At 53.1% G+C, this 67,876-nt stretch overlaps 4 protein-coding genes across 7 annotated transcripts; 1 reads left to right on the top strand and 3 right to left on the bottom strand.

Annotated features, from left to right (window-relative positions):
• Positions 1 to 19,042: 19,042 nt before the first annotated feature.
• Positions 19,043 to 33,343, bottom strand: DHX58 (DExH-box helicase 58). 3 transcript variants are annotated; one of them, XM_061175672.1, is made up of 13 exons: positions 33,310 to 33,343; positions 32,867 to 33,035; positions 32,454 to 32,655; positions 31,877 to 32,067; positions 25,250 to 25,366; positions 24,535 to 24,661; positions 24,179 to 24,370; positions 23,224 to 23,486; positions 22,529 to 22,678; positions 22,275 to 22,436; positions 21,366 to 21,556; positions 19,943 to 20,039; positions 19,043 to 19,640 (listed from the first exon to the last, which is right to left on the bottom strand). In XM_061175672.1, exons 2-13 carry the CDS (start codon positions 33,032 to 33,034, stop codon positions 19,455 to 19,457), a joined length of 2,046 nt encoding a protein of 681 aa, XP_061031655.1. In that variant the 5' UTR covers position 33,035; positions 33,310 to 33,343; the 3' UTR covers positions 19,043 to 19,454. The 3 variants fall into 3 exon arrangements, with proteins under 3 accessions (XP_061031655.1, XP_061031656.1, XP_061031657.1); XM_061175673.1 differs by lacking the exon at positions 33,310 to 33,343 and adding an exon at positions 33,235 to 33,302; XM_061175674.1 differs by lacking the exons at positions 25,250 to 25,366; positions 33,310 to 33,343 and having other exon boundaries at positions 32,867 to 33,163.
• A 468-nt stretch (positions 33,344 to 33,811) lies between these two features.
• Positions 33,812 to 42,319, bottom strand: KAT2A (lysine acetyltransferase 2A). Of its 2 annotated transcripts, none has more exons than XM_061174765.1 (18): positions 41,912 to 42,319; positions 41,649 to 41,772; positions 41,164 to 41,309; positions 40,976 to 41,065; positions 40,496 to 40,677; positions 40,214 to 40,405; positions 39,271 to 39,377; positions 38,961 to 39,071; positions 38,732 to 38,871; positions 38,429 to 38,637; positions 38,086 to 38,212; positions 36,048 to 36,158; positions 35,583 to 35,726; positions 35,223 to 35,337; positions 35,095 to 35,131; positions 34,949 to 35,012; positions 34,731 to 34,815; positions 33,812 to 34,632 (listed from the first exon to the last, which is right to left on the bottom strand). In XM_061174765.1, exons 1-18 carry the CDS (start codon positions 42,248 to 42,250, stop codon positions 34,439 to 34,441), a joined length of 2,517 nt encoding a protein of 838 aa, XP_061030748.1. In that variant the 5' UTR covers positions 42,251 to 42,319; the 3' UTR covers positions 33,812 to 34,438. The 2 variants fall into 2 exon arrangements, with proteins under 2 accessions (XP_061030748.1, XP_061030749.1); XM_061174766.1 differs by having other exon boundaries at positions 38,732 to 38,868.
• A 1,289-nt stretch (positions 42,320 to 43,608) lies between these two features.
• Positions 43,609 to 44,091, top strand: HSPB9 (heat shock protein family B (small) member 9). Its single transcript, XM_061176922.1, has one exon. It carries the CDS (start codon positions 43,609 to 43,611, stop codon positions 44,089 to 44,091), a length of 483 nt encoding a protein of 160 aa, XP_061032905.1.
• Positions 44,092 to 44,899: 808 nt separating this feature from the next.
• On the bottom strand, positions 44,900 to 67,130 carry RAB5C (RAB5C, member RAS oncogene family). Its single transcript, XM_061176003.1, has 6 exons — positions 67,005 to 67,130; positions 49,248 to 49,500; positions 47,634 to 47,785; positions 47,306 to 47,428; positions 46,355 to 46,448; positions 44,900 to 45,820 (listed from the first exon to the last, which is right to left on the bottom strand). The coding sequence occupies exons 2-6, from the start codon at positions 49,411 to 49,413 to the stop codon at positions 45,705 to 45,707; spliced, it is 651 nt and encodes a 216-aa protein (XP_061031986.1). The 5' UTR covers positions 49,414 to 49,500; positions 67,005 to 67,130; the 3' UTR covers positions 44,900 to 45,704.
• Positions 67,131 to 67,876: the final 746 nt, after the last annotated feature.

Raw genomic sequence — 67,876 nt, 5'->3', positions numbered from 1 at the left:
ACGTCCTAGGACTGTTTGAGAGTTGTGGGTGGGAGATAGAATCCCGCCTCCCCCTTGGACCACGAGGGCCAACCTCTGCCCCTGACCCTGACAGAGAGGAAGCAGTCTGCTTGAAGGGGGAGGGGCGGGCAGGAAGGCCTCCAAAGACGGTGAATGACGGGGATGAGACACCGGGGTGGAGAGCATACTCTTTGCACCCCTGCCCCAAAAGACAACAGATCTCCCATCCCCCACCCTTTCCATTCTATTCTATCCCAGGGGCTGATAAGGGGGTGTTGGTTTTTGGAGTCTCTAAACAACTTAGACGAAGAAGGTAAGTTATTTGGTCGAGCCCCCTGTCTGCAGAGAATGGTCCCCTCCTTAGGATGAGAGTCTCACCGTCTCTGCCCCGTGGTCCCCAGCCTCCCTTCCCCTACCTCCTGGGAGCTGGAAGTCCTTCTGGCCATCACCCTTGTCCCCGCTCCCAACCTCTGTTTCCGGTTAAGTCGTGATTCTTGTCTCCCACCTTCCCCCAACACAAGGCGGGGCAAGGTCCTCGCCGCTGCCACCAGCCCTACAGAGACACCAAAATCGCCACCCCGCGCGCGGGCCCCCTCGGGCGCTCAGCCCAAGCGGCGCGTCGCTCCCGGATGGGGAGCCAGGAGTGCGGTCCCACGGCCCGTGCCCCCGCCCGCGCCTACCTGAAGGGCGCTCCCAACCGGAGCGGGGCCGCATCCAGCCGCCCGCGGCCACCCGGGGCGATCTGGATTCTCGGCTCCCAGAGGTGCGCGGCGGGTGAGTCCCGGGCCCCCGCGTCCCGGGGCAGCCGCCGAGTCTCCGGAGCCCGCCCCTGGGCGGCCCGCGGGAAGCAGGTGCCAGGAGCCGCGCCGCCCCGAACGGAGGGCAGGCGAGCAGGCTGGGAGAGGGGCTGCTCCCCTCGATGGGGCTCCCCAGGAAGGAGAGGAGGGGAGACCCAGGGGCTCTCCTGGTGGCGGGGCTGGGCCCATGGGTGAGTATCCTCCCTACCCCTGGCTGGCCAGTCCTGAGTGCTCCTCGCCTTCCGAGGGGTCCCAGAGCTTAGGGGAGGGGACCCCAAAGTGGCCACCTCCCAGTGGCCTGCTGTGACCTTCCCTACCCTTTTGTAAACCAGCCCCTCTTCTCAGGGGAAGTTCAGGGAGAAGGAGGAAGCTGACATTCATGGAGCACCTCCTGGGTGCCAGGAAGGATGGCATTCAATCCTCATAACAACTCAGCCCAGATTGGTTTGATTCCCATTTTACAGACCAGGAGATGAAAGATTGGGGATGTTAAGTAACTGGCCCAAAGTCACTCAGGAAGTGAGCACCGAAAGGGAGACTCCAGGTTGCCCCGAGGTCAGAGCATCAAACCAGGCCAGTGCGCCCGCTGGGGAAATATCACCGGTGTGTGCGGCTGGGAGACATTTCTGATTCTTCCCAGGGAATCAGTGCACTGGGTCTGGCCTGCATCAGGGCACAAGGCAGGAGTATGAAGCCAAGCAGAGGAGGGCAGGAGGCAGGGGCCAGTAGCATAACCTCCTAACAGCACCTGCCATCATTCCACTATTGGGGAGTCCCCCCAAAAGGGGATAGGAATGGCTCATGTATCTAAAGAAGATGTACCACTGCTGCTCACCCCACCTCATGCTCCGGGCAGGCTTCATGTGAAAGAGGCCTTCCAGAGAGGAGGTCCCCCTGTGGGGAGCCCTGGAGATGCCGTGCCCGCTCCCTCCCAGCACTTCTTCTGGTTCTCACACCCACCAACTCACTCCTGTCTTGAGGCCTCTGCTGCTCCCTCAGCCTGGAACTGATCTTCACAGGGCTGTTTCCTTGTCACTCAGGCCTCAACTCCAATATCACCTCCCCAGGACCCCATTTCCCCAGCCCCATTATTCTTTATCCCAGCCCCTGGTTAATTTCCCTCTTAGCACATCTCCCAGGATGTAATGCTTTTGCCTGTCTCCCTCATGGGGGCAGGGCCTTTATTTCCCAGATACTGGAAGCACCAGTACAAAGCTTGATGCGTACCTAATAAATGCTCCATGTAAAGAGTTGTTGAATGAATGCATGAATTCATTTCCACTCGAAGAGTCAATCCACATTAAAGTGTACACTTTAAATGGGCGAATTGGGCTTCCCTCGTGGCACAGTGGTTAAGAATCCGCCTGCCAATGCAGGGGACACGGGTTCGAGCCCTGGTCCAGGAAGATCCACATGCCGCAGGGCAACTAAGCCCGTGTGCCACAACTACTGAAGCCCCCACGCCTAGAGCCCATGCTCCGCAACAAGAGAAGCCACTGCAATGAGAAGCCCGCGCACCGCAACGAAGAGCAGCCCCCGCTCGCCGCAACTAGAGAAAGCCTGCGCCCAGCAACGAAGACCCAACACAGCCAAAAATAAATAAATTTTTTTTTTAAATGGGCGAATTGTAAGCTACGTGACATATCTCAATAAAGTGGTTACTCAAAAATCAATCAGTGCAGGGTGGGGCTGACAGCCATGGTCCACCACGGGTACCTCGCCATCCCCCAGCACATCCACCCTCTAACTTGATCCAGTCACATCTCTCTCCGACACAGTCCACATCCTGTGTCTGTCCATGGGGAACTGCAGTTGCTCAGACTTGGAAGGGATCTTAGCGGTCATCCTGTCCCTTTTGTAACTTGTCCCTGACAGGTTACCCTCGGGCCTCTGCTTGACTATACTGATGACTCACTCTCTCACAACACAGCCCGTTCCATTGATGGATGGTTCTCAAGGATAGAAAGCTCATCAATATGGGGTCTGAAAGTTGCTTTCCTGTAATGCTTATGCAAGGGTTCTAGAGCTGCTCTCCGGTAATGTAGAAAAAGCCCACCCCAACTTCCACAGCCTGCCGAAGACGGCTGGCAGCCTCTTCCTCAGGGGTCTCTTCTCCCAGCAAAATAGACCTATTTCCCTCAACTATTCTTTCCCTTACATGGCCACCTCCTCCAGGAAGCCCCTCCTACATGCTCCTAGGGCATCTTGTATGGGCCCTAACACTGCACTTATCATATTGTATTGAACTGTGTCCCCCAAACCCTGCCCCAGCCATCCCGCTGTGCTGAATAGGCTAGTTCTGGGCCTTTACTCATTCCTTTCTGCTCAGTCCCTTGCATGGTGATCCAGTGACCTGAACTGCACAACTCAATAAAAATTTGTCTCCAGAGGTTTTATGACCCCACTCATATCCCCCTTAAACTTATTTAGGCTTTCAATGTCCTGCTTAGAACAGAGCAAAGGAGATAATCACCTCCCCCCATCCTCCATCCTGTCCTCTATTAATGCTGCCCAGCCCTTACCTTTTCTGCCCTCCTGAGTCAGCTCTATATAGAGCTGAGGGAACCTCCCATGTCTATTTTCACGTGATATGTTGGCAAGCTCAGCCTCCCCATCTCGTTGCCCAGAGCGTGATTTCTTGAACTATGAGCACCAGACCTTTTGTTTGGGCTTGCTGGCTCTCCCGTTCTGCCCAGCCTGATGAAATCATTCAGCAGGACCACAACTGCCAGCTTAGTGCCACCACAAAGACGTGGCTTCACCTAGATACACAGGGATAACACGCCCTTGAACTCCAACCCTGCACACAAACAAAACACTGCTCTTAGCTGTGAGCCTTCTGCCTTCCAGACCCTTCCCACAGCTGAAGCCCGTGCGCCTAGAGCCCGTGCTCCGCAACAAGAGAAGCCACTGCAATGAGAAGCCCGCGCACCGCAATGAAGAGTAGCCCCCGCTCACAGCAACTAGAGAAATCCCGCACACAGCAACAAGACCCAACGCAGCCAAAAATAAATAAATAAATAAATAAATTTATTTAAAAAAATTTTTTTTTAAAGAAAGGAAAAAAGAACACATAATAACATGGCAGAGGGTGATGTGAGATCATCCCTGCAGAGTGCCTGACATAATATGTGCCCAGTTAATAAAATGGGTATCATTAATGAGGTGTTATGGTCCCTGCTTTAGAGATGGGGCGCCGGGGCTCAGAGAGGTGAAGGGACTTATGTAACACACACAAGCTGTTATCCCCAGCTTGGAAGTGGCCCATACAGAATGGGAGCCCGGTATGTCTGGCCTTAAGGCTGTGCCCTTTTCCCTGCACCACAGGGCCTTCCCTGAGTGCTCAATAAATATAATCCCTATCACAAAGATAGGAGATGGTTATACTAATCATTCTTACTAATAACACCAAAGGCCCCAGCTGAGGCAAAGCCTGTAGCAAAGGGGCTCAGGAGAGGAGCCAAAGAACCCTGCCCAGCCAGCAGCTCCTGTTCTGCTCATGGCCCCACCTGGGGTTGGGGGTGCAGAGTAATTCCAGGCCCCTGTGTTCCAGGAAGGCGGGGGAAGCCCCAACCTCAGGTGGGCCTGCCCCGTCCATCATGGGTCCTTTCCGTTCCCACTGAAAGGGCAGAATCACTAATGGCTGAGAGCCCTCCCCCCACGGGGCCAGCCTTTTGCCTCCTAAAATAGCCCAGAGCCACCATGTGCCCAGGGCGTATCCCCACTTGTTGCAAATCCCTCTGAAATTAAATCCCCATCCTGCCCCAAGCAGGACGGCACCACCTCCTGCCGCCGCCGGGCTCTATGGCTGGCCGGGCTCCCCCCAGTGGAAGCCGGGACAGTTGTCCTTCACGGTGACCGAGACATAAATCCCCAACTAATGAGACAGGCGCTGGGAACACAGAACCAGACACCGTGCTAATTGGTTTACTTCTGGGCAGGCGTGATGTGGTGACAACAGCCACAGGCCTCGGTTTCCCAGCCGGGAAGATGGGGTGGGGAGACGTGATGACCTTCTGGGTCCCTGAGTTTCTGTGTCCTCTGACTGGCTTCACACCCAGACTCGCCAGCAGTTCCTTCCTAGAACATCAACTTCTTAGACGTAAAAGGGAAGGATTGGGATCCCCTGGTCCAGGTCTTGAAGTAGGGAGGCCCAAATCATGCCTACCATGATCTAAAAATACCTCTTTCCACTAAAAACAAAAACAAAACAAAACACAAAACCAAAAGTCTCAGCCACCTCAACATGCATGAGGATGGGGGTGGGGAGGCAGGGAGGGCCCAGCACAGTCTCCCTGCTCCTCATGCATGGTCGGTAGTGGATTCTTGGACGGGCAAGAGGTCCTCAGTTTTCAGTAATCAGGATGAGATTATCACATTAAACTTTAAAAGTCTTTGCTCAAAAAGAAGCAGCAGCGTGAAGTAAGTCAGAAAGAGAAAAACAAATATCATATATTAACGCATATATGTTGAATCTAGAAAAGTGGTACAGATGAACCGGTTTGCAAGGCAGAAATAGAGACACAGATGTAGAGAACAAATGTATAGACACCAAGGGGGGAACATGGCGGGCGGTGGTGGTGGTAGTGTGATGAACTGGGAGATTGGGATTGACATATATACACTAATACATATAAAATAGATAACTAATAAGAACCTGCTGTATAAAAAATAAATAAATAAAATAAAACAAACAAACGATAAAAAGAAGCAGCAGCAGCTGACACCTTCTACTCCCCCGACTTTGCCACCATCACCCTCTCCTGGAAACATGGCCAGATGAGCTTCAAATACAGATGGGCCACATGGAGGCTCCATCGCACTGGCTTACAGGCAGTGGGATGGACAGGATGATCTTTCCAGGCCTGGGCTGCTTCTGAGTTGTGGTGAGATGGAAGGGGGAGGAGCCAGGGGAGGGGATAAGTGTGTGTCTGTGAAAGTAATTTGGGGGAGTCTCATGAGAACCGGAGTAAGTTGGAATCAGGGAAACATGCATTTAAGTACAACTCTGCCACTTACTGACCTGTGACTGGGAACACGGCCCTTTTCCCCACATCTCAGTTTCCTGATCTGTGAAATGGGGATAACAATAACAATAACTAATAATAACTCCCCTAACCCAAGGCTGGCAGCTAAGAAGATTAAATAAGATAACAAATAGAAAATACCCTGCAGGCTATAAAGAGCCATTGTGATGTGAGGGGATGACATTGTTAGTTAAAGCAGGAGGGACAGTGGTAAGACTGCAGAAAGAACTTCCTCACAGCTGTGCAATGGAAACTAATGGGGCAAAAGAGAGGGAAGACAAACGGGCCTGGGCAGAACCCCCAAAACCTCACCAACGATCCCCTTTCCCAACACAGGGTGCCCTTCCCCATATCCAGACTAGACCCCTCCCCTCCTGCCTATCATCTTGCCTCACAAGGCTATCAGCCTGTCCCCAGGCTTTCCCAGCCCAGAGCTATATCCAACTTGTGTTTGTTACCAACGCAATGGAAATTATTTCAACCTCCTCACTCAGCTTGGCAAAGCTGCCTGTGTTGTGTAGGAGAGGCCGAAGCTGGAGGAGAGGAGGCTGGGAACTGGCGTGTCCACAGCAGGGGTAGCCCCCTCCCCAGAATATTCATTGCAAAAGCAGCAGTCTAGAAGGCAGTCAGCTTACTGGGGGGACTTCCCCATACTGCCCCATGGAAGAGAAGGAAAGGCTGAGGGACCAGGGGTCCTCACTGGGACCTTGGCTACCTTCCCTCTTACTTAAAGAGCTGCATTCAGAAGAGGCCGGGAGAGGCCCTGACTACCAGCCAGGATCAACCCTGAGGAAATTAGGATCTTTGAGTTTCCCCAACCCAGCCTTCATTTCCTGATGCTTTTATTTAGTTAGTTTGTCCAGCAGAATGCTCCCACCCCACCGGACCTTGAGGTCCTCTCCTCTTCCTTAGTATAAGTAACCGAACCTAACGCATCCTAACCTCAGAAGGATGGAGGCAGGGGGAGGCTGAGGATGACCCTGAGAATCTGGGGTCACCTGGGGCAGGAGGGAGGGGAGAGACTCCAAGCCCAGTGGCTGAGGGAGATGGTGGGGTGGCCGCGGTCCACCTTGCTGGCCAGGGAGCAGCTGCCGACCACATCAAGGAGTCCTCCTCTCAAATCAGTCGGGTGGGTGGAAGCACATGGCCGTTGCAGGCCATGAAGGAAGCCTTTCAAAACCAGCAGAGAGGTTCCAAGAAACGCCCTGGGGATGGGCTGTGTCAACATGCCCTATGCCCCCCAGGCCCTCCGCTCAGCCTCCAGGCTGCCAGGCTGCTTCCCACAGTAGAGGCTGCCAGAAGGCCTTGGCTGGGAGGCAGCTCGGGGCCCAGGACAGAGCCTGGGCTCTGGAGCCATCAGACCTTGGGCAAGTCGCTTCACCCCTCTGATCTGTAAAATGGGCACAATAGTATCTACCTTGCAGGGTTGTTGGGAAAATTAAGAGATATATATGGAGAGTGTCTCCCTTTGGGCCTGGCACAGAGTAGGGGCTCGATAAACTCACTCAATAAACAGTCGTTGAATACCTACTATATGCCAGGCCCTCCATTCTATGCCCCGGGGATCCAGCAGTGAACAAAAGTCCTAAGGGTCCCTCATGGAGCTTGCAATCTAGGGAGATGGTCAGGTCAATAAGCAGATAAACACACAAGGTCAGGGAGAACAAGAGGCCAGGAAAGGCCTCTCTGAGGACGGGACAGTTCAGCCCAGAGCTGGCTGATATGAGGGACGGGCCTGCTTGAGGGTCCTCAACTGTGGCTGCTCACTGAAATCACCTGGGCAGCTTTGAAAATGTTGCTGGGGCCCCTCCCCAGGAATTCTGATGAGCTTGGTCCAGGGTGCAGCCTGGGCACCAGGACTTTTCAATTCTGCCCAGGTGATTCTCATGTGCAGCCAAGGGTGAGAACCCCTCACCCTGCAGTTTTCCCAAATGGCTGGCCACTTGAACATCACCTGGGAGCTTGTTGGGCATCCTGGGCTGGGCCCCAAACCCAGGGGTTTGGATTCAGGGGCTGGAGTGAGGCTCAGCGTCTGCCTTTTTAACAAGCACCCATGTGATTCTGAAGAGCAGACAGGCCTAGAGATGTGTCTGGAAGATCAAGTTCCAGCACTGTCCTGTCCAGAGCCACGCGCTGCTGCTTAGGATCAAAAGGACCCACCTCTTTGACCGCAGCCTGGGAAGCCCCGCCTCCTTTCTCGGGCAGTCAAGTTCTGCGCATGCTCCTAGGCTTAACCATGAAGACTGAAGGTCCCCACCGCTGTGGGCTTGGACTCTTTCCCCAGCATCCTCAGCCTCTTGGCCAAATCCCTCACGCCATTCTGTTCCATGTCCATGCCTCATGTCCAACCATGTGGCTCCAAGTCTCGCACCCCACAGGTATGACTCGTCCTAGTTGAAGGAGTACCAAACCTACCCCAGCCTCTGCTGGACACAGCTGCTCCCACAACTGGGCCAAAGGTGGCAGGGTTGTGACCTGCTCCTGGAAATCCCTGCTCCACCCCCTTCTCCTGTCCTGGGTCTCTGATCCCAGGACTCCTCCCATGGAGTCTGACTTCTCTCCCTCCCACTACACTCTTAGCCCTGCCCTAAGGGCCAGGCCTTGGGATAGGAGAGAATCCCCTTACATCCCTGCTGAAGAATCAGGTCCCCCCCACCCACCACCCCGCTCATGCTTTAGCTGCCTGGCCTAAGGGATGCTCACCCTTTAGGGAAGCAGCATAGTATAGCCATATCCCCACACTGGGTTCAAATCCTGCCCCTGCCACTTCCCAACTGTGGGACCTTGGCCACCTCTGTGCCACAGTTTCCCCATCTGTAAGATAAGGATAAATAGTATCTTTCTTAGAGAGTTGTTATGGGGATTAAATGAGTCAATATTTGTACAGTGTTTAGCAAACAGGTACATCGTACACTATGTGTGTTTGTTAAATAATATTTTAAAATATATGATTCCACGGGCTTCCCTGATGGTGCAGTGGTTAAGAATCCGCCTGCCAATGCAGGGGACATGAGTTCGAGCCCTGGTCCGGGAATATCCCACATGCCGCGGAGCAACTAAGCCCGTGCGCCACAACTGCTGAGCCCACGCGCCCCAACTACTGAAGCCCGTGCGCCTAGAGCCCGTGCTCCGCAACAAGAGAAGCCACCGCGACGAGAAGCCCGCGCACCACAACGAAGAGTAGCCCCCACTCGCCGCAACTAGAGAAAGCCCGCGCGCAGCAACGAAGACCCAACACGGTCAAAAAATTAATTAATTAATTAATTAATTAATTTTAAAAAAATACACGATTCCAGGAAGGTGATGCTTTAGTCAGTCAACAAAGTGGGTCCTGACGATGCGCTAGTTCTGGGAGGCTGGGATTAAGATTCCATTTTACAGGCGAGGAGACTGAGGATCAGGTCAGTTACTTCAAGCCTTCTCCCTTCAAGCACCCCAAGGCCCACCTCCCTTACTCCTCAGGCGCCTGGCCTGGCCCAGGTGGGCTCTGTGCCCCGCACTGACAGAGGCCCCTTTGTACCCCTGCCCAGGGTCACACCCAGAGCTCGGAGCCACAGACCAGACAAGCGCCTTGTGTCTGGGTCTGTTTCATGGCCAGATCTGTGGTCGCCCTGGCTGCTCCAGCCATGTGCTCTGGGCAGGTGGACCTGAGGGCCATCCCCACCCCTCCCAGCCCCCCACCCCAAGCTCAGCAGGGCATCCTTGACCCTCCCTCGCCACATTCAGCCAGGAGACAGACTGGGAGGGAGCCCCAAGGAAAACACCCTAGTTCTCGGTCTCTACCCTGTGCAAAATTCAAGTGGTCAGACCCTGGGGTGTCTGGGGCCTCAGAGGAAGGGAGGGGCAGGAGCTGAGGGTGTGAGGAATGACATGGAGGTCACTCTGGGGGAGTGGGGAGGGCCATGCTGGGATCCAGGGAGTGGGATGGGATTACCTGGCCCTTTCTACTTCCCTAATCTGTCTTCAATCTGTTCACTTCTCTTTACCACCTGGATTAGCACAATAGCCTCCTCACCAGCCTCCCTGCCTCCACTCCTCCACCTCTGACACTCCCAGTCTATTCTCCATATGGCCAGAAGAGCCTTTTTAAAAGGCAGATCTGAACTTGTCACTCTCCTGCCTAAAACCTCCAAAGGCTTCTCCTTCACTTTATTTTATTATTATTATTTTTTAAATATCAAATCTGATTTTTATTTTTTTAATTTATTTTTTATTTTAAAAAATTTATTTATTTATTTATTTATTTGGCTGCATTGGGTCTTCTTTGCTGCGCGTGGGCTTCTCTAGTTGTGGCGAGCGGGGGCTACTCTTCGTTGCAGAGCACAGGCTCTAGGCATGAGGGCCCCGTAGTTGTGGCTTACGGGCTCTAGAGCGCAGGCTCAGTAGTTGTGGCGCATGGGCTGAGTTGCTCTGCGGCATGTGGGATCTTCCTGGACCAGGGCTTGAACCTGTGTGCCCTGCATTGGCAGGCGGATTCTAAACCACTGCGCCACCAGGGAACTCCCTGATTTTTATCTTATTATTATTTTTTTTTATTTTGGCCGCACTGTGCGGCTTGCGGGATCTCAGTTCCCCCACCAGGGATTGAACCTGGGCCATGGCAGTGAAAGCGCCGAGTCCCTACCGCTGGACCACCAGGGAAGTCCCTCCTTCACTTTAAGAGAATCCTTACCGCCTGGAAGATCTGGCCCCTACCCGTCTCCCCAAAACCCTTCTCCTCTGCAACCCACCATCCCGCCCACAGATTAACTGAGATATAAATGCAACTCTCCACCTAAGGCTATGGCTGGTAGAAGTAACACTGGTAACAGCTAGAACCAGATACAAGAAGACTCGTTATTGACTAAAGTGGACACAGGAATCCAATCTTGACCACAAATCTCTTTTTACATTTGAATCTTCCAAAATTGGAGTTTATCCAGTCACTCATGCAATGGAAGAGACTAGGGTTGGGGTCTTTGATCGTTGTGAAATTGATCAGTGAATCAAATCTCGGCGGCAAAATCTATACAGTATTGATGCCAGTGAAAATAATTTCAGTAAAATTAAAATAGAATGGAAAAAAAAAGGAAATTTGTTTAATTGTAGAGGAAAAATGGAAAAATCTGATCAAGGAGTTAAGCTGGATGAATAGAGTTCAAACTGGAAAATACTTTCTAAAAAAGTCTTCAGCGTTGGTATGTTTTGATTGAAAATGTTTGCATTCAAAACATCCTTTGGGTCAAAATGTCCAGGTCAAAATATCCTGTGCCCCTCGGATCTGTTTTCGTACCTCTCCCTGCCTTTCTTATGATACTCCAGCCACACTGGGCTGTTTCTCTCCCCGGAGCACAGCAAGCTCTCCCTCACCTCGGAGGGTTCTCACTGCCTGAAGCGCTCTTTTCCTCCTGGCTCCTACCTCTCTTTCTCATGGCTGATGCTGAAATACCGTGAGAGGCCTTCCTTCCTTGTCCTCTTTAAGGTAGACGTCCTTCCTGCCTCCTCATGTGCTCTCTTATTCCCCCTGTCTTATTCCTCCTTGAATTCCCAGGGCAGGGCCTAGCAAATTGTAACACATAGTAGGTGCTCAATAAATATTTGTTTGTTTGGTTGGTTGTGCCGCACGGCTTACAGGATCTCAGTTCCCCAACCAGGGATCGAACCCGTGCCCCCTGCAATGGAAGCGTGGATCCTTAACCACTGGACCGCCAGGGAAGTCCCAATAAATATTTGTTGAATGAATGAATGAATAAATCAGTATCACCAGGGTGAGGGGCGGGGAGATGGGTTAGGGCTTACAAAAGCCCCGGGAGAGTAAAGAGACAGGGCAAGGAAACAGTCTTCCACCTCTAACCCCCTCTTACTCATGACACCAGGTTCTGGAGAAGCCCATTTCAGCAGAAAGGAGGGGACAGTACCAGTTCTGCTTCATTTCTGCCCCTTGCCCAGCCTCCCAAGGTCCAAGCCCATGTGCCAACTGGCCAGCTGCCCCACCCCCACCCCAGCTGGGCTAGGCACCCTGCCCCCCGCCCCCAGGCCTGGCTCCCACATTTGGCTGATGGCCAGGCTATTTGGGGAAACTTCCTGATCCCCCCTCTGGCCTCTCTGCTCCCACACCTCATCCCACAGCCCCGGAATAGCTGTCCCCGGCCTCAACCTAGGGACAGTCGCATTCTCAATTAGCACCCAGATGGTTGCAACCATCTCTAAAAGCTTCTCGTGTCCCTCTCCCCTCAGGAAGCCGCTAACTAGGACAGCAGATCTCAGAACAAGGTCACAAGACTCGTGCCCCTACACTCCCTTCCCAGCTGGAGACACGGGTGGGGACCAGGAGTCTCCATTGCAGCCCGTGAAGATGGAGGAGGCGTGGGTGAGGGTGAGATGCAGGGAGAGCCAAGGCAGCCTGGGCTCCTTTTTGCCCACAGAGCAGTTCTGGCTCAGCCCGGGGAGGAGGCCTAGCTGTGGGGAATGAGGAGACCTGGCGTCGAGTCCAGACTCTGCCTGGATGGGGACTTCATGACCTCTCCAGGTTTCACAGGGTGGGATGTGGCAGTACAGTACACAGTACAGTACCATACAAAATCCAGGGACAGAATGGCCCTTGGGGTCTGAGGGAGATCATTCTGGGATGAATCCTGGGAAGGGCCCCAAACCCATTACAGAAATATTCCTCCGCTGAAGTCTTGTTCTACCACTGGCTCCAAGCTCAGCCAGTGAGGGTGGGTAGGCAGGTGGGAAGACTTCTCCCACATTCTGAAGACTACACCCCATGTGTTCTCTTTGGGAACCCCCAGAGAACCCAAGGGATCCAGTTCCCAACACCTTCTCAGGGTATTTCCGTCAACCCCAGGTGAGGGATGGGGGTTACAGGGTTGTGTCATAGCTCCCTCTCCTGCCCGGCCAGTGGGAGGGGGTTGTTGGCATCAGATGTAGGAACCAACAGACCTGAGATCAGGAGGGTAGAGATGTCTGGGGCCTGGGGAGGTAGGAGAGGCTGATGGGGGTGCTGGGGGAGGGCAGTGAGGGCAGCTGGAGCGTGGCAGGGCCCGGCCTGGCCTCTGGCCTGGGCATCTGAAGTGGGGAAAAAAGCACCTATGGAGTCGGTCCTCACCCCACCCAAGGAAACCTTAGTCAAATAAACAAACAGCCAACACAGCCGCTCCTGTAAGAGAAGCCAAGAAGCTGTGGCAGTGAGGAGAGGCCCCCTGAAGTGGGGAGGCTGGGGGAGAGGGCAGGGAGGCTGAACAGGCCCCGCGGCCCTGGGGCAGTTGGCAGAAATGTTTGGAACAGGGCGGGGAGCACAGTGGTGGTTTGGATGGTGATTAGGGGTGCGCCACCGTTCAGTGACGTCTGTGGGTTAGTGTAGGCGGGCATGCTTGCCTGGGTGTGTGTCTGAATGCGAGTGTGTGTGTGTCCGGTTCAACCGAGCACTTCACAGCGCTAATGAGGCCAAGGCAGCAGGTTTGATCCTAAAGCAGCCCAATCAGGATCCGTGAGTGAGTCAGAGACGACCACAAGAAGGCTGCGCGTCTCTTGTTCTGAACAGACGGTGTGTTCAGGTGCCACAGGGCACCCAGCTACAGTCGAGACCAACGTGCCATTCCTTCCCGCTGGGGATGACCCCCACTGCCTGGCCAGCTGGCCCCCACACTCTTCCTCATCCAAAGCCCAAGATCCAAACTTAGAGGAGGACCCACATTCCAGACACATGGCCCCCTTCTTAGCTGCGGGTCCAGCGCCCTCTGAGAAGGGCAGCTGGAGAAATGGTCCAGCCCTGATCTTCCCCCAGTCTGACTTCCATCCCTCCTGCTGCTGCAGCCCCACTGAACTCCCTCCTTGCTCCTTGGGTCCAGTGAGTGCCCACACCCGCCCCACAGTCAGGAGATAAGCAACCTCTCTCCCCCTCATCCCTTCCCTCCTAAGCATCACAGGACAGTTTTTAAATGTCCCAGTTTTGGCATGGAGAATGAGGTCAGCAGGCCCAAGGGGGGACTGCTTGTCGGTGGCAGCTGACAGTCTTCATTTCACCTTGAAACTCCTTCCTGGTCCAGGTGGGCGTGTCCTAAGCCCAGTTTTACAGGGGTGCTATTGGGGGACAGAGAGAGCAGGAAGGAAATTCACCAAATAGCGGTTTCGGTCACAGATGCTGCCAGGCCCACCTCTAACATTTGCAGGGCCTGGAGCAGGAGGACAAATGGGGGCCCACCTGCCCATGTCTAAATATTTAAAAGTTATAAATCGAGCTAGTAAACTGCTAATTAAAATATGTTCTGGGAATTCCCTGGCGGTCCAGTGGCTAGGACTCAGCGCTCTCACTGCCAGGGCCCGGGTTTGATCCCTGGTTGGGGAAATAAGATCCTGCAAGCTGCGTGGTGCAGCCCAAAATCAAACCAAATAAAATAAAAAAATAAAATAAGTTCTAACCTCCCACCTTGACAAATACACTTTCATAATGTCCTGGAAGACCAGCTTCCAATTTAGATGTCTCTGACTCCTGGGAGTTTTGCAGAACAACTCTGTATAGGGAGAGACAGCTCCACTCCCACCCTGCGCCCCGCCAGCAGCCCCCCTTCCTACTGCCAGCTCCTTTCTACACTGCAAGGGACTCATAGGCATGGAGGTCGACACCCAGCCTCAACTCACATCCTGGTTCCATCTTCATGCCCGGCAAACAGTTGTCCCTTAGCCATCTTCAGGTGTCCTTCAGGTCTAGGGGTGCACACACTAGTGGCATGACCTGCCCTGAGGAGAACAGGCCCAGGGAAGAGGCTTGCATGTGCTGGGAGCAAGCCGGCGACCTTCTGGGCAGGGACCTCCGGAGTCACAGGTATGGCGCATGTGGTCGTGAAGGGGATACCCAGGCTCATCCCCTTGGCCCTGCTGACTACTCCTCACCCCACAGGGAGAGGGATGGCAAGAGGAGGGCCAGAGCAGAGACCTTGAAAGCACCCAGCCAGGGTACGGGCACCCCCTCCCTTGCCCAGGTTTAAGGGCGCTTATTAGACCCAGACTTCCCTGGCAGCCTCCAGAACTCGGACCAGGAACTGGAGCTGTCTTTCCATTGGAGGGCAGCTTGGACAATCCCCAAACAGGACTTTCAGTCATTTGTATTATTTATCTTCCTGGAAAAATTTAGTGCAGCTTGATCCCAACTTGTGGATTTCTGGATGTGGGGAGGGCAGAGAGGTGATGACAACGGGCCTTTTTTTTTTGGTTGGGTCTCTAAGCCAGTTTGTTCCCCTGAGGCATAGCCCTCCCCAAGTGGGCTGCTGCTGGTCCCTGCCCTGTCTTCTCACCCTGGAGACAAAAAACAGGGTGACTAAGGGAGAAGGTGGTGAGGGGTCCTGGGCAGCCCAGACAGATCCAGTCACGATCCAGGGACCAGCAGGGGCTGGGTGGGGGTGGGGGTGAAGGGCACGGCTCTCTCTGGCCAAGTTTAAAAAAGAACTTCCAACCCCACCCCTACCCCTGGCAGATCGGCTTTGCTGTCCTACACAGGAGGGGACACTTGCACTTGTTGAGCCCTCACCAGGCGCCAGGCACTGTGCTAAGCACTCTATGTGCGCGTTCTCATTTAATCCTTGCAGCCACCCTATGAGGTGGGTTCTATTATTATCCCCATTTTACAGGTGGGGAAGCGAACTCATAGGTGAACTAACTCGCCCAAGGTCACACAGTAGGTAGAGGTGACAGAACCCAAGTCTAAGTGACCCCAGAGTCCCCACACTTTCCACCATAGCACGTTGCCTCCCAGAAGCAAGAAGCTGGCACAGAAGCAGAAGGGATGAAGGTCAGATATGAGAGAGAACTTCCTGACAGTGACAGTGTATGTGGTGAGAGGAGACAATGGAATGGGGAAACTAGACAGACACAGAAAGCCCCGCCACCTGAGTTGGGTCTTGGTCTGTCTGTTGGCTTGTGATGATCTCTAGAAGGTCCATGGGGTCCTGGCTGGATCCAGACGGCAGCATCCTGACCTCCCTCCATTCTACTATCTGGGGTCCTCTGCTCTACCCTAACACAGCAGCTAGGCCCAAAGTCTGACTCTCCTTTGTGGCTCAGAGCTCTAAGCATCCCATCTGAGCTGTCAACCCAGGACCTCCTTTTCCAGGAAGCCTTCCTTGAGGTCCTAGGAGGCAGGACACCTTTCCTACAGCCCCAATCCCAACACAGAAGGTGCAAATGCACCCACGTCTACCATAACGCCCACTTCTGTGATCACCTCCCCCATCTGGCTCTGGGACATGGACGCAGAGAAGATCTATTCAGTCCCCAGGCTCTCTGGGTTCCCCAGGCCATCTGGACCAGCCCCTGCTCCCTCATCCCCTTCACCCCCACACATCTGTTTCCAGGGTGTAAAGAAATGATGCAGGTGCCCTGGGGCACACCAGAAAATCCAGGCTCCAACTCAGGGATGCAGTGTCTCTTACCGCATTTTCCCTCAGAGGCCGTTTTGGGTCACCCCATCACCCCCTAAGTGGGGGGAGGGAGTAGGATGCTGCACTGAATGAGGCACGGGGCACTCTGAGTCAATGAGGTTCCTTACCCGGAGCCCCGCAGTCACCACCCGTAACCTGTTCTCCTCCAGAAAGCTGCGTGCCTTAGGCCTGGCTCTGTCCTTTCCCGTCCCTCACAGCCTGCCTCGGCATCAAGGAAAGCCAGCCGTGACCCTCTAAACTTCTCCAGAGTTTAGTCTCACCCGCTACCTAGATGCCCAGCATCAGTGCTTAGAGCCAATAGGGATATCCTCCCTGCCCCTTGGGGTCCCCCAGTTTTGAGGCGAGGGCACAGGACAGGTGGAAGGGGCTGCCTTGTTCTCCCGCACTGCCCTCGAGGTCCTCAGCGTGGACCAGCCTGCGTCGCTGACTTACCTGCGGGGCACAGACGAGCCCGCCGCGGCCACCTGCTCTCACCGCGCTCCGTAGCGCAGCGGCTTCGCGCTTGCCGAGGCGGGGGCGGGGCCAGGGGCGGAGGCGGGGCCTGGGGGAGCGGCGGCCGAGCCCCTCCCCGAGTCTCCGCGGGGAGGAGCGGGCCGGTTTATTCAGGTGGGCATAAAGGGGGGGAGCATCCGGGCCACTAGGGAGGCTCTGGAGCTCTCGCTATTCTGAGGGCTGGGAGTTAGGATTCCTGGGTCCTGAGGACCTCATGAAATGCCCTCCTTCAGGCAGCCTTACCCAAGTGCCCTGGAGGCAGTGACTCCACATGAAGACCCCCTCACACGAAGAAGCAAGCCCGGGAACCCCCTCCTCGTCTGCGTTCCCCCTTCCATCTGAGCTCAGGAAAGCTCTCCCAGCCAGGCAAGGTGGGTGCGCGATAGGACACGTCCTCTAAAGTCAGGGCCCCCCCATCCAGGGGTCAGCTGTGTAGGGGCTCAGGCCACCGAGGGGACCATTAGGTGCCCAGGTCATCTTTATCCTCAGTCCATCTCTCTCCCAGCAACACAGCCCCCCCCCACCACACACACACCCCACGCCACCCCCACCCCTGACCTCAACGCCAGCTCAGGTCCCTCAGCTGTCACTGTTTAGCCCTGGAATGACAGGCATCCGGACTCCGTGCATCCAGCCACACTCAAGGCCATTGAGCTTAGCACCCCTGGGCCCCTGCCCCCCTCCCTCTGCCCCCAGTCGCTAATTTTATTGACCTGTAAAAGGCACGTTGCTGGCAGGAGATATTACAAGTGAAGGTGAAGTGGAGAGCAGAGGGGCAGAAGAAGGGGCCCCGGGAGGCAGAGATGGGACAGGAGGGAGGAGAAGGGTGACTCCTGGAGCCATGGCCAAGGAACACTGGAGAATAGCAGGAAGAGAGGCCCTAGGAAAGAGGGGTACACTCTCTGGGGGAGTGGAGGCCAAAAAGACTGGTACTGAAATGTCACCCTTCAGTCAGACAAGAGGCAGACTGAAGAAAGATGCTGGGAGAAGGGAGTGCGCATTATTTCCCATCTACCCTTAGGCAGGACCAGGGATGTAGCCAGAGGGAAGGAGGTTAGATGGCAGGAAGGACTGCCATCCTGCTCTCAAATCTCTGCCCTAGCCCCCTCCCTTCCTCTTGAAGGTGACTCTTGCCTGCTGGGCTGCTTACTACAGAAATAGCCCTTTCCCTGAAGAATCAACCTAGATCTTGCCTTTCTTTTTCTTTCTTTCTTGTTAAAACGAGAACAGAAAATTTAGGCCTTTACAACTTCTCCCACCCCCCATGCCTACCTGAGCCCTACCCCTCAAATCCTGGATCTCAGCCTCTCCTCAGCCCAGGGGAGATGACCTGGGGGTTAGGAGAGGATGGAGAGGGGGGCACTGGGGTTTGAGCCTATTATGGGGTGGAGGAGGCAGAAAGGCCTCACATTCTCAGTGGCTCTCAAATTTAGACTTTTGATGCTCTCTCCAAATCAAGGTTACATGATAACCATGAAGAGGGGTGTTAAAAAAAATTTTTTTAAAAAAGCTTTGAACATTAGCAATACAGCACAGGGACTTCCCTGGTGGTCCAGTGGTTAAGAATCCGCCTTCCAATGCAAGGGACGCAGGTTTGATCTCTGGTTGGGGAACTAAGATCCCATGCGTCACGGGCAGTTAAGCCACAACTAGAGAGAAGCCCACGTGCCACAACTAGAAAGAAACCCGCATGCTGTAACCAAGACCTGACACAGCCAAAAAATAAATAAATAAAATAAAATAAATTAATTAAAACAAAACTAACTAAAAAAAAAGAGAGAAATACAGCACAAAGCAGATTGGTGGATGGGGAAGGGGAAGAGGATTACATTGGGAACAAGGAAGTTTTGAGGGTGATGGTGATGTTCATTATCTTGATTGTGGAAGAGCATACATACGTTAAACTTATCAAACTGCACACTATAAATATGTACAGTTATGTCAATTATACCTCAACACATCTGTTTTAAAAATACCACCCATTGGGGCTTCCCTGGTGGCACAGTGGTTGAGAATCTGCCTGCTAATGCAGGGGACACGGGTTCGAGCCCTGGTCTGGGAAGATCCCACATGCCGCGGAGCAACTGGGCCCGTGAGCCACAACTACTGAGCCTGCGCGTCTGGAGCCTGTGCTCTGCAACAAGAGAGGCCACGATAGTGGATAGTGAGAGGCCCGCGCACCGCGATGAAGAGTGGCCCCCGCTTGCCACTAGAGAAAGCCCTCGCACAGAAACAAAGACCCAACCCAACACAGCCAAAAATAAATAAATAAATAAGTAAATTAATTAAAAAAAAAAAATACCACCCATTTTCTACATGAGTTCTACTTCTTTATTTTTTAATTTACGGAGAATCTCAAAGAATACAAGTGGCCTTGGCAGGGAAGGAATGTTGAAGCCAAGGGAAACTGGCGATGCCTAGTACAGTGGGGCCATTTTCTGCCTCAGTTTCCCCCCACCAGCTCCATCCATTGCACACGAAGGTGTCTGTGTACATGTAAGGGGGGTTTGGGATGAGCTGCGGCTCTCCAGCTGCTTCCTCAGTGTGGGAGTCCAAGCCAGCCTGGGTGCCCAGGGTTCCTCTGTGGCTGGTCAGCCGGGAGCCTGAAGCTGGTGACTCTGGAGGGAGGGGCTGGACCCAGGCTTTGCCCAGGAGATGGTGGCTGCTGTGGATTCTCCCGCCCCCTGCAGGCTACAGCAGGCACTGCAGGGACAAGATGGTCAGTCCAGGGAGAAGTGTGCCAGGCTCTGGGCACAGTGCTGCACATAGTCAAAGTCAGGCACGGTGAAGGGCACGCGGGACCACTTCTTGGACTGGATCCGCCCTTGCGGTGTCTCCAGCAGCAAGCTGCGGACTTTGAGTACTGGCAGCTTCACTGACTTGTAGATCATCTGCAGACCCCAGCCCTGTGGGTGGGACAGAGATGGCCAGGTCTGCATCTCTGTCCTCAGACTGGGCTTCTCTCCTCAGGTTGGAGTTCATGAATGCTGGGCCTATGTCTCCCACCTCAGCCTGAGAGCTATCTCCCCCATCACACTGTGGGCTCCCTAAGACAGGGGTGGAACTCCTCTCCTCAGATTGGGAGCTCCTGGGGCAGGGCTGCCTCCCCCATCCCAGTGAGGGCACCCTGATGGCAGAGGCCGGGCTTCCTCCCTCAGACTGAGGACTTCTCAAGACTAGTGCTAAGGGCCACGGCCCCAGCACTTACCTCCCCACAGTTCCTGCAGCTAATGACGCCCCCAGGCCTCCAGTCCTTGAAGACTCTGTTGATGACCACAGGCTCATGGGAGATGTTGTAGTAGATCCTGGAGAAGAATGGGAGTGGCCATAGCCCTCATGGACCCCACCCCCCAACCCCAGCCCCAGATCTCATGCCCTCCTGCCTGCTGAGCCTGCGCCTGGGCCTTGGGCCTTCCTGCCTGTCGAGAGGTTACACGCTGCCTATGCTGCCTCCACGGCACCCTCTTCTGCCCAAGCTCAGGCCTCAGCACTACCCACCCGGATGATTTCAACAGCCCCCCAACAGCTCTCCCTGCCCCATCCTTCCATCCCATTCCATCCTCACTCTCAACCCCACGTCATCCTTCCACCAACTGCCAGAGTGACCCTCTACAAATGTACATCTGACCCTGACATTCCCTTGCTCAAAATCCCTCCAAGACTCCTCATCGCCTACAGGACAAAGGCTAAACTTTCAGGCCCAACCTTCAAGGTCCTCCACAGGCCAGTCTGTGTTCCTTCAGAATCTCATCTTTCACCATCTCTTCCACTCAGGTCAACCAGAATTACTCCCGTTGCATCATCCCTGCCTCTCCTCATCTCACTTTCCAACCCAGTGCATCCTTCAAGACAAGTCCTAGTTGAAATGCTACCTCCTCAAATGAGAGAACCTGTGTGAAGATCCTTGGCATAACAGGTGCCTAATAAATAATGAATGGATGGAGGATGGGGAAAGGTTACCCTCTAGAGGGTGGGAGATGAGGGGATGGCTCAGGGACAACTAGCCCCTCTTGATGTCTTCAAAGTAGGTAGGACCACCTGGTTGGGGAACCAAGATCCCACATGCTGCGGGGCAATTTGGCCCAGGCGCCGTAACTACTGAGCCCGTGCGCCTCAACTACAGAGCCCATGTGCCTCGACTACAGAGCCCATGTGCTGCAGCTAACGAGCCTGCGTGCCACAACTAGAGAGAAGCCCGCGCGCCACAACGAATAGCCCACACGCTGCAACGAAAGATCCCGGGTGCCGCAACTAAGACCCAATGCAGCCAAAAATAAATAAATAAATATTTTAAAACAAAAACAAAGTAGGTGGGGCCAGGGGGCCAGTCTGTGGCCCCTCAGCATTTGGCATCCTGAATGCCAGCTCTTGCTCAACCACGTAGTGGCTGTAGGGGCTTGCGCAAGTCATTTAGCCTCTCTGAGCCTCTGTTTCCTCACCTGTAAAGTGGGGTGATGATAAGCCCTGTCTACTCAGACTACTGTGAAAATGCATACTTGGTAGTTGTTAAAATGCTCTTTAACCTTCCAAACCCTCAAAGTACTGGCTGGATGGGAGGGATTCTCCATCTCCCATCATACCCTTCTTCTCTCCCCGCTTCCCATCCCGACAGCCCCTTGTACAGTTCTCACGAGAAGTTGGGGTTCACGTTGACGTGGTGGGTACCCTCCACCCTCCGTAGGTCACTCCCATAGCCCACAGGCACCATGCAGTTGACACAGAGGAGCCGCACGTGCTCTGCCAGGAACTTGTGCTGGTGACTCTCCCGCTGGGCTGCCTGGGCTGCCCGCTTGACCAAGGCTGCCCGCTGCAGATCCTGGATCTGGGGTGGGAGGGGACACGGGGCATGGCTGGGGCCTGAGAGACCTGACCCCAGGAATGCTCCCAGGGGGACAAAGGGCTCCCAAAGACCTCAGATTATTAGCACCCAGAAGGGACTTCCTCAACCATCCCTGGAGTTTTTAGCAAGCAGCTCTGTGGAAAAAAATATGGGGGTGGAAAAAAATATGAGAGGAAGGCAAGTCTTTTTGCTGAATCTCTACTCCCTCTTTGGAGGATTTCGTGCAAAGTGGCTTCTTTTAATCTAACATGGGGCACCATTAATAATTATGCTGGGACAACAGGAGTAAATAGGGACCATCCTGAACAAGGCTGGACGATGGTGACCCTGCCTCAGGGGAACTGATTTAAGCCCTGGTTCTGGGCTTATTTTGTGGATGTGTCTGTTTGTTTCCCTGCTGCCTGGTTCCAGAAGGGCTGTAAGGCAGCTCTCACAGATACACAAAATATTTGGTGATGAGGATAAATTCAAAGCCCTGGATAAGGCCTGTTTCCAAGGCATTTTGGAGAACAGTCATTGCTTTCCCTGGAAGCCCCACCCCAGCCTCTACCTTTCCCTTCATTCAAATCTTCCCCAGGTGGGCCAGGCTAGCCCCCAGAGGAAGGGGGACCAGGGGAGTGTATGTGTGTGCAGTCAGAGACCTTCCAGGCAGAGCGTCCTCAGTCCCCTTCCCCGCAGGGTACTCAGGCTGCCCACAAACCTTGTCCTGGTACTTGGCCTGGTCCATCTCCTGCACAGCAGCCACTGCCCGTTCCATCAGAGCCTCCAGCGCCTCATTGGTCAGCTCCCGCTTCAGCTCTCGACTACCTTGGGCCGCCACAAATGAGTATACACTTTGGCTGGCCCGGGCACGGCCCCTTGCCTGGGGAAAGAGAAAACAGAGGGGCCTGAGTGGGGCTGGGGTCCCACACAGCATCCTTTGAGGGCTGTTTTGGGGAGGGATGCTTTGGGCACCTGGACCATGGAGATCTCATTGGTCAGGAGCCCATAGCGCACCACCACATTGCACTGGGGGATGTCCAGCCCCTCCTCTGCCACACTCGTAGCCACCAGGAGGTTCAGGGTACCAGTCCGGAACTTCCGGATCACTTCTTGCTGGTCCCTCTGGGGGGAAGTGGGGGAGGAGAAAGAGGATGGTAAATGAGGTGGGTTCAGGCCTATCTTCCTGCCAGCCCAGCCTCTCCTGGTTTAGCCCTTTTACTCACAATCTTGTCCCCTTTCCCTAGGAACCCTGTGTCCCCACCTCTATCTTCAAGTAGCCCCAGGACCTTGCTCATCTTCCCAGGTACCCATCTAACCCCTGTCTCCCTTAGGAGTCCCTAAAGGTCCCTGCCCCTCTACTCTAGGAGCTCTCAGGACCTATTCTTCTCATGCAAGGGACCCCAGACCCCTGATTCCCTGTCCTGAGGACATCACTCGCCTCTCCCTGCAGATCCCCAAGCCTCTGCCTTTCTTCCCCCAGAGATCTCCAGATTGGGGGAACCTTCAACACTGGGGATCTCAGTGTCTACCTCTCCACCCCACCCCTCAGCTCTCTGCCCTCTGCCTGGAGCTAATCAGTCCCCCATTGCTCTGTGCTGAAGATTCCGTCCCCTCCCTTTCTCCACTAGGGAAGCCCCACCCTCAGCTCCTTTCCCCAGAACCCACACCTGAGTCATCTGGATCATCTGAGTGCTCTGGCTGCTGTTCCCAGCCCCAATCAACAGCTGGGGCCTGATGTCCACTGTCTGCAGGCCTGGCTGCTGCTGGACCCAGAGCAGGAGGGAGTGAGCACTCTGGCGGGTCCGGGTGAAGATGATGCCCCGGGGGCTGGCAGGGCCCCTGAACTGCTTCTGCAGGATCTCTTCCAGCACCGCCAGTTTCGGGTTCTCTGGGCCATGAGTTGCCAGGTGGGCCAGCTCATTCTTGTGGTCTGCCAGAAAAGCCCAAAACAGAGGCGCAGGACTCAGGTCTGGAGGTGGGCAAGGCATGGGTTGGGCGTGGGGGACTCATGGGGATAAGATTACAGGAGTTGGGGGTCAGGGGGTGCCTGACGACACCTGCTCCTGCCTAATTCCCCTGAACAGCACCAAAAGCACATTTAAGGATACCCTCTGCCTGCCCAGCCTTAAGGCCGGCCAGCCTTAGGTCGGGGGCCTACAGTGTAGAATCCTTTGCTCACATACCTCATCCAGTACCCCTCTTCAACCCAGCTACCAGGATGACCCTGGACATTTTCATGCTAATCTTTGCTCCCCAGGTCTGACTCAACTCAGGTCTCTTCAGAAAGATCCTTGCCCTCCAGCCTGTGCTGAGGCCTCCTCTAGCCTTACATTTCATCCTCTGACCACCTCACTTTCCCAGTTTAAAGGTACCACACATCCCAAACCTTCAAGGACCGTCCCAATTAAATGGTTTTTTAAAAATCTCTGTCAAAAACATGAATTAGTTTTTATATCTATGCAAACCTTCACAAATGAGGGCATATTATCTTTTGTCATATCCACGGTCTTGACTTTTGGTTAGAAAATTAGGGCCCCAGTACCCTCGTTGGCACCTTCCCCACCCACGTTGGCACCTGCGTCCTGGCTGGCCTCTGACCTTTAGTTCAGTTGCGAGCCTCACCATCAAACAGCGCCAGCAGCCAGCGCTCGGCACGCAGGATCTGGGTCTTAGTGGTGCGCTCCCTGTCGTAGAAATCCTGCAGAGTGGCCAGGGCATCCACCGCACGGACCGTGTCGTGGATGAGCAGTGCGTCGTTGTAGCGACGCAGGTGAAGCGCGTACACCCGCCGCTCCTGAAGCCCCGCCTCAGCCGCTGAGGGAGGGCAGGGTTCGCAGGGCCTGAGTGGCCACGCCCCTCCAGGGCCCACTTCCGCCTAGACTACGGGCCCCCGAAAGGCTCCGCCCAGGATGGCCCCGCCCCGGACCGCCCCGGACCGCCCCGGCCGCCTAGCCCTTCCCTAGAACGGCCCCTCTCACCATCCCGGCTCAGCTCCACCACTCGTAGCTCGTAGGCCTGCGTCCCGAAGTCCCGTCCCAACTCGGGCATCTCCAGATGGTCGTGGATTTGGTCCATGAGCTCCTTCAGCATGTCGCCAAACGGCTCCTGGACGAGAAGAGTGAGGGTGTGAGGGGTTTCCCACACACATCGGGGGAATGGGCACCCAGTGGGGACGCTGATCTCCGGGTGAAGCTGCGCCGCTACTGCCGGCACATCGGAGCTGGACAGGAGGGAGCCCCAGAGGGAGGCCGGCTGGGGTGTGAAAGGAGTCCTGGCTGGAGGCAGAGGTCGGGGTCCTGCACCCCGCTCCTGCTACGTCGGAATCCTTGACTTCTGGCCCGAGCACAGTGATGTCTAGTCCTTGTCCAGCCCTGTCATAGCAAACACCAGACAGTGTCTGCACCACAGGAGAGAGCTTGGAACAGCCTCAGCACAAAGTGCCCCAGCTTTACTGTTTGCAAAGCGTGCCCAGGGTTTTGAGAGATGCCCACGGTGGCATCTGAGTCAAACAAAACAGCAGGCTGAGGGCATGGGCTGTATCTGCCCCATTTCACAAAAAGGGGAGATGGAGGCTGAGACAAAAGCAAATAACCTGAAACCACAGAGCTAGTGAGGGTGGAGTCAGAGCTCAACCCCAGGTGCCCTAACTTCACACCAGACCCCACCCCCTGCCACGGCCCTCCCCCCATGCACCTGGGTGCGTCTGTGGCAGAGGTCATACTGTTTGCAGGGCTGGCGGCTGTGCTCCTGCAGCTGGGAGCGGTAGTCCTGGGGTGACATGATGCGCCACGTGTCCAGGTTGGCACAGAGCTGGGGCAACAGAGAGGAGTTCACTGGAATGGGGGGTTCTGTGGGGACAATGGGCAGAGCTTGGGGCAGGATGGGCTAAGGCAGGGCCACTGGGAGTGGGGACTCATGTATTCAAGAAATAGCTATTGCCTTCCTTCTCTATGCCCAGTGCTGTTCTAGTTACCAGGGATACAGAGCATCTTACATTGGAGTTGGGGAGACAGATGATAAACAAGTAAAGAGTAACAGAATGAGGGACTTCCCTGGTGGTCCAGTGGTTAAGAATCCACCTTCCAATGCAGGGGACACGGGTTCGATCCCTGGCCCGGGAACTAAGATCCCACATGCTGCGGGGCAGTTAAGCCTGCACGCCACAACTACTGAGCCCGCGCACTCTGGAGCCCGTGCCCCGTAACTACAGAGAAGCCTGCCCACGGCAATGAAAGATCCCGTGTGCCACAGCTAAGACCCGACTCAGCCAAATAAATAAATTTAAATTTAAATTTAAAAAAAAGAGTAACAGAGGCCACAGCAACAGTCAGCTCTACCCACCACCAGAGCCTCCCATCAAGCCTCTTAGATAGCCTCAACCACCAGAGGGCAGACAGCAGAAGCAAGAAAAACTACAATCCTGCAGCCTGTGGAACAAAAACCACATTCACAGAAAGATAGACAAGATGAAAAGGCAGAGGGCTATATACCAGATGAAGGAACAAGAAAAAACCCCAGAAAAACAACTAAATGAAGTGGAGATAGACAACCTTCCAGAAAAAGAATTCAGAATAATGATAGTGAAAATGATCCAGGACCTCAGAAAAAGGATGGAGGCAAAGATCGAGAAGATGCAAGAAATGATTAACAAAGATCTAGAAGAATTAAAGAACAAACAAACAGAGATGACCAATACAATAACTGAAGTGAAAACTACACTAGAAGGAATCAATAGCAGAATAACTGAGGCAGAAGAACGGACAAGTGACCTGGAAGACAGAATGGTGGAATTCACTGCTACGGAACAGACTAAAGAAAAAAGAATGAAAAGAAATGAAGACAGCCTAAGAGACCTCTGGGACAACATTAAACGCAACAACATTCGCATTATAGGGGCCCCAGAAGGAGAAGAGAGAGAGAAAGGACCAGAGAAAATATTTGAAGAGATTATAGTTGAAAACTTCCCTAACATGGGAAGGGAAATAGCCACCCAAGTCCAGGAAGCGCAGAGAGTCCCATACAGGATAAACCCAAGGAGAAACACGCCGAGACACATAGTAATCAAATTGGCAAAAATTAAAGACAAAGAAAAATTATTGAAAGCAGCAAGGGAAAAATGACAAATAACATACAAGGGAATTCCCATAAGGTTAACAGCTGATTTCTCAGCAGAAACTCTACAAACCAGAAGGGAGTGGCATGATATACTTAAAGTGATGAAAGGGAAGAACCTACAACCAAGATTACTCTACCCAGCAAGGATCTCATTTAGATTTGATGGAGAAATCAAAAGCTTTACAGACAAGCAAAAGCTAAGAGAATTCAGCACCACCGAACCAGCTCTACAACAAATGCTAAAGGAACTTCTCTAAGTGGGAAACACAAGAGAAGAAAAGGACCTACAAAAACAAACCCAAAACAATTAAGAAAATGGTCATAGGAACATACATATCGATAATTACCTTAAACGTGAATGGATTCAATGCTCCAACCAAAAGACACAGGCTTGCTGAATGGATACAAAGACAAGACCCATATATATGCTGTCTACAAGAGACCCACTTCAGACCTAGGGACACATACAGACTGAAAGTGAGGGGATGGAAAAAGATATTCCATGCAAATGGAAATCAAAAGAAAGCTGGAGTAGCTATACTCATATCAGATAAAATAGACTTTAAAATAAAGAATGTGACAAGAGACAAGGAAGGACAATACATAATGATCAAGGGATCAATCCAAGAAGATATAACAATTATAAATATATATGCACCCAACATAGGAGCACCTCGATACATAAGGCAACTGCTAACAGCTATAAAAGAGAAAATCGACAGTAACAAAATAATAGTGGGGAACTTTAACACCTCACTTACACCAGTGGACAGATCATCCAAAATGAAAATAAATAAGGAAACAGAAGCTTTAAATGACACAATAGACCAGATAGATTTAATTGATATTTATAGGACATGCCATCCAAAAACAGCAGATTACACTTCCTTCTCAAGTGCGCACGGAACATTCTCCAGAATAGATCACATCTTGGGTCACAAATCAAGCCTCAGTAAATTTAAGAAAATCGAAATCATATCAAACATCTTTTCTGACCACAACGCTATGAGATTAGAAATCAATTACAGGGAAAAAAACGTAAAAAACACAAACACATGGAGGCTAAACAATACGTTACTAAATAATCAAGAGATCACTGAAGAAATCAAAGAGGAAATCAAAAAATACCTAGAGACAAATGACAATGAAAACATGACGATCCAAAACCTATGGGATGCAGCAAAAGCAGTTCTAAGAGGGAAGTTTATAGCTATACAAGCCTACCTAAAGAAACAAGAAAAATCTCAAGTAAACAATCTAAACTTACACCTAAAGCAACTAGAGAAAGAACAAACAAAACCCAAAGTTAGCAGAAGGAAAGAAATAAAGATCAGAGCGGAAATAAATGAAATAGAAACAAAGAAAACAGTAGCAAAGATCAATAAACTAAAAGCTGGTTCTCTGAGAAGATAAACAAAATTGATAAGCCATTAGCCAGACTCATCAAGAAAAATAGGGAGAGGACTCAAATCAATAAAATCAGAAATGAAAAAGGAGAAGTTACAACAGACACTGCAGAAATACAAAGCATCCTAAGAGACTACTACAAGCAACTCTAGGCCAATAAAATGGACAACCTGGAAGAAATGGACAAATTCTTAGAAAGGTATAACCTTCCAAGACTGAACCAGGAAGAAATAGAAAATATGAACAGACCAATCACAAGTAATGAAATTGAAACTGTGATTAAAAATCTTCCAACAAACAAAAGTCCAGGACCAGATGGCTTCACAGGTGAATTCTATCAAACATTTAGAGAAGAGCTAACACCCATTCTTCTCAAACTCTTCCAAAAAATTGCAGAGGAAGGAACACTCCCAATCTCATTCTATGAGGCCACCATCACCCTGATACCAAAACCAGACAAAGATACTACAAAAAAAGAAAATTACAGACCAATATCACTGATGAATATAGATGCAAAAATCCTCAACAAAATACTAGCAAACAGAATCCAAAAACACATTAAAAGGATCATACACCACGATCAAGTGGGATTTATCCCAGGGACGCAAGGATTCTTCAATATACGCAAATCAATCAATGTGATACACCATATTAACAAATTGAAGAATAAAAACCATATGATCATCTCCATAGATGCAGAAAAAGCTTTTGACAAAATTCATCACCAATTTATGATAAAAATTCTCCAGAAAGTGGGCATAGAGGGAACCTACCTCAACATAATAAAGGCCATATACGACAAACCCACAGCAAACATCATTCTCAATGGTGAAAAACTGAAAGCATTTCCTCTAAGATCAGGAACGAGACAAGGATGTCCACTCTCACCGCTATTATTCAACATAGTTTTGGAAGTCCTAGCCACGGCAATCAGAGAAGAAAAAGAAATAAAAGGAATACAAATTGGAAAAGAAGAAGTAAAACTGTCACTGTTTGTGGATGACATGATACTATATATAGAGAATCCTAAAACTGCCACCAGAAAACTACTAGAGCTAATTAATGAATTTGGTAAAGTTGCAGGATACAAAATTAATGCACAGAAATCTCTTGCATTCCTACACACTAATGATGAAAAATCTGAAAGAGAAATTATGGAAACACTCCCATTTACCATTGCAACAAAAAGAATAAAATACCTAGGAATAAACCTACCTAGGGAGACAAAAGACCTGTATGCAGAAAACTATAAGACACTGATGAAAGAAATTAAAGATGATACCAACAGATGGAGAGATATACCATGTTCTTGGATTGGAAGAATCAATATTGTGAAAATGACTATACTACCCAAAGCAATCTACAGATTCAATGCAATCCCTATCAAATTACCAAAGGCATTTTTTACGGAACTAGAACAAATCATCTTCAAATTTGTATGGAGACACAAAAGACCCCGAATAGCCAAAGCAGTCTTGAGGGAAAAAAACAGAGCTGGAGGAATCAGACTCCCTGACTTCAGACTATACTACAAAGCTACAGTAATCAAGCCAATATGGTACTGGCACAAAAACAGAAACATAGATCAATGGAACAAGATAGAAAGCCCAGAGATAAACCCACGCACCTATGGTCAACTAATCTATGACAAAGGAGGCAAAGATATACAATGGAGAAAAGACAGTCTCTTCAATAAGTGGTGCTGGGAAAACTGGACAGCTACATGTAAAAGAATGAAAATAGAATACTCCCTAACACCATACACAAAAATAAACTCAAAATGGATTAGAGACCTAAATGTAAGACTGGACACTATAAAACTCTTAGAGGAAAACATAGGAAGAACACTCTTTGACATAAATCACAGCAAGATGTTTTTTGATCCACCTCCTAGAGTAATGGAAATAAAAACAAAAATAAACAAATGGGACCTAATGAAACTTCAAAGCTTTTGCACAGCAAAGGAAACCATAAACAAGATGAAAAGACAACCCTCAGAATGGGAGAAAATATTTGCAAACGAATCAACGGACAAAGGATTAATCTCCAAAATATATAAACAGCTCATTCAACTCAATATTAAAGAAACAAACACCCCAATCCAAAAATGGGCAGAAGACCTAAATAGACATTTCTCCAAAGAAGACATACAGACGGCCACGAAGCACATGAAAAATGCTCAACATCACTAATTATTAGAGAAATGCAAACCAAAACTACAATGAGGTATCACCTCACACCAGTTAGAATGGGCATCATCGGAAAATCTACAAACAACAAATGCTGGAGAGGGTGTGGAGAAATTTACAGCTGGAGGCTGTAAATTGATACAGCCACTATGAAGAACAATATGGAGGTTCCTTAAAAAACTAAAAATAGAATTACCATATGACCCAGCAATCCCACTACTGGGCATATACCCAGAGAAAACCGTAATTCAAAAAGACACATGTACCCGAATGTTCATTGCAGCACTATTTACAATAGCCAGGTCATGGAAGCAACCTAAATGCCCATCGACAGATGAATGGATAAAGAAGTTGTGGTACATATATACAATGGAATATTACTCAGCCATAAAAAGGAACGAAATTGAGTCATTTGTTGAGACGTGGATGGATCTAGAGACTGTCATACAAAGTGAAGTAAGTCAGAAAGAGAAAAACAAATATCGTATATTAACACATGTATGTGGAACCTAGAAAAATGGTACAGATGAACTGGGTTGCAGGGCAGAAGTTGAGACACAGATGTAGAGAACAAACGTATGGACACCAAGGGGGGAAAACTGCGGTGGGGTGGGGATGGTGGTGTGCTGAATTGGGCGATTGGGATTGACATGTATACTGTGATTTGTATAAAATTGATGACTGATTAAAAAAAAAATAGTAATGGTAAAAAAAAAAAGAAAAAAAGAGTAACAGAATGAGAGAATTTCACATAGTGTTAACTAGCTCTGAAAAAATAAAACTGGATGGTATGAAAGAGCGCAGCAGGACTTCCCTGGTGGCGCTGTGGTTAAGAATCCGCCTGCCAATGCAGGGGACACAGGATCGATCCCTGGTCCAGGAAGATCCCACATGCCATGGAGCAACTAAGCCCATACGCCACAACTACTGAGCCTGTGCTCTAGAGCCCACGAGCCACAACTACTGAGCCTGCGTGCCACAACTACTGAAGCCCGCGCGCCTAGAGCCCATGCTCCGCAACAAGAGGAGCCACTGCAAAGAGAAGCCCGCGCACCGCAACGAAGAGTAGCCCTTGCTCACAGCAACTAGAGAAAGCCCATGTGCAGCAATGAAGACCCAACGCAGCCAAAAATAAATGATTAAATAAATAAATTTATTAAAAAGAAAAAAAGAGTGCAGTGATGATCAGGGAAAACTCTGAAGCCGTGACATTTAAGCTGCTCCCTGAATGACAAGAAAGAGCCTGACAAGTAAAGTGCAGGGTAAAGGCACTCAGGGCAGAAGAAATGGCAAGTGCAAAGGTCCTGAGACAGGACAAGCCTGACATGCTCAAGATACAGAGAGAAGGCCAGAATAGTGGGAGTGAGGGGAAGGGTGCAGGAAATGAGGGTGGGAGGTAGGCAAGGCCTAGATCACATGGGACTTTGTAAGCCAGAGTGGACTTGGGAGATTATTCTAAGTGCGACAAGAAGTCATTCGAGGCTGGAGCTTAGGTGGCGAAGGGGCTTGAACCCTGCCTGGGGGAGTCTGGAGAGGGCTGATGGGCATGGGGTAAGGCAGGACAGGTTAGGGAGGTTTCTGGTAGGAGGGTCACAGGGGCCAAGCTGACCTGCAGGACGTGGTCAATGGCCCCATCGAGCGTGGAGGCCCCGCCAGTGCCTGGCGAGGCTGTGAGACCCAGCACCTGCGGCAGCGGCTGGGTCCTCTGGAGTTTAAGCTCCAGGTACCGGCTCAGGATGACGTTGTAGACGGTGTCTTTGTGTGTGTGGTGACACTCATCCACCACCAGCAGGGAGAAGGCTGGAGGCACACAAGAGAAGGTTATTACCTAAGTTTGCAAAGCCCTTCCTCCCATAAGCTGTTTCACGTAGTCCCCACAACTCATCTGAGAATTCCTTCCTCCCTTCACAGCTTGCAGCTGGGCCGCAGACAATGGGCCAGGCAGGGACGATTTACCTCCATTTTACAGATTAGTAAACTAAGGCTCAGCTGGGGAAAGGTACTTGCCCAAGATCCTGCACTCTAGCCAGGTCTACTGTTTCTACTGGGGTGTATGCTGGGGTTTGGTGAATGGGGAACCCCTCATCCCATGAAACGTCCCAACACCTTTACTAGAACAGGAGCCCTGGGGTTGGCAGGCAGGGGGCCTCAGGGGTGCGCCCTTTCCCCCTGCCCCCAGCCCTCACCGTTGAGCTCCACATGCTCCTCCTCCTCCAGACTGGTCAGTGCCTTCTGAAGCAGCTCAGCCGTGCAGATGAGCAGGTCATGCCTCCGGGCCACGTGGCCAAAGCCAGCTCGTGGCCCCATGCCCCCACTCAGGGTTGTAATGGTCCAGCGTCTGCCCAGCATGCTGCTGAACTCCTCACAATGCTGGGTCACCAGGTGCACCTGGGGGTGGAGAATGAGATGGGGAGAGGAAGCTAGATCAGGGCCTGGGGAATGGGGGGGAGCAAGGTGACCCCCAGGACATGGCTGAGTTCTGAAATGGGTAAAAAGACAGGTGAGCTTAGAGATGGTCACAGCCGCTTTGGAGTTCTGGAGGGTCCTGAGAGGCACCCGAGGAGTTGAGACGCCGCTGGGGGGAGGGCAGGACACTCACCCTGTTGACCAATACAACCACCTTGGCTCCGTCTACAGTCTCTAGATGCCTCTTGGCCAAATAAGCAGCTGCCCTGGTCTTCCCGGAGCCCGTGGGCAGCCAAATGATGATATTCTTGCCCTCCAGGGCAGGCATGATCACCTCCCACTGGTAGGGTCGCAGCTCCATTCTGGAAATGGCAGGGAGCTCAGACCACTGGCCCTCCTGGCCCCCTCCCAGGCGCGGCACCCCTCAGAGCCACTCTCCACTCCTGACCAGCTCAGTCTTGCCTAGGGAACTCCCTGTGCCCCGGACTCTATCCAGCTTGAGGGAGAAGGGGGCAGGGCAACGGTGGTTGGAGAAGGGGGCAGGGCAACGGTGGAACCTACCAGAAACCTGATCTGGGCAGGGGGAAAGGCTGAGTACCGCAGACCACACTTGCCCCGTGCCAGCCCGGGTCTCACCTGCAGCCCTGCCGGGTTAGCCCAGATGCTGCTGCGCTCCGCTGAGAAGGAAATGGAAACTGAAACTGAGGGGAGGAGCCAGCCCTGCAGAAATCAACCTGGGAATCTCCCTTCGCTGCCCCACAGAAAAAACTTTGTTTGCTTCAGGGGGCCAGTGGGGGTGGGGGGATACGGTGGGTGAGGGGGGAGTGAGAGGGTGAGGAGAGGGGGGAGTGAGAGGGTGAGGAGTGGGGGGAGGGGGAGAGAAGTGCCGCTGACAGCAAGGCACCCTCTCTTTCCTCCTGGGTCCTGCTAGCCCCTCCCCCAGGAGTGGAGTCTTCACGTGGACCAGGAGCAGCCAGCAGGGAGAAGTGGGGGGCTGCAGCCCAGCAGGTCCCATCGCCCCAGGGGCGCGGGACAGGCATGAGGCTTGCTGAGAAGGGCGGCCCCAGCCTGCAGGCGGTATTGGCGGAACAGGGTCAGCCTGCTAAGGCCAGGGATTCTACTGAAGAAACAATCACACTGAGAAAAAAACCCCAAAACTTTATTATTCCCTCCAAGGGATTAATGCCAGGAAATGAATGGTCCCCATGCCCCCCACCCCTGGGGGACAAACAGAACAGTGCAGGGTGAGGCATGGCCCCTCCAGTCCAGGCTGAACTTCCAACCCCTGAAGCCCCCTCACTCAAGCTAAAGTTGGCGATCCTGGCTCCAAAACTCCATAGCTTGAGGGAGTGTGTGTGTGTGTGTGTGTGTGTGTGTGTGTGTGTGTGTGTGTGTGTGAGTGTGTGTGTGTGTGTGTGTGTGTGTGTGTGTGTGTGTTTTGGGGGGGTGGGGAGAAGGGGGATCAGGACTGGGGGCCACCAGGGCTGGACAGGGCTGTTCATCCTCTGGCCACCAGCCACTCTTACAGGGGCTGAACCCCAGACCTGAGAGACCCCTTCCCAAGGTCACACACAATGAAGGGTGGGACAGAGCTGCAGGCTTGGGGGTGCCCCAAGGCCCTGAAAGGGCTGCAGGATCAGGGGCTGGAGGGCCCCTGGCTGGAGTGTCTCAAACTGAGGCGGACCTGGGCACAAGGGCACCCCAGAGATTAGATCAGAACCCGAGGTGGAGACATTCCAGGTTGAGGCCGAGGTCCAAAGCCAGACTACTTGTCAATGAGCCCGCCCTCCTTGAGCTTGAAGTAGAAGAACTTCTCCAGGGCACTGGCGCAGCGGCAGTACTCGCTGTCCGGGGGGTTGTACTCGCGGCAGTTGGCGATGACCCGCTGCAGGTCAGCTACAAAGAGCTTCCGGGTCACATAGTAGCGGCTGCGCAGCCTCTCTGTCATGGTCTTCAGGTCTGGGCAGCAGGAGAGAAGGGCACGGTTTTCAGAGGCTGCACGGCCCAGGGAGCCTGAGCAGGTGTGGGAGGAAGGAGTTGGAACGGAGGGTCCTCACCGATGGGGAAGCGGATGACCTCGTAGTAGTCTGGGGCCTCCGACTTCTTCACGGGCTCCATGAAGGGCCAGGCACTGGGGTGGGACTGCAGAGGAGAGCCGGGCTGAGGCCAGGCCCACTGTGCCCCCGCCCAGCTCGAGACAGCTACCCCCCACCCTGGGTCAGAAAGCCACAGCTATTGGCACAGGGACCCCCAGAAGGGAGCCTGGTCTCCCCACCTTGATCTGGGCCAGCAGGTTTTTGAGGGTCGTGTAGAGCTGGTCTGGGTCCTTCAGCTCCTTCCTGGGGCAAGAGAGGCCGAGTCTGAGGCTCCTGGGCCCTCTGCCTCCCCCTCCTCCCTCCCCTCCCTCCACACAACACTCACCCCTTCTCCTTCCCCAGCGGCTTCCAGCCCGTCTCTCCTGCAAAGTGGGGAGTCGGGAGAACACCCCTAAGAATGCCTGTCCACACCCCAAGCAGTACACCCCCTCCCCAGCCAAGACCCCTGCTCACGAATGCCGGGGACGCTCTCCACAGGGATCTGCCTCACACCCTCCTTGAAGCAACTGAGCCCGGGGTAGACCTTTCGGATCTGCGCCTGTTTGCGCTCAATCAGCTTCTTGATGATCTGAGGGAAGGAAGGGTCTGAGGGGCCAACCCAGCTCCAGGAACCACCCTCCCAGGCCACAGTCAGGCCCCCCTAATTTCCCCTAAGAGGCAGAGCAAGAACCAAGACCCTGGCCCATCCCACTTCACATGCACCCATGCATGTACACGTGGTACACATCCACACGTGTTCACCCTCAAGTGCACGTTCAAGAAAAGCCCCACGGAGACGTGCATGTGAGTGCACGCATGCACACGCGCACACACCTCCTTCTGCTTCTTGATGATGTGGGACAGCTCCGTGTAGGGAATTCGAGGGTTCAGCTCACACTCCATCAGTGTCGCCCCCTCATAGTCCTTAATGTAGCCCAAGTAGCGGCTCTTGGGCACCTTGATGTCCTTGGAGAAGCCCTAGGGCGTGGAGAGTTACGACCAATCCATCGGCAAGCCTTTTCCAACCTGAATCTGTCCCTGGAATGTTTCCAGGCTGGCTAACCCCCCACCCCGACTCACCCCCAGAACCTCCCAGCTCTCCCAGCCTGCCCAGCTGCCCTAGAGAACCCTATCCTTCCCTGGGGCAGCAGGAGGGAGGCATGCAGGCGTTAAGGACTTCCCCGCAGGTGTGGGATGGGACAGGGGAGACGAAGGGACTCCCACTCCATCCACACTGGGGATGAAACAGAATGACCCCTGTCCCCAGGCAGTGGGCAAACGGGGTGAGGTGAGGGTCACCTGCTTCTTGAAGTAGCCAATGGCGTACTCGTCGGCGTAGGTGAGGAAGTAGAGAATGTTGTGTTTGATGTGATACTCCTTCAGGTGGTTCATCAGGTGAGTCCCATAGCCCTGCAGGGGAAGGGGGCAGGGCTTTTCAGCGGGGAGGGGGCAGGACTGTGGCTAGAGAGGTCTCAGGAGGGCAGGGAGGGGAGGGAGCTGACTGGAAAGGAGGTGGGAATAGCCAGGGGATCCAAGTCAGGTAGGAGGAAAGGCGGCTGGCAGAGGAAGGGGAGTTTATGGGGAGAAAAGTGAAGGATGCTGGATTTCTAAGCGCTTACTCTGGAACAGGTGTGGTGCTTGGTTCTTTACAGAGCAATCCTCAAGTTAACCCATGAAACAGCTATCGTTACCTCCATTTTACAGAAAAAAAACTGAAACTCAGCTATTTTAGGAAATGTGTCCAAGTCAGGCGGCCAGCTATGGCAGGGAGGGCCTGCATCTAAACCCAACCAGGAAGCTGTGGTCCTCAGGTGGCTAGTTCCCAGTCCCTGGGCCTCAGAATTGGAGGAAAGGGGAGGGGGAATCACAAGGGCCCCACTCATCACAATATCTGAACCCCAAAGAGACTGTCTTCCACACACGTCAGGACCAAAGAGGCACCATGCAGATCTGGGTTATGTAAAACAGGACAACCATGGAATTCTCTGGTAGTCCAGTGATTAGAACTCCAAACTTTCACCGCAGAGGGCGCGGGTTTGATCCTGGTGGGGGAACTAAAATCCTGCAAGCTGCACAGCGTGGCCAAAAATAAATAAATAAAATAAAATAAAGTGGCTGCACCATTTTAAAAAGTAAATAAATAAAAACAAAACAGGACACGGGACTTGCCCAGTGGTCCAGTGGCTAAGACTCCACGCTTCCAATGCAGTGGGCCCGGGTTTGATCCCTGGTCAGCGAACTAGATCCCACATGCCGCAACTAAGAGTTCGCATGCCACAATGAAGATCCCGCATGCTTCAACTAAGACCCAACACAGCCAAATAAACAATAAATAAATATTTTTTAAAAAGAGTATTAAAAAAATAAATAAAAAATAAAAAAATAGGGCTTCCCTGATGGTGCACTGGTTAAGAATCCACCTGCCAATGCAGGGGACACGGGTTCGAGCCCTGGTCCAGGAAGATCCCACATGCCGCGGAGCAACTAAGCCTGTGCGCCACAACTACTGAGCTTGCGCTCTAGAGCCCGTGAGCCACAACTACTGAGCCTGCGCACCACAACTACTGAAGCCCGCGCGCCTAGAGCCCGTGCTCCGCGATAAGGGAAGCCACCGCAATGAGAACCCCGCGCACCACAATGCAGAGTAGCCGCCGCTCGCCGCAACTAGAGAAAGCCCACGCGCAGCAACTAAGACCCAACACAGCCAAATATAAAATAAATAAATTTATAAAAAATAAATAATTAAAAAAATAAAACAGGACAACCAAGGACCCTACTAGTGGGTCTACTGTGACAATTAAAGGACAGAAACCAGGACTATCACCCAGCACAGGGTGCTGTTATAAAAGTTAACTCCCCAATGTATGTGAACATTCTTGTGATGAAAGAAATACAGGTCCATTTAAAAGTGTTACTGTAAATCTGGAGAGTTCTCATCACAATGAAAAAGCATTTTTTTCCCTACTCCTTTAATTTTGTAACTATATGAGATAACGGATGTTCACTAAACTTACTGTGGTCATCATTTCACGACGTATGTAAGTCAAATCATCAGGTTGTACACCTTAACCTTACACAGTCCTACATGTCAGTTACATCTCAATAAAACTAGAAAAAAACAAAATAAAAGTGTTACTGATTCTGGGGTGCCATATGTCAACAGGTGTTTCCTTAATCCAGTTATCAAAGTACAACTGCCACCTTGTGGGGGTGTGAAGAACTGTCTGGCCACTAAAAGAAGGGTTGGGGGCAGCTGTGTCACTATTGTGCTGCTCCGACCTCGTCCAGAGCAGAAGCAGGGGGTGGGATGCAGCTGGGACCAGGGGCATGGACTCACCTTGACCTGCTCGTTTGAGGTGACAGCGCAGAAAACAATCTCCGTGAAGCCCTGGGTGGGAAACATGCGGAAGCAGATCCCACCAATGACCCGCCCGTCCTTGATCAAGGCCAGAGTCTTGTGCTTCCTGAGGGGAGAAGGGTCAGGTCACAGGCCCTACCTGTCCCCCAAATGCTCCCCAGGAGCCCAAAACAACCCCAGAGGCCTGAGCTGTACACAGTGCTGGGAACTAAGGAGCAAGAATCACCCAGGGTTGGAGAAAGAGGCCTGGGGAGCAGTGGGGAGGCCAAGGAGGAGGTGCCTGGGTGTGGTGGCCTCGGGTTGGGCTCTCCTGGGGACGTACGGGTCAAAGACGAGGCGGGCGATGTACTCCTTGGGCATGCGTGGCAGCTGGTGGGAGAAGACGTTCTGCAGCCCTACGAGCCACAGCAACACCCGCCGGTTGGCCTTGGGTGTGAGTGAGTTGCCGATGACGTGGAACTCGATGATGCCGCGGCGCTCCTCCAGGCGGGCAGTCTCATCCCGAGCGGCGTTGGCCGACAGCAAGCTCGTCTGGGCACCAGAGGAGGGGTGTTGAGCTGGGGTCTCAGGTGGTGAGCCACCACCCCACCCCCAGCACAACTGGTCCATAAGCTGGGCTGCCCACCTCAGGCCCGAGCATGGCCGCGGGATCCGTGATGGTGAGCATGACCTCATTGACGAGCTCCATGGGGATGTCGCCCATCACACGGAGCCGTTTGGCATCCTCCAGGGTCAGGTTCTCTGGGAGCTTCCTCTTCTCGCCTGCTGAGGAAGCTGGCAAAGTCTCCCAGGGACAGCAAGAGAGGCTGGGGGAGGGGTGAATGAGGGGCAGAGGTCAGGGGTCAAGCACCCACCTGGCATGGGCTCAGCCCCTCCGGAATCCAGGCTCAAGGAGCTGTTGCTGCCCCCAGCCATGGTGGGACTGAAGATGGGGGCGCTGGGAACAACCGCAGCGCTGACTGTAGCTGACATAGAGAGAGACGAAAAAATCGGGGGATGGAGGTCGAAGGTGCTGGTGTGTCCCTCTAAGGGACCCGGGCTTTCCCACCCCCAGCTGAGCCCTCCTGTACTTGCCCACTGCTGCCAATTGCAGCCCCTCCTCCACTGCGGGGCTGAGCTCAGCCAGGAGGACCAAGCAGAAAGCCTACTGTGTGTGGCACATACCCGGCCGGGGCACCAGCTGGGTTCCCTCTGAGGGCGGCATGGTGAAGCCCGACTCCCAGATTGGAGAGTTTGCCCCGTAGATCTCCTCCTCCAGCATAGACAGGAATCTGGGGGGAGGGTAGAGTCTGTCCCACAGCTCTGTCCTCCAACCGAGGGAGCAGCCTGCGCCAGACACGGGAAGGCCTGGAGGCTGCCCTCAGGGAACTGGGAGACAGAGACAGCTTCTGCCTTCAGACAAGGAAGAGGCACAGCTCCCTGTCTTCTGGGAGCCCCTCGCTGAAGGTAGGAGGACAGGATGATCCAGAACGGAGACTAGAAGCCCAGCATGCCACGGTGAACAGCACAGGGAGACAGGGTCTGAACCGAAGCCATCCTGTGCTGTGTGCCAGGCAGGGCACCCAGTCACCCTGGGCCTCAGTATCAAAATGTGATTGCACCCTCTCCTGCCACCTCTTACTGCCACCTGGTGGCAAGAGGAGCACATGAGGGCCTGCATTAGTTGGGAAAGGCTTGAACTGGGTGGCTGTAAGCCAGGTTTAAAATGAAAAGATGGTGTGGCAGAACAGAGAAAAATCTTACAGAAAGGACTAGGACAGGGGTGGAAAACGGTTTCACCTCAAGCGTAAGCTCCTGGAGTGCTGTGGTGAGAAGGATTCTGAGCTGCGTCCACACCCCATGGGAAACAGTTAGTCATGTCTACCAGGGGCGTGGGCAGTGTTAGCACTCGGGCCATGTACCTGTCATCCCCAGACTTAGTACGTGAAAAGGCAAAGAGCTAGCAAATTATATCTGGGCCTTGGGCAAGTCTCCCAGGTAGAGGCCCACATCCCAGAAGGTTCATGGAGTGAGAAGGACCAATCCAGGAAGCCCTCCTGGAAAAAAGGGCACCACAGGGAGGATGTGAACGTGGTGCAAGATCCTGACGGGCCAGAATAAGCCTTACTTGGGGAAGTGGGTGAGGATGAGGGTCCTCTTCTCGGGCACCAGCTTGTCCTTCTCCACCCGGAACTTCTCCAGCAGCTGTCGCCGGGTAACGGTGAAGATGGAGCGGAGAAGGCTCCGCCCAAAGACGTGAGTGGTCTCGTACCGGGGAAGGCTATCGCAGCTCTGGGGCACGTGGCAGTAACAGAGCCATCTGCAGAGCGGATGAGGAGCAGGGAGGTGGTAAATGAAAGCCCAGGCTGGGCTTACAAGCCTCCCCCATGCTGTCCCTGGCTGGACCTACCTGGTATAATTGACCTTGTAGGTAGCCACGTCCTCGGCCTGAGACCTCTGCCGAAATTGGGCAGGCGTCTCAAGCTTCCAGTAGTTAAGGCAGAGCAGGAACATCTTCGAGAGCTCGAACATTGTCTGCCGCTCCCGGGGAGCCAGATGACTAAACTTGTACTGCACAAAGTTCAGCACACCCTGAGAAGGGGAGGTAGGTACGGGACAAAACGGGAGGAGGTGTGAGCAGCCAGCAGGGCCTTCTTATCCAAAAGTAGGTGCTTCCTGAGGGCAGGGGGCTCTCTGGGGCTTTTGCTCTGGAGCTGTCTGTGAGGAGAAATTATACCCCCTCCCACCTCCATGCCCACCCTGAGGTTAGCCCAAAGCATCCTCCTTTCTCTGAACCTCTCCCCTGTCCTCAGCTTGGAGGGGATGGATAACACAGCCTCCCCACTCCTCCAAGATGCCCCCAATCCTCTTACCACCTGCCTCATCCCACCTGCTCAATATTAGGCTTCTCAAATGGGGGGCTGCCCAGGGACCCCTCCACCACGGGCCGAGTCATCTGCAGGATGCATTTCCGCAGGAGCTGGAAGAAGAGGGAGGAGTAGAGCTCAACGAATACAGAGCTGCAGACCCCCCGGCCTCCCTCCTTCACCCACGCACACTCACTTGGAAGAAGCTCACCTTGAAGAGGTAGAAATAGACCTGCTTGGTGTCCGTATCCTCCTCCTTGTGAACAGACATGAACAGATTCTCCACGTCCACCACCATCCCCAAGAGCCGGTTAATCTCATCCTCTGACACATTCTCCAGGTGGGACACGTGGTCGGCTGTAAGGATAAATGGCAGTTGGGAAAAAAGAACAGAAAAAATCAAGAGGGCTTCCTGCTCCTTTTCATCGCCAGCCAAGACACACCCTCAGTCCCTCCAAGCAGCGTGACCGGCAACGAGACTGACTGCTCCTATCTGGGTGGCCTCTTGTCTCTTCTGGCTGGCAGATTTCCTTTCTCCTCCCTTGGGGCATACACATTCCCAGACCAATTCCTCCTTAGGAGGCATCTTCGGTCTTTCAGAGATGAAACTATGTGGCACTTAAGTCATCCTGTCCAAGTAGGACCCACCACCTCCACCCCCCTCACCCCCAGCTCCAAGGGCACTACCTGCCTTACCCAAGGGGTGCTCACAGCTGCGGCACAGCTCGCTCAGGTTGGCAGCTGGCTGCTGCAGGTCCATGCGGGGTGCAGTGGGGGGCTTGGGGTTTTTCCAGCCATTACACTTGCAGGTTTCATTGGCCTGGAGGCAGAAAAATCAGTCAATAACCCTGTAACCCGGGGTGAGAAGCCGTTCCCCAGCCAGACCTTTGCCCCCATTCCCACCCAAGCCCTAGGATGCCCCAAGCCCCGCCCCCTCTCACCCCAGGCCCCGCCCCCACCTTGCAAGCCGAGAAGACCCCTAGCTTCTCAAGCTTCTTGGCGCGCGGCAGCCCCCGGACTTGCGCCTTCCTCTGGCTGGCGCGCTGCTGCTGGCTCAGGCCAGGTCGAGCCGGATCACCCCCGCTCCCGGTACCCCCACTTCCTCCCCCGGGCCCCCCAGTCCCTGTGCTCCCGGCTGGGGCTGTAGCTGGGGCTGGGGCTGATGCCGGAGTGGGAGCCGGAGTCGGGGCCGAAGCCGGGCTGAGGGTAGGAGTCGGAGTTGGGGCGGGGGCTGGGGACTGAAGGGGACGGGGCTGCGCGGCCGGGGCCGGGGTCGAGGCCTGGGAAGGTTCCGTCATGGCCTCCCCGCAGCGGAGCGCGGCGCAGCGCGGCGCGGCGCTTCCAGCCCTAGGGCCGCATGGGCAACCGGCGTTCAGTGCGCAGGCGTCCCTGCCCCGGAGCATGATGGGAATTGTAGTCTTTCACGGTCGCTCCCTTTGCCTCCAGCTTCTAGGCTTTTCTGTCCTGTTTCTTGATGTCGGACAGACAAGTGAGGCCCGTGCGAGCACCCCAGATTGACTCCTCCTCACTTGTAATCTCTGTCGAAGGCTTCCAAGATAGTAAAGATTGCTGCCCTCTTGGGACAAGGAGAAGTACCCCAGAACACAGGCTTCTGTTTGGGGAATCACCTCCCAAGCCCAAGGGTGAAAATGCAGGCCTGGGGCCTGGAGTCGAGTTGGCTTCTTGCTCATCTCCCTCCTGCCCCCACCCTGGCCCTATCCCACACGTCTCGGGACACAGAGTTGCACCTAGTGTGGCGGTTAAACAGCAACAGTTCTATTTCTTGACCTGTTAAGTGGTTACACGGGTGTGTTCTCTTTGCGCACTTTTCTCTGCGTACGTTATACTTCAACAAAAAGGGTTTATTTTCTAAGCACTGAGCGCCAGAGTAATGGCCATGGTCAGGTAAAAGGCTACCAAGGTGGAGATGGGGTAGAGGCAGAGGAGGGCGGAACGGCTCTCCCGCCCACACGGTGGGCACCTCCCACGTAGCGCAGGGCCCAAGTCTTCGTCTTTGTGGTCCCAGAGCCCAGCTCTGAGCCTGCCACAGTAGGCCCAGGGTGGAATGACGGAAACCAGGAAGGCGCATCCACCTCCCAATCCCCATGTGTCGCAGGATTGTGCGTGGTCAGAGAACTGCAGGACGTTCCAAGAATGGATGACCCCGCGGTCACACTGATGGCTCTGTTCAGGGGACAGTCCTCCTTCCCCCCAGGCCTGATTCTCAGAAGGGCAAGAGCCCGGCGGCTCAATCTCATCTCCGCTCCGTGCTGGTGACAGCTCCAGGGTTGGGCTCGAGCGCCACCAGCCTCTTTTGGCCTATCCGGTTGTGTCTCAGCCCCGGCGGCCGGGCCCTCTCTAAGGTGGGGAAGGGCCCGAGAAAGCGGCCGTATCCGAGATAAAAGCAGCAGCAGGGGGCGCCAGGGCGGCTGCCAACCTGACCCCTGGAGGTAGGACGTGCACAGCTGACCCCATACTCTGTGGAAGCCAACCTCGCCGGAAGCCAAGGGAGCCCCCTGAGCGGGGCGGCGTCGCGCGGGCAGGAGCGGAGCCACGCGGGGCCACGAGGGCCCCCGCTCCCGGCGTCCGCCGCCCGGCCCAGCGCCAAGCGCTGCATTCGGAGCCTCGCGCCCTTCCACAGCAGTTGCTCACTCGGATGCAGCGGGTCGGTAGCAGTCTCCCCAACGGGAGCCAGTCGGCGTCCCGATGTCCCAGCGTGGCCTTTACTGAACAGAACCAGGTGACCACCCTGCCGGTGCAGCAGCTCACGGCAGATGCGGCAGCTGTACGGGGCAACGTCCATGCGGAGGATGGCTTCCAGATGAAGATGTATGCCCACGGCTTCACCCCTGAGGAGCTGGTGGTTCAAGTGGACGGCGGATGCCTGATGGTGACTGGCCAGCGGCAACTGGAGGGCTGTGACCCGGATGGGAGCGGCTTCCGCGTGGCGCAGAAGGTGCACCAGCAAATGTCATTACCACCGGACCTGGATCCCGCCGCCATGACTTGCTGCCTGACCCCCTCTGGCCAGCTGTGCGTCCGTGGCCAGTGCCGGGTGCTGCCTTCCCCTGAAGCCCAAACAGGACCCGCCTCGAGACTCAGGAGCCGTGGCTCTAAGAAGGGTTCCAAACTAGCCTGACCCAGTAAACCACCACTGTAGTGAGCAACACCGCTTCAGAGTCTGTGGTCATTTCTTGGGGCTGGAGTCAGAGGGGGAGGTAGAACAAAGGTAGAGGGAGGCCAGGTGGAGGGCCAAGAGGGGCAGGAAAGGCACCTCAAGGTGGTGGTCCACGATAAATCTGGCCCCCGGGAAGCTGGGGGGAGAGTGGGCAGTGTTGTTTCACTCAGCTCAGCTCACTGCTTGGACCAGCAGCCCCAGCAGGGAGCAGCAGAGGGCCAAAAGGGCCCCAGCATCACTTGACTCCAGAACCAGCAGAGGGCCCCCCAGAGACTAGGGAGCAGACGGCTTGGCCCCAGTGTGGGGCTGCCGTCTTGGCCTTATGACCAGTCCAAGGTTCCAGAGGTCGTCGGTGTTCCTTCCTCTTCAGAGAAGAGGGTGAGAGGACCCCGTCTCTCACGAGCCTAGTACAGACTAATCAAAAAACCCCAAAGAGGTTGTTTCTGGTGTTCAGAGACCAACTATTTTCAAATACAGACTGCACATACCCCAATATAATCTGGAGGGGCTGGGGGAGAGGCAAACACAAGACCCTCAACTTCAGCCTTGGTGAGATTCAGCCCCAGCTCACTCTTACCCCACTCCACCCAGTTAGAGCTGGTAACAGCTGGCCTCTTTCTCTTGGTTACCATGACCACCAACATCCCCTCACTTTAAACTTTTTGTTTAACAAGATTTAGAGGTTCATTTTAAATTAACTTCAAGTAAGCTAGAGAGGCTACGGTCTGATAAACTCTGCCAGAGAAAGACAAGGAAGACAAGCGGGAGGTCGATCGATCGGCTGACTATATTGACAAGATACTGATTGGTTACATGTTGAAGAAAACATACAATACAAAATACAGAAAAAGTTGGTTCCATCCCCTCCCACTACCCCCCTTACCCACCCACCCCCAAATACTCATCATTGTGATTTGGTCAGAACAGGGCTCAGAGCCAGAGGTCAGGGTGACCAAGGACGAGGGGGAAGGGGGCTGTGGGCAATGGGTTCGTGGCTGTCACAATAATGCTGTGGTAACGCTGTGGGTTCTCTCCCAGCTGTGAGTCAGGGGGTGGGGAGGGGACGCTGCAGCCTGATGACAGCCAGCTGAGGGAAGAGCTGCCTCCCCCTTCCCTGGCCCCTAGGGCCTGCCCCATCACCCAGAACGAAGCGCACTCCCAACACAGTAAGGATATGGATGCTCTTGCTGAGCCCGCTAATCAGCAAGAGGGAAAGAAGGGTAACTGCTCCAACCCCCGCCACCCCATACACCAGGGTGGGCGGAACAGGGGCACGTGGCTACTACCGGCAAAGGAAGAGTGGGAGAGCAGTAGAAAGGGGAGAAGTGGGAAGAGCAGATCATATATATTAAAAAAGTGACTTAAGACTTAAAATTGAATTAGTATTTGTACAGAAAGGTGCAGGTGGAATAACTCACTCCGGCCTATGATCAAAATGATATGGAGAAACCATGGTGGGCCCCTCCCCCTGCCCCCCAGTGGTGGCCCGAGTCGGTAAGTGCGATTGGTTAGAGTGGATTCCAGTCGGGTCGTCGAGGCGGAGGAGGTGGGGGCAGTGGGCAGGTAAGGGGGGCTCAGTTGCTGCAGCACTGGCTCCGGCTGGCAGGGTTGTTCTCCTGGAGGTCCACTCCTCGGTTCCGGCCCGGAGCACAAGCTGTATTCTGGGGCTCGTTCTTGGGAAGCTTCTTAGCTGTTTGGGAGACGAGGGAGAAGATGGGTGTTTGTGGGGGAACCCTAGTACTCTCCCAAGTCCACTTGGGTACCACCCAATCAGTGATAACCAACATCCTGATGGACGTGTGTTCTATGTGCCAAGTACATTTTGGGTCTTTCAGGAAACTGAGGCAAAGAGGGGTTAAATAACTTGCCCAGGACCACAGAGTTAGTAAGTGGTAGAGCGAGGATTCAAACCCACACAGGATGACTCTAGAGCCAAATGAGCCCCCCAAAAATCCTAAGAAGTGGGTAGGGGGCTGGTGATGTACAGCTTTAGGTGGGTGGTACGCTGCAGGGTCAGGAAGTGAAGTGGTGAGACTTTGGCCCAGGCTTTAGAAACTTCTGGAGTGAGCTATCTATATCTGAGAGTCAGATGAAAAAGAAAACAATTTTATCAAAGTATCAAAAATGGTAAAAGATCTGTTGGTGAAGGGACCCCACAGACCTACCATAGAACAGCAGGCAAGTAACACACCCTGGTTGCAGGAGGGGAGCCGAGGCAACTTACCTATTGCCATGAAAATTTCATTCACGTTCATCGCAGTCTTTGCCGACGTCTCCATAAACAGCAAACTGTTGTCCTCTGCATAGGCTTGTGCTTCCTGATTTGGATGGAGGTGAGAAAGTGGGTGGGAGGGAAACACTGACAGTTGGCAGGGGCTGAGGCCCAGGATAAAAATCTTCCCTGATCACAGTGTCTTCCACACAACAGAGACAACACAGGGGTTTTCAGGCCTAAGGCTCCCCTGCTCTGAGTTCCCCACTTCACATACAGCACCTCTCAGCTCACACACGTCGGCAGAAGTTTGACTCAGGTCTCCATAGGCCCATTCTGCCTTCTTGCTCTTCAAAATCACTAGGCTAGGAAATATTTCTAGAAAGCTATCCTACAAATACACTTGCACATTTGGACAAAAGTATGTGGATGTCGACTATGGCACTGTTTCCAGTCTTTTGCAATTACACACAACCTAGAAGTCCATCGGGTGGGGAGGGGTAAAAAAGTTAAGTATATAGTATGTAAAGAAAGGGATTCATACGCTTGTGCATGTTTCCAGAAAGACAAGAAACTGCGAGGAACTTGGGGGAAGGGAGATTGAGTTTCTAGGGTCAGAGACCCAAATTACATCCTGTATACCTTCTTGTGCTGTTTAAAATCTCCTATGTGCACATATTACCTGAAAAAGTCTGTCTTTTTCACCGTTTCGTTAAAAAGCCAGTTCATAGAAAAAATTAGCTGAAGCTTCTGCTATCCATATGCACACACACCCCACCACCACTGACAGAGAAGGCGGAGTGGTGGATGGCATCCCCTTTAGGCCCATGCTCGAGCCGTGAGGGGACAGCAAACAGAAGCTCCCCTGCTGCCGCCCAACGCAGCCCTTCACAAAGCCCGAGCAGCCTGGGGAAGCCGAGTGGAGCTGACTCGTCCTCCCCCCGAGCCTGGTCCGTCCCCCACCTGGAACTCCACGGCTCTCTTGCTGGCCAGGTCGGCCTTGTTGCCCGCGAGCGCGATGACGATGTTGGGGCTGGCCTGCCTCTGCAACTCCTTCACCCAGTTCTTGGCCCTTGCAAACGTATCCTGGGGAGACAGGGCCAGAGCGTCAACAGGACGGAGCAGGCATTCTGCCCAGGGCTGTTCACTGGAGAAGCTGGCACTGGCAGAGCCGAGGTGTCTAAGATGTCACCACCCTGAAGATTCTGGCGAGACACCCCCAAACACCAGAGGAAATGTGCCCACCCCCCATTCAGGAACAAAGGGTCTAGAAGCAAGGGAAAATCTTTACTGTGTTGGTGATGTCGTAGACCACGATGGCAGCCTGGGCCCCCCGATAGTACATGGGGGCCAGGCTGTGATACCGCTCCTGTCCAGCTGTGTCCCAGATCTCAAACTTGACTGTTGTGTCGTCCAAGCAGACGGTCTGTGTGAGGAAGGCCGCTGGAAGAGGGAGGGCAGTGTTACCAGGTGCAGAGGGGCCGAGGAGACACCCTCACGTATCTGCACTGTGCCATCCGGGCTCTGGCACTTAGAAGCCCGAAAACCCCCAACCCGGCGGCCAGAGCAGCCGAGCAAGGCAGGCGGAGCGGGCGCTTCTGTTGAGTCGAGGGGGCTGGGGGTTGCACTGGCTTTACAGACCCAGCCAGGCAAGAGTGGGAGGAGAAGGGAAGCCTGCTTGTACTTCAGCCATTTCAGGAGCCCTCTCTGAAGGACAGCGGCAACGGGCAGGAAAGGGAAAGTCTAGGAGAAACCTGGCTCCAAGCACAAAAGGGTGGGCCCACGCTCCTCCTCCTCCTCCCTCCGCTCAGAGAACAGGCCTAGTCCCTCTGTCTGCTCCAGCCCAGGAGCACCGCTGGCCTTCGGTGTCCTGAGGACACTCACACACACTCAGCCACGCTGGGGAAGACTGAAGTACACGCCGTGCTACTGCCAGGCGGGGGCTGGGTGGCCGGCTTCCCACCGCCCCTGCCACCTCCAGGCACGCTGGCTAGCCGCCACCCTCGGCTTTGCCCTCGACTTTATTCCTGATTGGCTCGACCTTCAGGGAACACAGTGACCCCATCCCTGGCCTGAGGAGGCAGGGGAACACACGGCACTTGTGCACGTGCTTCAAAGGAGTCCCGCAGCTGGGACTGGCAGGTGGGAGTCCCAGGAGAGGATCCCGACGGCTCTGTGCAGGAAGCCCGCTCTCCGTGTCGGCCCTCCCCCCCCCCCAGGGGCCTGGGGCACCGCCTCACTTCCCCTCTCCAGCTCCTGACTCGAGTGCTGAGGAGGCAGCAGAAGACTGCTGACACGGCCTATTTTGTTTCCAGCTGCCTGGAAACCTCCTACCAACCAAGAGGGTAGAAAAAGGATGACTCAAGCCCAAGGTCGGCCCCAGCCCCTCGGGGTGTGTACTGGCACTGAGGCAGGAGGCTGAGTCCAGACCCTCACGTGCTAAATGCTGACCACTGGGAAATCAATGACGGGCTCTGAGCTCAAGAAGGGGTAAAGGGCAGCTTCAGAAACACCAGCCCACTCACGAGGCCATTTCCCCATTCTGGAACGTGGGGGAGGCCGGGGTAGATGCACTGCCTGGCAGCGGTAAGAAGAACCCTCAGAGAGGCAGACGCAACCTCTCCCTCCCCAGGCCAGTGGAAGGGTGTACCCGGGGCCACACAAAGAAATCAAGAGGTAGAACCAGGAGAGGAAGGCAGTTTTCGACTCTCAGCTAATTCCCACTAGATGCTTGTTGGGACTCTGACATGGAGACCAGCTGCTGGGTTTGATTCCAGGGCCCAGATGAGGCGAGGTGCTGCTGCCCCAGGCATGCTTAGCCTCTGGGCAGTCAGCTTCCCTTCTCAACGCCAAGGCGTCTCTTCGACTTCCCTGAGGCCACCCCCTCTCCCTCGGGCCCACTCACCTCCAATTGTGCTCTCCTGGTACTCGTGGAATTGACCCTTGACAAAGCGGAGGACGAGGCTGGATTTGCCCACTGCGGACTCCCCCAGCAGGACCAGCTTAAACTGACAGATCTTGTTCCCAGCAGCTGGTCCGTTGGGTCGTGCTGCACCTCCCCGACCCGCCATGGCCCGTCCCGCTGCAGTGGTGCCGGTGAGCGTGGGGGCGGGGGCCAGTGCTGTGCAAAGAGGCACTTAGTGGGGAGGGGCCTCCAACTGCAAGGGAGAAATCCGAAGTGCTGGGTTAGGCCAAAGACTGCCACCCAGTGAGCCCTTCCTAAACCACAGGTCACTGCCCTGCCCTGATGACCTGGCTGACTGCCTCCCCTCTCCCTAACCCCCTGCCCGGCTTCTCCGCAAGTTAGGACACGAGCCCTAACTAGGCTGTACCACACATCTCCTGGCCCTACGGGCGTCCGACAGTAAAGGGAAAAGTGGTCTCCCAACTCTAGGCTCACAGTTCTGAGCAAACACACTGACTTCCCATCCCCAGATATGTACATTCACATACAAATAAACACCCACAGGAGAGGAATGGGCATATGCCAGCCTGGTGACAGTTAAGTCAACAGGCAACACAGGGTACCAAAAAATGGCTCAGGAGACGCTAGGATCTAGCTCAACAAACAGTGGACCTGCGGTCTGGTAGCTCAGATCACAGCCTGCCTCTGTGCAAAGCCAGAGTGGGTGGTGAGGCCAACCAGGGAACGGGGAGTCCCGGTGGAAAGCTCCTCAGACAAGGTGCTCGGCCAACCTCGTGGGCACTCAGGGACCAGGGCCTGGCCAGGTGCAAGTCGTTATCAAAAGAGCCATTTTGTCCTGCCATCTCCGGTCTCAGTGTGAGGCTGGAATCAAAGCCTTATTTCACTCCCTCATCCTGAGCCTCTTCCCCCCAGCTCTCTCATTTTTGATGGGCCAGAAGTCTCACACACATTAAAAAACCAAACACACACAAAACCAAACACACACCACAGCCAGCGAGCTCTGCTGGCAGTCAGAACAGCTGCCAAATTTCCCTTTTAAATAGAGACCTCAGTTCCATTCTCCACTGGCAGAGGCAGGGCTGAGGGAGGACGAGGGGGAGGTGTGGGAGGGCGGAGACAAACACAGGTACCAAGACCAAGACCTGCACACCCGGCAGCTGGTGTTCCTGCACTGACATCTTAGTCACTCAGTCAGTGGTACCTTCGGAGGCGCCAACTTTTTTTTTTTTTTTAAGTTTTGGAACTGCTAAGGATGAGGAGGCTATCTCCAGAAGCCTCTAGAAGACTTATACTAAAAGGTATCAGAACGTACACAGAATGTTTGACAAACGAGCACTGTGAGTAGGTACTGTGTCCTAAATACGCTGTGCGGCATTTGAACCTAAGCTGAGAAGAAAAGGTTTGGATGAGACTGCCCTGCGCAGAATAGAGTCTATGCAGGAAGGGTCTTCGGAGCAAGACAGCCCTGACCTGCCCCTGAGCGCGGGGAGCGTGTTCCCGGACAGTCAAAGGACGGGGTGTGAATGAAGAGGGGAACATTTGTGGGAAGCAATGGTCTGTGCTCATGTGAGAAGCAGGCACAGAGGCCTTGCTTTGTGCAACCTCAAATCGTTTCTCCACGTCCAAGTTCTCCCAGCAACTCATTTAAAAAGTGAGCTTCAGGAAGAGTGATTCACTAACCAGGAACAACAGTTTCCTTTCTGGACGTCACTAAAGGAAAAGAGGTTTGAAGCGGGGGCCACCTATTCCCCAAGAGTACAAGGAAGGAAGCATGCGGGGGGGGGGGGTGGAATCTCAATTAGTGACAAGAAATGCCAGTTTTGAAATATTTTATAGTTTAAGATGCTTTCTCTTTTCACCCCGGTCAATGATGTTGGCAAGATTCTACACCATGGCCCTTGAGGTGAGGTCTGTGCTTTTGGCTTCTTTGCTGTCTTCCTCTCTATGTTCTGGACAAACAGGGAATTCAAAGAGCACTCACCAAATGAAATGATTTTCAGAGACAGCTAACATTTACTGAACAACTGCACAACCATTACCTCCTTTAAGCTTTAAAACCATCTCCCATTTTTCAGATAAACAGCCTGCGCTCAGGTGTTAAATGCCCTGCTCAAGGCCACCCAGCACATGGTGACGGAGCCTGGACGCCAGCCATCCTCCCGGCTGTAGGAAGAACGGTGGAGGCAACGCCCACCCTCTGTGTTTGGTTTCGGGCTGCTGGGTGAATGAGACTCTTTTTGTGGCAGCAGCTTTGCTGGCCCAGCAAGGGCTGGCTCTGGCTGACAGTCACAGTGATCTTGTAGTCCCTGTGTATTCCTGCCACCAGTGGGAGGAGTCGCCCAGGGCCAGGCCAGGCAACAGCAATGATGGGAAACCACGATGGAATTACAGGTTGGTTATTACCACGAATCCACGTGACACATAATCTTGGCCGGGCAACAGAGTGTGGCTGGGGCACTGGAGAAGGAGGTATGAATGAGTGGGGTGAGGGGAACAGAGGTGAAGACTCTGATTCCAAGAAAACCAAAGCAGCTGGGGCTGAGGGCCACTGGGGTAGGAGGTAACCAGCATCTACAAGTCAAGAAAAACAGAGGTAACATCTAAGTCTCGTCCGTATCAAACCAGTGGGTTTCCAAACCTGCCCAGAATCTGATTTTTTAAACAAGCCAGAAGAGACAAATAACTTTCATGCAGCGGTTCTCAACCCTGTCTGCACAACAAAATCAGCTGTGCAGCCAGCCCCCGGAGATCCGATGAAGGTTTGGAGAAGGGCCTGTGTCTGCATTTCTTAAGCGCTGTTAGGTGCTCCGCCTGGCGCAAACTGCCTGGTGACATGTTCTGCCTGGATGCTGGTCCTGCCTTCCACAGATACCTGAGCAGGCACACACAGCATTTTTTTATGGCCTGTTGCCTCGTGGTTTTCCTGGACCCACTTAGTGATCACGTGAGCAGAGGTCTTGAACCTTCCCAGACAATAAAGCACAGAGGAAGTTGATTCTGCCATGAAGGGCACATGGAGACATGGAGGTGCCTCAGACAGGCAAAGGCCACACTCAGAGCCCCAGGAAGCCCTATGTCCTCCCCTCCCAAGACTGGGAAATCAGAGACGGAGCCCCTGGCAGGTGGTAAAGGTGAATTCACTGAGCTTGCCTGCTGTCTGGGGGAGGCAAGCCCACTGTGGGAATCTTTCCTCCTGAACCAGCAGCTAGAATTACCCACAGGCGCAGTCAAATGATGGAATTATAACCCAGAATGGCACAGTAAAAGTCTTCGTTTTTTTTTAATAATTATTTTTGGCCATACCACGTGGCTTGCAGGGATCTTTGTTCCCCGACCAGGGATCGAACCCGTGACCCCTGCATTGGGAGCACGGAGCCTTAACCACTGGACCGCCAGGGAAGTCCCCAGTAAAAGCCTTCTTTCAGACCAAAATCCAATTCTCTTTAAGAGCTAAAGCTGTGGTCAAAGTTCCTTATAAGATACAGAATAGGCAAAAAATATATATATATTTTTAAAAACCAGTTTCTCCAGCACCAGGAAAAACACACGAGTGGGATGAATTTCCTCCCGGATATTTTCATGAAGCTGCTGAAATGGGTAGAGCAGCACCTCGAGGGCCCCTCCTTGCCATGACCCCCTCCGCCACGCTCCAAATCAGAAACCTGGTTTCTTCAGAGGCCACGAGAACAAGCATCACTCCCAACCTCACGTCTTCACGGGAAACAGGAGAGAATTCGAGGATGGGGGCATCCTATACCTTTCCCCACGGGGCACACGAAAGGGCAGAAGGGATCAGAGCTCCTAAACACTCTGGCCCGTGAACAGGCATAATGGGCACACGCCCAGCCCATCCTGGGGCCAAGGGGGGAGAGAAAGAGGAAAGAAGAGCAGGACGCTGCTCTTCCTTGCTCTGGACACTGTAGGTCAGTGGGTCTCAAACTTTTTTTCATCAGAATCACCCAGGGCGTTTAGAGAATAAGCCTGACCAACTGAATCTAGACTCTCTAGAGGTGCAGCCCAGAAATCAATGTTTTTAAAACAAGTTCCCCAGGAATTCCCTGGTGGTCCAGTGGTTAGGACTGGGAGCTTTCACTGCTGAGGGCCCGGGTTCAATCCCTGGTCAGGGAACTAAGATCCCACAAGCCGTGCGGCGCGGCCAAAAAAAATAAAATAATAAAATAAAATAATCCCCAAGTGATTCTAGGAGGCTGATTTAAGCCCAAGAGCTGCAGTTGACACAGGAAGGAGGGAGGAATGTGAGAAACAGAAAGGCGCCCCCCAGATGGGTACCGTGGACAATCCAGGTGGATGAGGCTGGGGACGGAGACGGGTTCTTGGCTTTATTCAACACCTGAAGCCTTCTCCAAGATGCGACATGCTGCTGGAATGTCGCCCCTCCCCCCAGCCTCCACTCGAAATGTTCACCTTTCTCTTCTCTAATCCATGAAGTCACCCACTTCATACTCTTTGTCCTTCTGGTAAAGAGTGAGCAATTCCAGCTGGTGGGTGTCTCTCGTGCTTCCTGTTTGCTTCGGAGACTTCCTCTAGCTGAGAGTCCCGGCACAGCTTGGATAGTGAGCAGATTAACGAAACCAACCAGATTTCGTTTTGGCCAGAGGCTGGTCTGCTCTAGACTTGCTCACTCAAGGTTAGCCTGGGGCCGCCTGGGACCAGGACAGGGAGAGGAGGGGGAGGGCGTGGTGCTGAGAGCCCAGCAAGCCCGCCCAGGGCCCCTGGAGGCGCTTCTGGCCAGTGGCTCCTCAGCTACACTTTACTCTGGATAAAAGCATTCCTGAATATTTAACACCCTGAGAGTTCGGCAAGAGGACATCAGAAGCAACCTGTTAGCTTAAAGAGAATAAATGAACAAATCAGGGGACACAGGAGAGGTAATTAGGTTCAAAAGCTAAGGTGGAAGACATTAAAACGCTCAGAACAGCAGGGGAGATGATTTACCCATAGACTCAAGAACACAGCTCGTCCTCAAAGGGGAAAACCACCACTACTGGCACCCAGGACCACAGGGCAGACTCACAGCAGGACTACGCAGGCCTCGAGCTGGCTGCAGAGACAGAGGAAAGAAGAATCTGAAGCAACACAAGCCAAGAGCCCCATGAGGTCCCCACGTTCCTTCCTAGCACAACTAGCAGTCAGGACTTGGGAGGCTGAACTGGGTTTGGTTAAAGCCTGGCTCCACCGTTTATTAGTTGAGTGACCTTGGCCAAGGCAGATGAGTGACCAGCTGTCAGCTTCAGTCCCTTATCTATAAAATGGTATTACTTAATACCAATCACACAGAGTTGTTAAGTGAAACAACACATAGTGTGCATGGTACAGTACCCCCCTGAAGATGAGGTTCTAACGAACGGCAGGGTTGTTATACTACTAAGAGCCTAACTAAGTAGCTTTGACTCACTGGTTGTCAAAGTGCAAAACTCCTCTTCATAATTACAGAGAAGGAGATGGAGGTGAGGTGAGGTGAGGTGACCTGCCCAGGGTCACAGCCAGGTGGTGGCAGAGCCCGAGCCCAGGACTCATAACTCCAGCAAGGCTCCACCATCAGAGATAGAAAACCCAAGAATATTAATAACGTCATCACATCCACTAAGAATAATGAGGCCACCACCTTCCGTCTATGCTTTAATAAAATACGGCTTTTAACTATGGGAAAAGGAGTTTGTATCAAATTTAAAAACACGCTGCTGGATGGAAAAGTTCTGTATCTTGATTTGGGAAGTAGATACATGGACGTCTACAAATGTAAAAATGCACTTAAGATTTGTAAGCTTCGGGACTTCCCTGGTGGCACAGTGGTTAAGAATCCGCCTGCCAATGCAGGGGACACAGGTTCGAGCCCTGGTCCGGGAAGATCCCACATGCCGCGGGGCAACTAAGCCCGTGAGCCACAACTACTGAGGCTGCGCTCTAGAGCCTGCGAGCCACAACTACTGAAGCCCGTGCGTGCCTAGAGCCCGTGCTACGCAACAAGAGAAGCCACTGCAGTGAACAGCCCGCGTACCACAAGGAAGAGTAGCCCCCGCTCACCACAACTAGAGAAAGCCTGCACGCAGCAACAAAGACCCAACGCAGCCAAAAATAAATAAATACATTTATTTATTAGAAAAAAAAAAGATTTGTAAGCTTCACTGTATGTAAGTTACATGTCAATGAAAAGGTTAAAAATGCTGCTGGTATAGAATTTTGCATACAGCAATGAAAAATTAAAGCTTAGATATATGATACCAATCTAGCTCCCCTGTACATAAAATATTTTCTGTCTTAGTATAAAAAAATTCAGAGTAAAGACTGTGAAAAAGGGGCTTCCCTGGTGGCACAGTAGTCCAATGCAGGAGACACGGGTTCGAGCCCTGGTCCGGGAAGATCCCACATGCCGTGGAGCAACTAAGCCCGTGCGCCACAACTACTGAAGCCTGCGCTCTAGAGCCCGCGAGCCACAACTACTGAGCCCGTGTGCCGCAACCACTGAAGCCCGCGCGCCTAGAGCCTGTGCTCCGCAACAAGAGAAGCCACCGCAATGAGAAGCCCGTGCACGGCAAGAGTAGCCCCCGCTCGCCGCAACTAGAGAAAGCCCATGCGCACCAACGAAGACCCAATGCAGTCATAAAAAAAAAAAAGACTATGAAAAAGATGATGTCTGAATTAGAAGAGGACCAAAAGAGAACAAAGATACCCAAACAAATAAGGGGCAAGATAGCAGGATTCAGCATAAACAAATGTGCCTGCTGCATACATATTAAGAATATATTTATTGTTTGTACTTAACTGTGAGCTAAAGAATTTTAAAGTTGTTTAAAGCTTCATGATAGTAAAAAGAGAAGCCGACGCTTAAGTCTTTTCAGCAGGGAGAAAGAGGTTATGATGGTGTGATGCTCTGCACTCCCCAACCAGTCCAGAGCGTATCTGCAGAGGGAAAAGGGGTTTAGGGGTGGAATCAAAGAGAGGGGTGTCTTCCCGTGTGACCAGGACTACGGAATTGCCACACAGAGAGCCTGTGTCTCACCTGGAGCGTGTCACAGAAGAAGCTGGGCCCTGGAAGCCAGAAGCTTAACAGTGCAGGTTGAGATTTGGGGAGAACGCTGACGGGATGTGTCGGGCCAGGGCTGTAGCCTCTTCCCACCAGTAAGTAGGGGGCTTAGGGGAGATGGCAGCAGGAGAGGAAGGGTATGCTGCCTTTACAGAGCCACAGCAAGACAACTCCCTTTCTAGGGGGAAGGGAGGGAAATCATCCCAGAGGGGGACTGAGAGTGAGAGGGGCCCCCTACCGCTGGGGCAGGCCCTTAAATCTGCCCCAGCCCACCCAACTCCCTTAACTGGGAGCAGTTTCACTTCACTCCCCTTTCAACAGTAAGACTCTACTGGGGCTGAGTGCCTAGACTCCTGCACCACAGTGAGGCCTGTGAGCATGGAGTCCACAAACTCCACCAACACCTGCAAAAGGGGCCAGTGTGCAGGGGCACCAAGAGGCTTAAACCCTGGATACACATGACCGAGTGGTCCTTGCCCGGTGTCCGGGCTGAACCTGGAGCTGTGCCAGGAGCAGCCAGGACAGAGCACAGCTGCTCCTGCAGCCCTCTCCCTTGTTGGGAAGACCGGCTGTGTCGCTCAGCATAGATGCCAGGCCGAGTTGGGTGGAAGCCACTCTTGAGGACAGACCCCCAGCCTCCGGGGGCCCTGCCCCAGCAAGAGCACCAAGAAATCCTTCTCCGATCTCCAAACTGCTTTCTCAGCTCTCAACCACAGACGGGCTCCCTGGAGAGGCGGAGAAGCAGAGTCAGCGCTAACTTTCAGGCCCAGGAGGAAAACCTCCAGTCCCTCTCTTCCTGTGCCCACGGGGAGGAAGGCTGCTGGGGGGCAGGGGCTTATCTACAGGGATCTGCTGACACAGCCTGGCCGGTGTGGCCGCCCGTACCATCCGTGGAAGGGCCCCGGGATTCAGGGGCAGCTCTAGGGTTCTCATTCACCGGCCCCGCTGGCCACAGAGGAGCCTGGCGCTTGGGTGGCGGGGTCATGGGGAAAGCCAGCCGGACAGCGGTCTGCCTACAGCTGCACCTGGCAAGGCTCGTGCTGCCTACTGATTCGAAGAGGCGCCGGGGGGCTCTCGGCCCTACGAGTGCTACTCCTAAGAGCCTATCTCCCTAAGAGGGCCTGGCCTCCGGCTCAGCACACCTCAGCCAGCAAGGTTGTGGCAGACTCTCCGGCCCCATGTAGGGCAGCTCTCTAAGAGGCCTCAAGCAAAAGCCCAATTTGAAGTTTGGCACTTTCGGTGGCACAAACCCACACACGCATCCAGCTACAGGGTACGGGGTACGGGGTACGGGGTGCGGGGGGGATGGGACCAAGGCTGTGTGGTGGCTCACCTCCCCCCCACCGCCCCAGCTCATCACCTGCTGGTGCCAGGTAGAACACAGAGAGAGCTGGACAAGGCTCAGCTTCTTCCCTGGCCACAACCTATACGTGCCACGGCCCCAGGACGGAGCACAGGTCACGTGGAAGGCAGTCAGGACGGCTGTAGGAGACCAGCTGACCCACAAGCCTCACGATTACCCTGTTTGAGCTGTTTATGCTCATGCAGTTACTATTTCCTCAGACGGTGCTAACCAGGATCTCAACAATACAGGGCCCATCGATCCCTCTGTCTTGGGACGGTCTCTGCAGGGGCCAGGAGTACCAGCCCGCACAGCTGCTGCTGCTGCTGCTGCCGCCCCAGGCCCAGAAAGACTCCAAGAACCTCTGCTTGAAAGTCAGCATCATCAGCAACACCTGTTTATCGAGCTACTCATACCAACAACTGACACCTCTCACAAACCCTTCCTGTCTTTACAAAAAAAAAAAAAAAGTCAGTTTAAGTTACCGCCCTCTTTGTTTTGCCCTCAGCTCCTAAACAGAGAGCAGAGGGCAGAGGTCATGCTTCAGAGGCAAGCAGGGGAAAAGAGAATCAGGTATCAGATCTAGCAAAACCAAATTCCTCCTGCTCAGACACCACACACGCTATGGTCAGAGGCTGCCCAACTAACAAGAAACAAGGTCAAAGTTCCTGCTGTGGGACCTGAGGGATGATGGCTGCTTTCAGGAGCCCGGGTGCCAAAGAACAATATTTTAGGCTGATGTTTCCTTTCTTAAATTTTTGTCGAACAAAATGTAGAAGGGTGAAGTGAAGAAATCAGGCAATGAATGGGTCTCAACAGGTTTCGATGAATGAATCACACTTCTACTTCATAGCCCCAAATTTTCATGACTGTTGTGGGTGGCAAGAGGTTGAAGAACTTGGGGGCTTGAGGGTTGGGAATGAGAAAGTGAGAGAAACTAAGGGCATGCTGCAGATGAAACGATCATGCTACAAAATTCTCAAAGGCAGACTATGGGTTTCCCTTTAACAGCACATAACATCAAACCTGACACACAGTGGGTGTTCATAAATGTGGTGAACCGAGCCTGCGATGTAGGTACAGCCCGGTTAGGTCTGGCAAGTGAACGGGGCAGCTGAAGGCTTCAATACACATCCATCCGCCAGACGGTTTGGATCCCCTAACAGAGCCATAGCCCAGTGGAGGAGACACCTCGCCACCCCAGACAGGACCTCTTAGGTTCCTTCTACACAGGGGTGAAGAGCACGAGTGCTGGAGTCAAACTTCAGTTCAAGTCCTGGAGCCACCACTTCCTAGGGTGACTCTGTGTTGTGTCACTAAACCCATCTCCTCCCGTGTAAAATAGAGAGATTAGCACCACCCATCTCCCAGGGCTGCTGGGTAAAGGATGCACCGAAGACTCTCAGCAAAGGGCCTCGTTCAGAGCAAGATCTCGATAAATAAATGTTCGCGGCGGGGAAGTCCCTACGAAGTGGATTCCTCGAGTAAACGTTCAAACACTATTTATTCACGTATTGCTTTTGCTTCCAGTTTCCCTGAACCCCATTCCTCAGTGCCCCTCATTTGGAGAGAATGCTGAATAGGACAACAGCTCTAGTCTGAATATTTTTGTCGCTCTCCCAAATGCCTATGTTGAAATCCTAATCCCCACTGTGATGGTATTTGGAGGTGGGGCCTTTGGGAGGTGAGGCCATGAGGGCAGAGCCCTCATGATTGGAATTAGTGCCCTTTTAAAAGAGAATCTCAGAGCGCCCTTGCCCCTTTCATCATGTGAGGACACAGCAAGAAGTCGGCAATCTGCAACCCGGAAGAGGGCCCCCTGATCTTGGACTTCCAGCCTCCAGAACTGTGAGAAATAAATTTCCTTGTTTATAAGCCACCCAGTCTGTTGTAATTTTGTATAGCAGCCCAAACAGACTAAGACAACAACTTTCACCAGTGCCCTAGAAAAAGGAGCAGCTCACAGCTGATGTCCTATGTCCTGTCAACAACCATAACCTTGTATTCTCTGGAGACTGGCTTCCAAAGCCACAAGAATGGAGGGTGGGGACGACCACCACCAACCAAAAAAATCAACAATGAGTTAAAGCCCCTAACCAGGCAAATCAAGAACTCTTTAAAAAAAAAAAAGCCCTACAACACAAAACATCTTAAAGCCCAAATGCCGTTCCTTCCATTTCAAAGCCTCTTTCAGGAAAGGGAAGAAGGAGTTCAGTGGTGGAGAGGGGGAGGGGACAGGACCAGGAGAGCTGACAAAGACACCAGAGTTCCTTTTAATAAACAAGGCTGCAAATGCTAGAGGTTTGGAAATTGGTGTCATTAATCACCACAGCCTTCGGAGCAGCTCGGAGAGCAATTTGATGACTAGGAGAGCAGCCAGGGTTAGGGAGGCCACCCACGCCCTCCCCCACGCCTGGGATGCTTCTGACAGAGCCACCTGAAGGGGACACACACGGAGCTATGAATAGAAGGCAAGAGGCTTGTAAACCAACTCCTGTTAAGATCCCAAGTTAGTGTTTCCAGCAGGGCTCAAGTTACACATCTTCATAAGGATGACAGTACAACGGAAGGATTTAAGCTATTCAATGATTCAGGATCACAGCTCAAAGTGACAGCCTGCCCTGAGCCTGCCTGGAGCCACAAACCCTGCATGAACCCTCCCAAAGGGGAGGTCCGTTTTTGAATGGCAGCAAAAGAACGCTGGCCCAGACCACATGGACTCGCCTACCAGACCTGGAAGGTTTAGCTGGAGAACTTAGCACCTGAAATACTGAACGATTATGTACCTCATCTTCCCAACTGGATAGTAAACTCCAGAGTAAATACCAAATCCGACCATTTTTGGATCAGTCAAAAAGCATTAGGCAGAGGTAGGAGAAGTATGGAGAAGCAACTGCCTGCCATTGGGGTCAGCTCCCAGGAGTCTCCAGGGGTGGATTTCCCAGGCGCAGCTCTACCTCACCTACCTCTGGAGGCTTCGGTGACTACAACTAACCATCAAGAGGAGAAATAACGTAACTCCAACCACAAAACTCCATATCAACGTAACTGAGAGGAAGCGTTTACTAAAAAGGGAGTGGCCTTGGAGAGCCAGCTGATTCTAGGACCAGGGCAGGAAATACACAAGGTAAGCCTGGAGCATCTTGTAGCGCCAAAAAGTAAGGAAGTGCTAACAAAAATGAAAACGAAAAAACCCCAAGATGATGGGGGTAGGTCAAAGGGAGCTGAAAGAGCTCCCAATGACCGAAGCTGGAACGATTTGAACAATAAAATGAAGTAGTACTGGATTATAAACCAAAGTGTAAAATAAATGCCCACGAGTTCATAGTGATATAAATAATTGAATAAATAAATGGGGGAGGATAGACAAATCTTTTGTGTACAAGAACTCCAAGTAATTCATGTAGATACCCTGCCCTGGAGGAGAGGAGCGTAACTCCCCACCCCTCAAGCGTGGGCTGCACAGAGGGACTGCCTTCCAGGGAGGACAGCACAAAAAGGGGGAGGGGAGACAGCGGAGAAGCCTGACAAACATTGCCTCAGGACTTCCCTGGTGGCGCAGTGGTTAAGAATCCATCTGCCAATGCCGGGGACACGGGTTCGAGCCCTGGTCCGGTAAGATCCCACATACCGCGGGGCAACTAAGCACGCGTGCCACAACTACTGAAGCTCGCGCGCCTAGAGCCCGTGCTCCGTCACAAGAGAAGCCACCGCATTGAGAAGCCCACGCACCGCAATGAAGACCCAGCGCAGTCAAAAAAAAAAAAAAAAAAAATCGCCTCCGCCGGGTGACCAAAGCTGACGCTGACAGTGGTAAGTCACGCTAATTGTACACACCCTTGATATGATGTGGTGAGAATGGCACTTTACCTCTGAGGTCTTCCTCCCACAAACCCATAGCCCCAGTGTAACCATGAGAAAAACATTAGACAAATCCCAATTGAGAAACACGCTATGAAATATCTGACCAATATTCCTCAAAACTCTCAAGGTCATCAACATCAAGGAGAGCCTAAGAAACTGTCACAGCTAAGAGGAGCCTAAGGAGACATGACTACAGGTAAGACTAACTAAAGGTAACGTGGTGTCCTGGATGGGATCCTGGAACGGAAAAAGGACGCTAGATAAAAACTAAGGAAATGCGTGGGGCTTCCCTGGTGGCGCAGTGGTTGGGAATCTGCCTGCTAATGCAGGGGACACGGGTTCGAGCCCTGGTCTGGGAAGATCCCACATGCCGCGGAGCAACTAGGCCCGTGAGCCACAACTACTGAGCCTGCACGTCTGGAGCCTGTGCTCCGCAACGAGAGAGGCCGCGATAGTGAGAGGCCTGCGCACCGCGATGAAGAGTGGCCCCCGCTTGCCACAACTGGAGAAAGCCCTCGCACAGAAACGAAGACCCAACACAGCCAAAAATAAATAAATTAATTAATTAAAAAAAGAATCAATGTCTGATCATTGTTTAAAAAAAAAAAAAACTAAGGAAATGTGAATAAAGTATGGACTTTAGTTAATAATAATGTATCATAACTGGCTCATTAATTGCAACAAGTATACAATGTAATGTAAGATGTTAATCACAGTGCAAACCAGGTGTGGAGGTTTGGGAGAAAACTCTACTACCTTTGCAATTTTTCTGCTGGCACCCCTTTCTTAGGCCCACCCTTATTCAAGAATGAGCCTTGTGCAGATATGCAAAGGAGCACCCAGGGACCAGAGCTGAGTTCACTTCCATAGACCCTTGCCCAGCTCTGACCTGGGGTCGGTGCTGCCTCACCACCCACGGCTGCGGGGTCACACTGACCAGGTACACGTATGCTGGAAGGTGGTCAGCAGACCGTGGATGGCCAAAGCCATGCTGCCTTTCCTGATGAAACTGTGCCGGACAGAGAGCTCTACCCTCTGGAAATTTAGTTTGTGACCTGTCTCTACCCCCTATATCGTCTGTACTGTAGCGTTCATCCTGTTCACCTGTCCGCTCTCTTATCTATGAGCAACTCTGCGGAGGATGGACGAAGAAATGGCTCAGGCTTTGGGATCAGAGGGACGTGAGCGTGAATCTCAGGTTCACCACATCTGCGTTGTGTATGTTAGAGGAAACGGGCGGGCGTTTGCTTCAAGGGGAGGTTTGAATGTCTGCCCTTTCCTTGGACAACCACAGCCTACTATGCTGGGTGTCACGGTGGGACTGGACACAGAGATAAAACAGGACACGATCGGTGCCCCCACAGGGCTCACACACTAGACAAGGAGGCAGACAAGGAGCAATGAGAGGAAAGCACAGGGAAGAGAAAAGCCCTCAGCCTCCTTCAAGGGAGGGGAGGCTTCACAGAGGAAGTGATGTTCCAACTGCGCTTTGAGAGAAAAGCTGGGAGATGCTGCTCCCAGGCAGGAGGTGGAGAAGGGCCTTCCACGCAAAGGGAAGAGCACACAGTTAGCCCAGAGACAGGGTGAGGAGGGATCCGAGCACAGACTTTCTCCCCCTGCTCTGCCACTCACTATGGAGTCCCCACCATAACCTGGGGACTGAACGCAGTACCTTCCTCCTGGGGCTGTTGTGAGGATCAGAGGAGAGTGCCTGGCACATCGGAAGCAAAACTCAAAAAGTTTAGCTTTTATTTGGATTATTGTTCCTATATACAAGAGATGGGGATGTTTACTCTGAAAACTAATCTTTTATAGAACCAAGCTATTAATGCAGAGAACTCCTTAAGAAATATTCCAATTCTCCCCTGCCAAGGCTCTTGAAAGCACTATTACCTGGGCTGGGGGACATCCTAGTTTACAAAGTCTACCTGAATCGGTGTTTCTCAAATGGCCCCAACAAAAGTATCCCGGCTCAAGTTGGGGGAGAGAAAATGCAAACTTCCAGGAATCTGGGAATCGAACCCAAAGCAGCCTGCTGCAATCAAAATACCGTCCTCAAGTTTCCTGTTTTAGCTTAAATACATGCAAACTTTGCATTCCAATCTATAATAGATCCAGGATTGTTCTGGCATAAAAATGTTGAACACTGAGTAAGATCGAAGTGCCTAGAAGATGCAAAGATCTGTGGCTCTGAGTATCCACTGGGTCTGAGAACCCCAGTGGGAGGAGCACAGTCATGGTCTTAGCGTTCTCTTCAGTAAAATGGGAATAGAACCCACAACAATTCTGTTCACCATCTATGGAACAAGACAGTATGGGAACCATCCATCAAAGCACCGAGCATCACAGTGAAAACTGGTAGAAATGTTGAATCAGAATCCTAGGGATGAATTATGATGTACCTTCAAAACTCCATGGACCTTGTGATTATCTATCCTGTGCCAGGGAATGGACTAGCTTTACCCTTTGTTTCTAATTCAGCAAGATATTTTGTATCTCCATTTCACTGGAAGAAAGAGAGGCTCAGAGAGGTCAAGTAACAAGCCCAAGGCCACGCAACTGGTAAATGAGGGAGTCCAGATGACAACTCAGGCCTGGTTGACTCTAAGGCTCTCGTGCCTTCCACCCCACCACACCGTCTCTCTGTTTACCAGGCAAGGGTTAGAAGAAGAAGGGTCTTTCTAAGATGTACTTGGTTGGTGGGGCTGAATTTAAATTTCTGACCTTACTCTGTGTTTCCATGTAAATTCTAGTGAGAGGAGCACCTGGTAGACAGCCACATTCTTCCCACTGCAAGCAGTAGGCAGCACCAGAGGAGAATCGCGGGGGCTAAGCAGAGGCCAGCTCCACCAGTTCTCTGTGCCCTCCACCCTGCCTAGAGGGACCCCTGAGTCCACTCACTTTTACTTTCATTTTCTAGCCATCTTGACTTTCAGGTTCCCAAGAAATTAATGGCATGCAGATGTGAGCAAACTCTCAGGCCCTGAAGAGTACTGACTTGGGACTCATAACTGCCATGGTCCCCAGAGGCAGAGGAGAAAGAAGACAGGAGGGTGGGGTAGGGCTGGGGAAGAATACCGGAAGCAGAGGAGGAGTGCCACTGATGAGGAGGCTAAAGAATCTGCACCTGGGCCACTGCTTGCTCACCCGCATGTCCATTCCTTCCACAAACAGACCAAAGGAAGACCCGCTATTAGGGAAGATGAGGCACATCTAATCCCAAGACCCAGCTCTACCATTTTCTAACTGTGTGACCTAAGACAAACTACTTAAATTCCTTCAGCAGCATCTCTAAAGTGGAGATACAATTCCCACAACCTCCCAGGAACACATGTGAGGAACACATGTGAAAAGAACTTGGCAACTTTAGACTGATTTGTAAAAATTAGTTGTTACCACCCTTCTATAGTATAAAGGCAGAAAAAGACCCACTGGTTGTAAGAGGCAAGCAGGAGAGGAAGGGCATCAGAGGCGAGGGGCTTCTGTCCCACACACAGCCCTCCCTCTCTGCCAAGCAGTGTCAGATCTCTGCTTGGACTCTATAATCTGTGGATGCCAGAAGTGGCCACCTAACCACTCAGGGCACTGGTGCCTTCCTGTCTCTCTGAAAGGGATAGCTTCTCCTTCAAAAGCCTGCTTTAGAATCAGAGCTGGGAGATCAAGTCCAGACAAAGAAGGTCCCCTCGGAAGGCTGACCAGCCTCATCCTGGGACTCCCAAAGAGTTCCAGAAACTACAGCCCACTACTGAGGAGGTAAGTTTGGTCAGAGACCAATGGCCGGTGAGTAGGGGCACAGACTGACCAGATTAGAGAAACTAGGTTGGCCATAGAAGTCTCCAACAACCCTCCAAAGAAGTCCAGAGAGAGAGAGCTTGTGATTCGACTGCTGACTCTAACAAGAAACTTTTTTTGTTGTTCCATAAAAAATGAAAGGAGTGCATCCCAGGTCTAGCTCAAAAGTTTGTAGGAGTCAGACACTGGTGATTGTCCAGAAGAGGTCAAAAAGATCTCAAGACGAAACAACTTTAAGTAGCATCCAAGGGCAGTAAAGATGGCCCAGAACACTGAAGAGCTACAGAAATTCCCAAAGATAGCATGGTCTTCCCTCCCTTCCTCCACTGTAGATAGCAAGGGTCAGTCATGGCCTCAGAGTCAGGCTGCTCTCATTAAGGTGCAGTCTCTGGCCTGTACTTTGGCCACGTAACAAAGAACCTCCCAGCTTGGTCTGAGACAGCAGCCATTTCACACACCTAAGTCCCAAGCAAGGGACAAGGATCAGATGTCAGTACGGGCTGTCTCTCGGAAAAGGTGGGGGGAATCAGCACGTTGTGGCATGTGTGGGAATTCCTTGGGCTACAAAAATTAGCACATTAAGGACCCAGAGGTGCGACTGTGATATCAAGTTAATCCTCTGCAATCTACAACTTACTTGATCAAGCCCAGAAGGGAATGGAGATAGACCCTAGGACTAAAAGTGGTGTGACCTGTTGATCAGGGAGGTGAGCGTGTGTGTTTAGGGTGGGAAAGAGATAGCCCAGGACTCTTCAGTTCCAGACTCCTTATTTTTGGTCTTTTTCCTCTTCTCTAAGGACCAACAGACAGCAGTTCCAAGAGGAGCAGTCCCTCTGAGACAGCCTGGAACCACTCACGGGCTCTGGGAGGACAGGGCTGAGACTCCAGCAAGGGGGGAGGAGGAGGGGAGAGAGATGATAATGAATGGGCAGATCCACCCTGATCTATGTGATCTGTAGCTAGGATTGAGCAAACCTCAGCTAAATTGTTCAGAGGCAGGAAGAGCCAGAGATACACTCAAAGAACGACACAACACAACCAGAGGACAGGGCTGGGGGCTCAGGGGGCAAGGCACGGAGAAGACAGCTCATTCCTAAAGAGTGACCCAGACTTTAAACTCTGCTGAGATCCTGGGTGGCTCTCCGGCTTGAGGAAAGAGAGGAAGTTAAGGAGTTGTGGGAGCGGTCTCAGCCAGGACCCCCCCACCCCACCCCGCCCCAGCCCCAGGAAATCAAGATAAAATTCCTCTAGGGCTGGAGCGACAACTGTTTTTGTGGGACGGGACGGGACGGGGCGGGGGGTGAGGGCGGGCTGGGGACAAGAGAGGCGACAGACAACACTCCTGGCTACCTCTAAAAGAGAAGGGGGACAGGCTCCTTCACACTTGACAAAGATTCCTCCAATTCTGGGAGCAGAGGGACAGGAACTTAGGGTCTCTCCCTCCCACAACCGGACCGGGACAGGCCAGAGGACAGCCATAGGGGTTTCCCAAGGCTCACGAAGGGCAGGGAAGGGAAGGAAAGAAGAGATCCCCCCCCGCTTTGGCTCAACGCCTGGGGAGCCCCTTAAGAGGGGGCTACGGGTCGGGGGAGGGGTCAGTATCCCCCTAAGCCAGGGTTGGGCGGGAGGAAGGGCCGCCCCGGAGAGGCTTCAACACGAACGAGACACTGGGTCCCAGGACAGGCACACTCACGGCGGCTCCGGGGCGGCGGCGTTACTTGGGGCCGGGGCTCGGCCAGGCTCCGCTCCTCTCCCCCCGGCGGTGTCCCAGGCTCCGGCCTCCACTTCCGCCTTTCAGCCGCTCCGGATCCGGATCTCCACCTCCGACCCGCCCCTCAATACTCCCAGGCGACTGACAGGGCGGAGAGACCAATGGGAGGCACTCTTGGCCGACTCTCAGGCGGTCCCGGCGTGGGGTGCGGGAGAGGCGGGAGAGCGCGCGCGAAGGACGGCAGGACTTGTAGTTCGCAGCGTTGGGAGGAGCCGGCGGCCGCCTGGGACTTAGGCTTAGGGTGGAGCCGGCGGCCGGCTAGGCGGAGCCCGGCCGGGAACTCTTTAAGGCCAGGCCTGCCGACCGCGTCATCGCGGATTCCAGGCACCCCGAGGGGAGGCGTTTGGCGGAGCGTTGCAAGAGTGCAGAAGGCTGTGTGTGCAGAATTGGGAAAGGAAAAACATGGTGTGAATGAATATGCACGTAAGGCCGCGTGGACCAGCCCTAAGCACTCGCTAACGCGGAGAAGCCCTTGTCCAAGCTTTCGGGCCAAGTCAGTTCTGGGAGCCCGACTGTTGGGGACATTCTGAGATGAGAAAGATGATGGAAGCGCTATAGAAAGGGCTCTCTGGAGGCTACTGGGTGGGGTCACAGGGAGAGCTCTTGCTACTGCCCAGCCGTAAACCGGGACCCTCCGCCATTGGCTCAACCCCAACCTCCGCCCCTGCCCCTGCCTCTCTCCATCCCCAACCAGAACCGGCTCTTGTCTCTGATGCCAAATACTGAGCCAGACCACTTCTGCCTTGTCGCTCCCCATACATCCATAAATGCAGATTGGAACCACTTCTGTTTGT

The sequence above is a fragment of the Eubalaena glacialis genome, chromosome 19, assembly GCF_028564815.1.
Source record: "Eubalaena glacialis isolate mEubGla1 chromosome 19, mEubGla1.1.hap2.+ XY, whole genome shotgun sequence".
NCBI classification, from domain to species: domain Eukaryota; kingdom Metazoa; phylum Chordata; class Mammalia; order Artiodactyla; family Balaenidae; genus Eubalaena; species Eubalaena glacialis.
The sequence above is the reverse complement of the archived record's forward strand: the minus strand, read 5'-3'. Positions and strand labels throughout refer to the sequence as shown.

Bases quoted from the DNA above. Each gene is read 5' to 3' on its own strand.
- KAT2A (XM_061174765.1), bottom strand. From the start codon at position 42,250: ATGACGGAACCTTCCCAGGCCTCGACCCCGGCCCCGGCCGCGCAGCCC. The intron at 38,872-38,960 runs GTGGGTGCTTGA...CAGCTTCCTCAG, and splicing joins AGGGGCTGAGCCCATGCCAG to CAGGCGAGAAGAGGAAGCTC. The intron at 38,638-38,731 runs GTGGGCAGCCCA...TCTGGTGCCCAG, and splicing joins CGGCCATGCTCGGGCCTGAG to ACGAGCTTGCTGTCGGCCAA.
- RAB5C (XM_061176003.1), bottom strand. From the start codon at position 49,413: ATGGCGGGTCGGGGAGGTGCAGCACGACCCAACGGACCAGCTGCTGGG. The intron at 47,429-47,633 runs GTAAAGATTTTC...CTGTCTCCCCAG, and splicing joins TCTACGACATCACCAACACA to GATACGTTTGCAAGGGCCAA. The intron at 46,449-47,305 runs GTGGGGGACGGA...CATCCAAATCAG, and splicing joins AGAGAGCCGTGGAGTTCCAG to GAAGCACAAGCCTATGCAGA.
- DHX58 (XM_061175672.1), bottom strand. From the start codon at position 33,034: ATGGAGCTGCGACCCTACCAGTGGGAGGTGATCATGCCTGCCCTGGAG. The intron at 32,656-32,866 runs GTGAGTGTCCTG...CTCCACCCCCAG, and splicing joins TGGTTGTATTGGTCAACAGG to GTGCACCTGGTGACCCAGCA. The intron at 22,437-22,528 runs GTGCCCAAAGCA...CTCTTTCCCCAG, and splicing joins ATGAGATCTCCATGGTCCAG to GCAAGGGGCCGTGCCCGGGC.
- HSPB9 (XM_061176922.1), top strand. From the start codon at position 43,609: ATGCAGCGGGTCGGTAGCAGTCTCCCCAACGGGAGCCAGTCGGCGTCC.